This window comes from Syngnathus typhle, unplaced genomic scaffold (genome assembly GCF_033458585.1).
Source record: "Syngnathus typhle isolate RoL2023-S1 ecotype Sweden unplaced genomic scaffold, RoL_Styp_1.0 HiC_scaffold_31, whole genome shotgun sequence".
Lineage (NCBI taxonomy): Eukaryota > Metazoa > Chordata > Actinopteri > Syngnathiformes > Syngnathidae > Syngnathus > Syngnathus typhle.
The window spans coordinates 455,519-527,242 of NW_026871937.1; positions in this window are offsets into that span (position 1 = coordinate 455,519).

Here is a 71,724-nt window from a genome sequence, read left to right on the forward strand (position 1 = left end):
TTTCTGAATTGTGCCGCTCCCGTCACTCTGGTTAGGTTGGCATCGAAAAAAACGCTCTTGGGTGCTTTAGAGTGCCGAGTTTATCACTGCGCATGAAGAAATGACCACCTCCAACGTTTGGTTTATGTTTTATAAGCATTTTTAATTTTATTGCTTAAATCGCATTTTCTCGGCGAGCTGAGCGCTTTTTCTGTATTGTGCCGCTCCCGTCACTCTGGTTAGGTTGGCATCGAAAAAAACGCTCTCGGGTGCTTTAGAGTGCCGAGTTTATCACTGCGCATGAAGAAATGACCACCTCCAACGTTTGGTTTATGTTTTATAAGCATTTTTAATTTTATTGCTTAAATCGCATTTTCTCGGCGAGCTGAGCACTTTTTCTGAATTGTGCCGCTCCCGTCACTCTGGTTAGGTTGGCATGGAAAAAAACGCTCTCGGGTGCTTTAGAGTGCCGAGTTTATCACTGCACATGAAGAAATGACCACCTCCAACGTTTGGTTTATGTTTTATAAGCATTTTTAATTGTATTGCTTAAATCGCATTTTCTCGGCGAGCTGAGCACTTTTTCTGAATTGTGCCGCTCCCGTCACTCTGGTTAGGTTGGCATGGAAAAAAACGCTCTCGGGTGCTTTAGAGTGCCGAGTTTATTACTGCGTAATAAGAAATGACCATCTACAACGTTTGGTTTATGTTTTATAAGCATTTTTAATTTTATTGCTTAAATCGCATTTTCTCGGCGAGCTGAGCACTTTTTCTGAATTGTGCCGCTCCCGTCACTCTGGTTAGGTTGGCATCGAAAAAAACGCTCTCGGGTGCTTTAGAGTGCCGAGTTTATCACTGCGCATGAAGAAATGACCACCTCCAACGTTTGGTTTATGTTTTATAAGCATTTTTAATTTTATTGCTTAAATCGCATTTTCTCGGCGAGCTGAGCACTTTTTCTGAATTGTGCCGCTCCCGTCACTCTGGTTAGGTTGGCATGGAAAAAAACGCTCTCGGGTGCTTTAGAGTGCCGAGTTTATCACCGCGCATGAAGAAATGACCACCTCCAACGTTTGGTTTATGTTTTATAAGCATTTTTAATTTTATTGCTTAAATCGCATTTTCTCGGCGAGCTGAGCGCTTTTTCTGAATTGTGCCGCTCCCGTCACTCTGGTTAGGTTGGCATCGAATAAAACGCTCTCGGGTGCTTTAGAGTGCCGAGTTTATCACTGCGCATGAAGAAATGACCACCTCCAACGTTTGGTTTATGTTTTATAAGCATTTTTAATTTTATTGCTTAAATCGCATTTTCTCGGCGAGCTGAGCACTTTTTCTGAATTGTGCCGCTCCCGTCACTCTGGTTAGGTTGGCATGGAAAAAAACGCTCTCGGGTGCTTTAGAGTGCCGAGTTTATCACTGTGCATGAAGAAATGACCACCTCCAACGTTTGGTTTATGTTTTATAAGCATTTTTAATTTTATTGCTTAAATCGCATTTTCTCGGCGAGCTGAGCACTTTTTCTGAATTGTGCCGCTCCCGTCACTCTGGTTAGGTTGGCATCGAAAAAAACGCTCTCGGGTGCTTTAGAGTGCCGAGTTTATCACTGCGCATGAAGAAATGACCACCTCCAACGTTTGGTTTATGTTTTATAAGCATTTTTAATTTTATTGCTTAAATCGCATTTTCTCGGCGAGCTGAGCACTTTTTCTGAATTGTGCCGCTCCCGTCACTCTGGTTAGGTTGGCATCGAAAAAAACGCTCTCGGGTGCTTTAGAGCGCCGAGTTTATTACTGCGTAATAAGAAATGACCATCTACAACGTTTGGTTTATGTTTTATAAGCATTTTTAATTTTATTGCTTAAATCGCATTTTCTCGGCGAGCTGAGCACTTTTTCTGAATTGTGCCGCTCCCGTCACTCTGTTTAGGTTGGCATGGAAAAAAACGCTCTCGGGTGCTTTAGAGTGCCGAGTTTATCACTGCGCATGAAGAAAAGACCACCTCCAACGTTTGGTTTATGTTTTATAAGCATTTTTAATTTTATTGCTTAAATCGCATTTTCTCGGCGAGCTGAGCGCTTTTTCTGTATTGTGCCGCTCCCGTCACTCTGGTTAGGTTGGCATCGAAAAAAACGCTCTCGGGTGCTTTAGAGTGCCGAGTTTATTACTGCGTAATAAGAAATGACCATTTACAACGTTTGGTTTATGTTTTGTAAGCATTTTTAATTTTATTGCTTAAATCGCAGTTTCTCGGCGAGCTGAGCACTTTTTCTGAATTGTGCCGCTCCCGTCACTCTGGTTAGGTTGGCATCGAAAAAAACGCTCTCGGGTGCTTTAGAGTGCCGAGTTTATCACTGTGCATGAAGAAATGACCACCTCCAACGTTTGGTTTATGTTTTATAAGCATTTTTAATTTTATTGCTTAAATCGCATTTTCTCGGCGAGCTGAGCGCTTTTTCTGAATTGTGCCGCTCCCGTCACTCTGGTTAGGTTGGCATCGAAAAAAACGCTCCCGGGTGCTTTAGAGTGCCGAGTTTATTACTGCGTAATAAGAAATGACCATCTACAACGTTTGGTTTATGTTTTATAAGCATTTATAATTTTATTGCTTAAATCGCATTTTCTCGGCGAGCTGAGCACTTTTTCTGAATTGTGCCGCTCCCGTCACTCTGGTTAGGTTGGCATCGAAAAAAACGCTCTCGGGTGCTTTAGAGTGCCGAGTTTATCACTGCGCATGAAGAAATGACCACCTCCAACGTTTGGTTTATGTTTTATAAGCATTTTTAATTTTATTGCTTAAATCGCATTTTCTCGGCGAGCTGAGCGCTTTTTCTGAATTGTGCCGCTCCCGTCACTCTGGTTAGCTTGGCATCGACAAAAAACGCTCTCGGGTGCTTTAGAGTGCCGAGTTTATCACTGCGCATGAAGAAATGACCACCTCCAACGTTTGGTTTATGTTTTATAAGCATTTTTAATTTTATTGCTTAAATCGCATTTTCTCGGCGAGCTGAGCGCTTTTTCTGAATTGTGCCGCTCCCGTCACTCTGGTTAGGTTGGCATCGAAAAAAACGCTCTCGGGTGCTTTAGAGTGCCGAGTTTATCACTGCGCATGAAGAAATGACCACCTCCAACGTTTGGTTTATGTTTTATAAGCATTTTTAATTTTATTGCTTAAATCGCATTTTCTCGGCGAGGTGAGCACTTTTTCTGAATTGTGCCGCTCCCGTCACTCTGGTTAGGTTGGCATCGAAAAAAACGCTCTCGGGTGCTTTAGAGTGCCGAGTTTATTTCTGCGTAATAAGAAATGACAATTTACAACGTTTGGTTTATGTTTTATAAGCATTTTTAATTTTATTGCTTAAATCGCATTTTCTCGGCGAGCTGAGCACTTTTTCTGAATTGTGCCGCTCCCGTCACTCTGGTTAGGTTGGCATCGAAAAAAACGCTCTCGGGTGCTTTAGAGTGCCGAGTTTATCACTGTGCATGAAGAAATGACCACCTCCAACGTTTGGTTTATGTTTTATAAGCATTTTTAATTTTATTGCTTAAATCGCATTTTCTCGGCGAGCTGAGCGCTTTTTCTGAATTGTGCCGCTCCCGTCACTCTGGTTAGGTTGGCATCGAAAAAAACGCTCTCGGGTGCTTTAGAGTGCCGAGTTTATTACTGCGTAATAAGAAATGACCATCTACAACGTTTGGTTTATGTTTTATAAGCATTTTTAATTTTATTGCTTAAATCGCATTTTCTCGGCGAGCTGAGCACTTTTTCTGAATTGTGCCGCTCCCGTCACTCTGGTTAGGTTGGCATCGAAAAAAACGCTCTCGGGTGCTTTAGAGTGCCGAGTTTATCACTGTGCATGAAGAAATGACCACCTCCAACGTTTGGTTTATGTTTTATAAGCATTTTTAATTTTATTGCTTAAATCGCATTTTCTCGGCGAACTGAGCGCTTTTTCTGAATTGTGCCGCTCCCGTCACTCTGGTTAGGTTGGCATCGAAAAAAACGCTCTTGGGTGCTTTAGAGTGCCGAGTTTATCACTGCGCATGAAGAAATGACCACCTCCAACGTTTGGTTTATGTTTTATAAGCATTTTTAATTTTATTGCTTAAATCGCATTTTCTCGGCGAGCTGAGCACTTTTTCTGAATTGTGCCGCTCCCTTCACTCTGGTTAGGTTGGCATCGAAAAAAACGCTCTCGGGTGCTTTAGAGTGCCGAGTTTATCACTGCGCATGAAGAAATGACCAACTCCAACGTTTGGTTTATGTTTTATAAGCATTTTTAATTTTATTGCTTAAATCGCATTTTCTCGGCGAGCTGAGCACTTTTTCTGAATTGTGCCGCTCCCGTCACTCTGGTTAGGTTGGCATCGAAAAAAACGCTCTCGGGTGCTTTAGAGTGCCGAGTTTATCACTGCGCATGAAGAAATTACCACCTCCAACGTTTGGTTTATGTTTTATAAGCATTTTTAATTTTATTGCTTAAATCGCATTTTCTCGGCGAGCTGAGCGCTTTTTCTGAATTGTGCCGCTCGCGTCACTCTGGTTAGGTTGGCATCGAAAAAAACGCTCTCGGGTGCTTTAGAGTGCCGAGTTTATCACTGCGCATGAAGAAATGACCACCTCCAACGTTTGGTTTATGTTTTATAAGCATTTTTAATTTTATTGCTTAAATCGCATTTTCTCGGCGAGCTGAGCACTTTTTCTGAATTGTGCCGCTCCCGTCACTCTGGTTAGGTTGGCATCGAAAAAAACGCTCTCGGGTGCTTTAGAGTGCCGAGTTTATCACTGTGCATGAAGAAATGACCACCTCCAACGTTTGGTTTATGTTTTATAAGCATTTTTAATTTTATTGCTTAAATCGCATTTTCTCGGCGAGCTGAGCGCTTTTTCTGAATTGTGCCGCTCCCGTCACTCTGGTTAGGTTGGCATCGAAAAAAACGCTCTCGGGTGCTTTAGAGTGCCGAGTTTATCACTGCGCATGAAGAAATGACCACCTCCAACGTTTGGTTTATGTTTTATAAGCATTTTTAATTTTATTGCTTAAATCGCATTTTCTCGGCGAGCTGAGCACTTTTTCTGAATTGTGCCGCTCCCGTCACTCTGGTTAGGTTGGCATGGAAAAAAACGCTCTCGGGTGCTTTAGAGTGCCGAGTTTATCACTGCGCATGAAGAAATGGCCACCTCCAACGTTTGGTTTATGTTTTATAAGCATTTTTAATTTTATTGCTTGAATCGCATTTTCTCGGCGAGCTGAGCACTTTTTCTGAATTGTGCCGCTCCCGTCACTCTGGTTAGGTTGGCATGGAAAAAAACGCTCTCGGGTGCTTTAGAGTGCCGAGTTTATCACTGCGCATGAAGAAATGGCCACCTCCAACGTTTGGTTTATGTTTTATAAGCATTTTTAATTTTATTGCTTAAATCGCATTTTCTCGGCGAGCTGAGCACTTTTTCTGAATTGTGCCGCTCCCGTCACTCTGGTTAGGTTGGCATGGAAAAAAACGCTCTCGGGTGCTTTAGAGTGCCGAGTTTATCACTGCGCATGAAGAAATGACCACCTCCAACGTTTGGTTTATGTTTTATAAGCATTTTTAATTTTATTGCTTAAATCGCATTTTCTCGGCGAGCTGAGCACTTTTTCTGAATTGTGCCGCTCCCGTCACTCTGGTTAGGTTGGCATCGAAAAAAACGCTCTCGGGTGCTTTAAAGTGCCGAGTTTATCACTGCGCATGAAGAAATGACCACCTCCAATATTTGGTTTATGTTTTATAAGCATTTTTAATTTTATTGCTTAAATCGCATTTTCTCGGCGAGCTGAGCACTTTTTCTGAATTGTGCCGCTCCCGTCACTCTGGTTAGGTTGGCATGAAAAAAAAACGCTCTCGGGTGCTTTAGAGTGCCGAGTTTATCACTGTGCATGAAGAAATGACCACCTCCAACGTTTGGTTTATGTTTTATAAGCATTTTTAATTTTATTGCTTAAATCGCATTTTCTCGGCGAGCTGAGCGCTTTTTCTGAATTGTGCCGCTCCCGTCACTCTGGTTAGGTTGGCATCGAAAAAAACGCTCTCGGGTGCTTTAGAGTGCCGAGTTTATTACTGCGTAATAAGAAATGACAATTTACAACGTTTGGTTTATGTTTTATAAGCATTTTTAATTTTATTGCTTAAATCGCATTTTCTCGGCGAGCTGAGCACTTTTTCTGAATTGTGCCGCTCCCGTCACTCTGGTTAGGTTGGCATCGAAAAAAACGCTCTCGGGTGCTTTAGAGTGCCGAGTTTATCACTGTGCATGAAGAAATGACCACCTCCAACGTTTGGTTTATGTTTTATAAGCATTTTTAATTTTATTGCTTAAATCGCATTTTCTCGGCGAGCTGAGCGCTTTTTCTGAATTGTGCCGCTCCCGTCACTCTGGTTAGGTTGGCATCGAAAAAAACGCTCTCGGGTGCTTTAGAGTGCCGAGTTTATTACTGCGTAATAAGAAATGACCATCTACAACGTTTGGTTTATGTTTTATAAGCATTTTTAATTTTATTGCTTAAATCGCATTTTCTCGGCGAGCTGAGCACTTTTTCTGAATTGTGCCGCTCCCGTCACTCTGGTTAGGTTGGCATCGAAAAAAACGCTCTCGGGTGCTTTAGAGTGCCGAGTTTATCACTGTGCATGAAGAAATGACCACCTCCAACGTTTGGTTTATGTTTTATAAGCATTTTTAATTTTATTGCTTAAATCGCATTTTCTCGGCGAGCTGAGCGCTTTTTCTGAATTGTGCCGCTCCCGTCACTCTGGTTAGGTTGGCATCGAAAAAAACGCTCTTGGGTGCTTTAGAGTGCCGAGTTTATCACTGCGCATGAAGAAATGACCACCTCCAACGTTTGGTTTATGTTTTATAAGCATTTTTAATTTTATTGCTTAAATCGCATTTTCTCGGCGAGCTGAGCACTTTTTCTGAATTGTGCCGCTCCCTTCACTCTGGTTAGGTTGGCATCGAAAAAAACGCTCTCGGGTGCTTTAGAGTGCCGAGTTTATCACTGCGCATGAAGAAATGACCAACTCCAACGTTTGGTTTATGTTTTATAAGCATTTTTAATTTTATTGCTTAAATCGCATTTTCTCGGCGAGCTGAGCACTTTTTCTGAATTGTGCCGCTCCCGTCACTCTGGTTAGGTTGGCATCGAAAAAAACGCTCTCGGGTGCTTTAGAGTGCCGAGTTTATCACTGCGCATGAAGAAATTACCACCTCCAACGTTTGGTTTATGTTTTATAAGCATTTTTAATTTTATTGCTTAAATCGCATTTTCTCGGCGAGCTGAGCGCTTTTTCTGAATTGTGCCGCTCGCGTCACTCTGGTTAGGTTGGCATCGAAAAAAACGCTCTCGGGTGCTTTAGAGTGCCGAGTTTATCACTGCGCATGAAGAAATGACCACCTCCAACGTTTGGTTTATGTTTTATAAGCATTTTTAATTTTATTGCTTAAATCGCATTTTCTCGGCGAGCTGAGCACTTTTTCTGAATTGTGCCGCTCCCGTCACTCTGGTTAGGTTGGCATCGAAAAAAACGCTCTCGGGTGCTTTAGAGTGCCGAGTTCATCACTGTGCATGAAGAAATGACCACCTCCAACGTTTGGTTTATGTTTTATAAGCATTTTTAATTTTATTGCTTAAATCGCATTTTCTCGGCGAGCTGAGCGCTTTTTCTGAATTGTGCCGCTCCCGTCACTCTGGTTAGGTTGGCATCGAAAAAAACGCTCTCGGGTGCTTTAGAGTGCCGAGTTTATCACTGCGCATGAAGAAATGACCACCTCCAACGTTTGGTTTATGTTTTATAAGCATTTTTAATTTTATTGCTTAAATCGCATTTTCTCGGCGAGCTGAGCACTTTTTCTGAATTGTGCCGCTCCCGTCACTCTGGTTAGGTTGGCATCGAAAAAAACGCTCTCGGGTGCTTTAGAGTGCCGAGTTTATCACTGCGCATGAAGAAATGACCACCTCCAACGTTTGGTTTATGTTTTATAAGCATTTTTAATTTTATTGCTTAAATTGCATTTTCTCGGCGAGTTGAGCGCTTTTTCTGAATTGTGCCGCTCCCGTCACTCTGGTTAGGTTGGCATCGAAAAAAACGCTCTCGGGTGCTTTAGAGTGCCGAGTTTATCACTGCGCATGAAGAAATGACCACCTCCAACGTTTGGTTTATGTTTTATAAGCATTTTTATATTTTATTGCTTAAATCGCATTTTCTCGGCGAGCTGAGCGCTTTTTCTGAATTGTGCCGCTCCCGTCACTCTGGTTAGGTTGGCATCGAAAAAAACGCTCTCGGGTGCTTTAGAGTGCCGAGTTTATCACTGCGCATGAAGAAATGACCACCTCCAACGTTTGGTTTATGTTTTATAAGCATTTTTAATTTTATTGCTTAAATCGCATTTTCTCGGCGAGCTGAGCACTTTTTCTGAATTGTGCCGCTCCCGTCACTCTGGTTAGGTTGGCATCGAATAAAACGCTCTCGGGTGCTTTAGAGTGCCGAGTTTATCACTGCGCATGAAGAAATTACCACCTCCAACGTTTGGTTTATGTTTTATAAGCATTTTTAATTTTATTGCTTAAATCGCATTTTCTCGGCGAGCTGAGCACTTTTTCTGAATTGTGCCGCTCCCGTCACTCTGGTTAGGTTGGCATCGAAAAAAACGCTCTCGGGTGCTTTAGAGTGCCGAGTTTATCACTGCGCATGAAGAAATGACCACCTCCAACGTTTGGTTTATGTTTTATAAGCATTTTTAATTTTATTGCTTAAATCGCATTTTCTCGGCGAGCTGAGCACTTTTTCTGAATTGTGCCGCTCCCGTCACTCTGGTTAGGTTGGCATCGAAAAAAACGCTCTCGGGTGCTTTAGAGTGCCGAGTTTATCACTGTGCATGAAGAAATGACCACCTCCAACGTTTGGTTTATGTTTTATAAGCATTTTTAATTTTATTGCTTAAATCGCATTTTCTCGGCGAGCTGAGCACTTTTTCTGAATTGTGCCGCTCCCGTCACTCTGGTTAGGTTGGCATGGAAAAAAACGCTCTCGGGTGCTTTAGAGTGCCGAGTTTATCACTGTGCATGAAGAAATGACCACCTCCAACGTTTGGTTTATGTTTTATAAGCATTTTTAATTGTATTGCTTAAATCGCATTTTCTCGGCGAGCTGAGCACTTTTTCTGAATTGTGCCGCTCCCGTCACTCTGGTTAGGTTGGCATGGAAAAAAACGCTCTCGGGTGCTTTAGAGTGCCGAGTTTATTACTGCGTAATAAGAAATGACCATCTACAACGTTTGGTTTATGTTTTATAAGCATTTTTAATTTTATTGCTTAAATCGCATTTTCTCGGCGAGCTGAGCACTTTTTCTGAATTGTGCCGCTCCCGTCACTCTGGTTAGGTTGGCATCGAAAAAAACACTCTCGGGTGCTTTAGAGTGCCGAGTTTATCACTGCGCATGAAGAAATGACCACCTCCAACGTTTGGTTTATGTTTTATAAGCATTTTTAATTTTATTGCTTAAATCGCATTTTCTCGGCGAGCTGAGCACTTTTTCTGAATTGTGCCGCTCGTCACTCTGGTTAGGTTGGCATGGAAAAAAACGCTCTCGGGTGCTTTAGAGTGCCGAGTTTATCACTGCGCATGAAGAAATGACCACCTCCAACGTTTGGTTTATGTTTTATAAGCATTTTTAATTTTATTGCTTAAATCGCATTTTCTCGGCGAGCTGAGCACTTTTTCTGAATTGTGCCGCTCCCGTCACTCTGGTTAGGTTGGCATCGAAAAAAACGCTCTCGGGTGCTTTAGAGTGCCGAGTTTATCACTGCGCATGAAGAAATGACCACCTCCAACGTTTGGTTTATGTTTTATAAGCATTTTTAATTTTATTGCTTAAATCGCATTTTCTCGGCGAGCTGAGCACTTTTTCTGAATTGTGCCGCTCCCGTCACTCTGGTTAGGTTGGCATGGAAAAAAACGCTCTCGGGTGCTTTAGAGTGCCGAGTTTATCACTGTGCATGAAGAAATGACCACCTCCAACGTTTGGTTTATGTTTTATAAGCATTTTTAATTTTATTGCTTAAATCGCATTTTCTCGGCGAGCTGAGCACTTTTTCTGAATTGTGCCGCTCCCGTCACTCTGGTTAGGTTGGCATGGAAAAAAACGCTCTCGGGTGCTTTAGAGTGCCGAGTTTATTACTGCGTAATAAGAAATGACCATCTACAACGTTTGGTTTATGTTTTATAAGCATTTTTAATTTTATTGCTTAAATCGCATTTTCTCGGCGAGCTGAGCACTTTTTCTGAATTGTGCCGCTCCCGTCACTCTGTTTAGGTTGGCATGGAAAAAAACGCTCTCGGGTGCTTTAGAGTGCCGAGTTTATCACTGCGCATGAAGAAAAGACCACCTCCAACGTTTGGTTTATGTTTTATAAGCATTTTTAATTTTATTGCTTAAATCGCATTTTCTCGGCGAGCTGAGCACTTTTTCTGAATTGTGCCGCTCCTGTCACTCTGGTTAGGTTGGCATGGAAAAAAACGCTCTCGGGTGCTTTAGAGTGCCGAGTTTATCACTGCGCATGAAGAAATGACCACCTCCAACGTTTGGTTTATGTTTTATAAGCATTTTTAATTTTATTGCTTAAATCGCATTTTCTCGGCGAGCTGAGCACTTTTTCTGAATTGTGCCGCTCCCGTCACTCTGGTTAGGTTGGCATGGAAAAAAACGCTCTCGGGTGCTTTAGAGTGCCGAGTTTATCACTGTGCATGAAGAAATGACCACCTCCAACGTTTGGTTTATGTTTTATAAGCATTTTTAATTTTATTGCTTAAATCGCATTTTCTCGGCGAGCTGAGCACTTTTTCTGAATTGTGCCGCTCCCGTCACTCTGGTTAGGTTGGCATGGAAAAAAACGCTCTCGGGTGCTTTAGAGTGCCGAGTTTATTACTGCGTAATACGAAATGACCATCTACAACGTTTGGTTTATGTTTTATAAGCATTTTTAATTTTATTGCTTAAATCGCATTTTCTCGGCGAGCTGAGCACTTTTTCTGAATTGTGCCGCTCCCGTCACTCTGTTTAGGTTGGCATGGAAAAAAACGCTCTCGGGTGCTTTAGAGTGCCGAGTTTATCAATGCGCATGAAGAAATGACCACCTCCAACGTTTGGTTTATGTTTTATAAGCATTTTTAATTTTATTGCTTAAATCGCATTTTCTCGGCGAGCTGAGCACTTTTTCTGAATTGTGCCGCTCCCGTCACTCTGGTTAGGTTGGCATCGAAAAAAACGCTCTCGGGTGCTTTAGAGTGCCGAGTTTATCACTGCGCATGAAGAAATGACCACCTCCCAACGTTTGGTTTATGTTTTATAAGCATTTTTAATTTTATTGCTTAAATCGCATTTTCTCGGCGAGCTGAGCGCTTTTTCTGAATTGTGCCGCTCGTCACTCTGGTTAGGTTGGCATCGAAAAAAACGCTCTCGGGTGCTTTAGAGTGCCGAGTTTATCACTGCGCATGAAGAAATGACCACCTCCAACGTTTGGTTTATGTTTTATAAGCATTTTTAATTTTATTGCTTAAATCGCATTTTCTCGGCGAGCTGAGCGCTTTTTCTGAATTGTGCCGCTCCCGTCACTCTGGTTAGGTTGGCATCGAAAAAAACGCTCTCGGGTGCTTTAGAGTGCCGAGTTTATCACTGCGCATGAAGAAATGACTTCCTCCAACGTTTGGTTTATGTTTTATAAGCATTTTTAATTTTATTGCTTAAATCGCATTTTCTCGGCGAGCTGAGCACTTTTTCTGAATTGTGCCGCTCCCGTCACTCTGGTTAGGTTGGCATGGAAAAAAACGCTCTCGGGTGCTTTAGAGTGCCGAGTTTATCACTGCGCATGAAGAAATGACCACCTCCAACGTTTGGTTTATGTTTTATAAGCATTTTTAATTTTATTGCTTAAATCGCATTTTCTCGGCGAGCTGAGCACTTTTTCTGAATTGTGCCGCTCCCGTCACTCTGGTTAGGTTGGCATGGAAAAAAACGCTCTCGGGTGCTTTAGAGTGCCGAGTTTATCACTGCGCATGAAGAAATGACCACCTCCAACGTTTGGTTTATGTTTTATAAGCATTTTTAATTTTATTGCTTAAATCGCATTTTTTCGGCGAGCTGAGCACTTTTTCTGAATTGTGCCGCTCCCGTCACTCTGGTTAGGTTGGCATGGAAAAAAACGCTCTCGGGTGCTTTAGAGTGCCGAGTTTATCACTGCGTATGAAGAAATGGCCACCTCCAACGTTTGGTTTATGTTTTATAAGCATTTTTAATTTTATTGCTTAAATCGCATTTTCTCGGCGAGCTGAGCACTTTTTCTGAATTGTGCCGCTCCCGTCACTCTGGTTAGGTTGGCATGGAAAAAAACGCTCTCGGGTGCTTTAGAGTGCCGAGTTTATCACTGCGCATGAAGAAATGGCCACCTCCAACGTTTGGTTTATGTTTTATAAGCATTTTTAATTTTATTGCTTAAATCGCATTTTCTCGGCGAGCTGAGCACTTTTTCTGAATTGTGCCGCTCCCGTCACTCTGGTTAGGTTGGCATGGAAAAAAACGCTCTCGGGTGCTTTAGAGTGCCGAGTTTATCACTGCGCATGAAGAAATGGCCACCTCCAACGTTTGGTTTATGTTTTATAAGCATTTTTAATTTTATTGCTTAAATCGCATTTTCTCGGCGAGCTGAGCACTTTTTCTGAATTGTGCCGCTCCCGTCACTCTGGTTAGGTTGGCATGGAAAAAAACGCTCTCGGGTGCTTTAGAGTGCCGAGTTTATTACTGCGTAATAAGAAATGACCATCTACAACGTTTGGTTTATGTTTTATAAGCATTTTTAATTTTATTGCTTAAATCGCATTTTCTCGGCGAGCTGAGCACTTTTTCTGAATTGTGCCGCTCCCGTCACTCTGGTTAGGTTGGCATCGAAAAAAACGCTCTCGGGTGCTTTAGAGTGCCGAGTTTATCACTGCGCATGAAGAAATGACCACCTCCAACGTTTGGTTTATGTTTTATAAGCATTTTTAATTTTATTGCTTAAATCGCATTTTCTCGGCGAGTTGAGCACTTTTTCTGAATTGTGCCGCTCCCGTCACTCTGGTTAGGTTGGCATGGAAAAAAACGCTCTCGGGTGCTTTAGAGTGCCGAGTTTATCACCGCGCATGAAGAAATGACCACCTCCAACGTTTGGTTTATGTTTTATAAGCATTTTTAATTTTATTGCTTAAATCGCATTTTCTCGGCGAGCTGAGCGCTTTTTCTGAATTGTGCCGCTCCCGTCACTCTGGTTAGGTTGGCATCGAATAAAACGCTCTCGGGTGCTTTAGAGTGCCGAGTTTATCACTGCGCATGAAGAAATGACCACCTCCAACGTTTGGTTTATGTTTTATAAGCATTTTTAATTTTATTGCTTAAATCGCATTTTCTCGGCGAGCTGAGCACTTTTTCTGAATTGTGCCGCTCCCGTCACTCTGCTTAGGTTGGCATGGAAAAAAACGCTCTCGGGTGCTTTAGAGTGCCGAGTTTATTACTGCGTAATAAGAAATGACCATCTACAACGTTTGGTTTATGTTTTATAAGCATTTTTAATTTTATTGCTTAAATCGCATTTTCTCGGCGAGCTGAGCACTTTTTCTGAATTGTGCCGCTCCCGTCACTCTGGTTAGGTTGGCATGGAAAAAAACGCTCTCGGGTGCTTTAGAGTGCCGAGTTTATCACTGCGCATGAAGAAATGACCACCTCCAACGTTTGGTTTATGTTTTATAAGCATTTTTAATTTTATTGCTTAAATCGCATTTTCTCGGCGAGCTGAGCACTTTTTCTGAATTGTGCCGCTCCCGTCACTCTGGTTAGGTTGGCATGGAAAAAAACGCTCTCGGGTGCTTTAGAGTGCCGAGTTTATCACTGCGCATGAAGAAATGACCACCTCCAACGTTTGGTTTATGTTTTATAAGCATTTTTAATTTTATTGCTTAAATCGCATTTTCTCGGCGAGCTGAGCACTTTTTCTGAATTGTGCCGCTCCCGTCACTCTGGTTAGGCATGGAAAAAAACGCTCTCGGGTGCTTTAGAGTGCCGAGTTTATCACTGCGCATGAAGAAATGGCCACCTCCAACGTTTGGTTTATGTTTTATAAGCATTTTTAATTTTATTGCTTAAATCGCATTTTCTTGGCGAGCTGAGCACTTTTTCTGAATTGTGCCGCTCCCGTCACTCTGGTTAGGTTGGCATCGAAAAAAACGCTCTCGGGTGCTTTAGAGTGCCGAGTTTATCACTGCGCATGAAGAAATGGCCACCTCCAACGTTTGGTTTATGTTTTATAAGCATTTTTAATTTTATTGCTTAAATCGCATTTTCTCGGCGAGCTGAGCACTTTTTCTGAATTGTGCCGCTCCCGTCACTCTGGTTAGGTTGGCATGGAAAAAAACGCTCTCGGGTGCTTTAGAGTGCCGAGTTTATCACTGCGCATGAAGAAATGACCACCTCCAACGTTTGGTTTATGTTTTATAAGCATTTTTAATTTTATTGCTTAAATCGCATTTTCTCGGCGAGCTGAGCACTTTTTCTGAATTGTGCCGCTCCCGTCACTCTGGTTAGGTTGGCATGGAAAAAAACGCTCTCGGGTGCTTTAGAGTGCCGAGTTTATCACTGCGCATGAAGAAATGGCCACCTCCAACGTTTGGTTTATGTTTTATAAGCATTTTTAATTTTATTGCTTAAATCGCATTTTCTCGGCGAGCTGAGCACTTTTTCTGAATTGTGCCGCTCCCGTCACTCTGGTTAGGTTGGCATCGAAAAAAACGCTCTCGGGTGCTTTAGAGTGCCGAGTTTATCACTGCGCATGAAGAAATGACCACCTCCAACGTTTGGTTTATGTTTTATAAGCATTTTTAATTTTATTGCTTAAATCGCATTTTCTCGGCGAGCTGAGCACTTTTTCTGAATTGTGCCGCTCCCGTCACTCTGGTTAGGTTGGCATGGAAAAAATCGCTCTCGGGTGCTTTAGAGTGCCGAGTTTATTACTGCGTAATAAGAAATGACCATCTACAACGTTTGGTTTATGTTTTATAAGCATTTTTAATTTTATTGCTTAAATCGCATTTTCTCGGCGAGCTGAGCACTTTTTCTGAATTGTGCCGCTCCCGTCACTCTGTTTAGGTTGGCATGGAAAAAAACGCTCTCGGGTGCTTTAGAGTGCCGAGTTTATCACTGCGCATGAAGAAATGACCACCTCCAACGTTTGGTTTATGTTTTATAAGCATTTTTAATTTTATTGCTTAAATCGCATTTTCTCGGCGAGCTGAGCGCTTTTTCTGAATTGTGCCGCTCCCGTCACTCTGGTTAGGTTGGCATCGAAAAAAACGCTCTCGGGTGCTTTAGAGTGCCGAGTTTATCACTGCGTAATAAGAAATGACCATCTACAACGTTTGGTTTATGTTTTATAAGAATTTTTAATTTTATTGCTTAAATCGCATTTTCTCGGCGAGCTGAGCACTTTTTCTGAATTGTGCCGCTCCCGTCACTCTGGTTAGGTTGGCATCGAAAAAAACGCTCTCGGGTGCTTTAGAGTGCCGAGTTTATCACTGCGCATGAAGAAATGACCACCTCCAACGTTTGGTTTATGTTTTATAAGCATTTTTAATTTTATTGCTTAAATCGCATTTTCTCGGCGAGCTGAGCGCTTTTTCTGTATTGTGCCGCTTCCGTCACTCTGGTTAGGTTGGCATCGAAAAAAACGCTCTCGGGTGCTTTAGAGTGCCGAGTTTATTACTGCGTAATAAGAAATGACCATTTACAACGTTTGGTTTATGTTTTGTAAGCATTTTTAATTTTATTGCTTAAATCGCATTTTCTCGGCGAGCTGAGCACTTTTTCTGAATTGTGCCGCTCCCGTCACTCTGGTTAGGTTGGCATCGAAAAAAACGCTCTCGGGTGCTTTAGAGTGCCGAGTTTATCACTGTGCATGAAGAAATGACCACCTCCAACGTTTGGTTTATGTTTTATAAGCATTTTTAATTTTATTGCTTAAATCGCATTTTCTCGGCGAGCTGAGCGCTTTTTCTGAATTGTGCCGCTCCCGTCACTCTGGTTAGGTTGGCATCGAAAAAAACGCTCTCGGGTGCTTTAGAGTGCCGAGTTTATTACTGCGTAATAAGAAATGACCATCTACAACGTTTGGTTTATGTTTTATAAGCATTTATAATTTTATTGCTTAAATCGCATTTTCTCGGCGAGCTGAGCACTTTTTCTGAATTGTGCCGCTCCCGTCACTCTGGTTAGGTTGGCATCGAAAAAAACGCTCTCGGGTGCTTTAGAGTGCCGAGTTTATCACTGCGCATGAAGAAATGACCACCTCCAACGTTTGGTTTATGTTTTATAAGCATTTTTAATTTTATTGCTTAAATCGCATTTTCTCGGCGAGCTGAGCACTTTTTCTGAATTGTGCCGCTCCCGTCACTCTGGTTAGGTTGGCATCGAAAAAAACGCTCTCGGGTGCTTTAGAGTGCCGAGTTTATCACTGCGCATGAAGAAATGACCACCTCCAACGTTTGGTTTATGTTTTATAAGCATTTTTAATTTTATTGCTTAAATCGCATTTTCTCGGCGAGCTGAGCGCTTTTTCTGAATTGTGCCGCTCCCGTCACTCTGGTTAGCTTGGCATCGACAAAAAACGCTCTCGGGTGCTTTAGAGTGCCGAGTTTATCACTGCGCATGAAGAAATGACCACCTCCAACGTTTGGTTTATGTTTTATAAGCATTTTTAATTTTATTGCTTAAATCGCATTTTCTCGGCGAGCTGAGCGCTTTTTCTGAATTGTGCCGCTCCCGTCACTCTGGTTAGGTTGGCATCGAAAAAAACGCTCTCGGGTGCTTTAGAGTGCCGAGTTTATCACTGCGCATGAAGAAATGACCACCTCCAACGTTTGGTTTATGTTTTATAAGCATTTTTAATTTTATTGCTTAAATCGCATTTTCTCGGCGAGCTGAGCACTTTTTCTGAATTGTGCCGCTCCCGTCACTCTGGTTAGGTTGGCATCGAAAAAAACGCTCTCGGGTGCTTTAGAGTGCCGAGTTTATCACTGCGCATGAAGAAATGACCAACTCCAACGTTTGGTTTATGTTTTATAAGCATTTTTAATTTTATTGCTTAAATCGCATTTTCTCGGCGAGCTGAGCACTTTTTCTGAATTGTGCCGCTCCCGTCACTCTGGTTAGGTTGGCATCGAAAAAAACGCTCTCGGGTGCTTTAGAGCGCCGAGTTTATCACTGTGCATGAAGAAATGACCACCTCCAACGTTTGGTTTATGTTTTATAAGCATTTTTAATTTTATTGCTTAAATCGCATTTTCTCGGCGAGCTGAACGCTTTTTCTGAATTGTGCCGCTCCCGTCACTCTGGTTAGGTTGGCATCGAAAAAAACGCTCTCGGGTGCTTTAGAGTGCCGAGTTTATTACTGCGTAATAAGAAATGACCATCTACAACGTTTGGTTTATGTTTTATAAGCATTTTTAATTTTATTGCTTAAATCGCATTTTCTCGGCGAGCTGAGCACTTTTTCTGAATTGTGCCGCTCCCGTCACTCTGGTTAGGTTGGCATGGAAAAAAACGCTCTCGGGTGCTTTAGAGTGCCGAGTTTATCACTGCGCATGAAGAAATGACCACCTCCAACGTTTGGTTTATGTTTTATAAGCATTTTTAATTTTATTGCTTAAATCGCATTTTCTCGGCTAGCTGAGCACTTTTTCTGAATTGTGCCGCTCCCGTCACTCTGGTTAGGTTGGCATGGAAAAAAACGCTCTCGGGTGCTTTAGAGTGCCGAGTTTATCACTGCGCATGAAGAAATGGCCACCTCCAACGTTTGGTTTGTGTTTTATAAGCATTTTTAATTTTATTGCTTAAATCGCATTTTCTCGGCGAGCTGAGCACTTTTTCTGAATTGTGCCGCTCCCGTCACTCTGGTTAGGTTGGCATGGAAAAAAACGCTCTCGGGTGCTTTAGAGTGCCGAGTTTATCACTGCGCATGAAGAAATGACCACCTCCAACGTTTGGTTTATGTTTTATAAGCATTTTTAATTTTATTTCCTAAATCGCATTTTCTCGGCGAGCTGAGCACTTTTTCTGAATTGTGCCGCTCCCGTCACTCTGGTTAGGTTGGCATGGAAAAAAACGCTCTCGGGTGCTTTAGAGTGCCGAGTTTATTACTGCGTAATAAGAAATGACCATCTACAACGTTTGGTTTATGTTTTATAAGCATTTTTAATTTTATTGCTTAAATCGCATTTTCTCGGCGAGCTGAGCGCTTTTTCTGAATTGTGCCGCTCCCGTCACTCTGGTTAGGTTGGCATCGAATAAAACGCTCTCGGGTGCTTTAGAGTGCCGAGTTTATCACTGCGCATGAAGAAATGACCACCTCCAACGTTTGGTTTATGTTTTATAAGCATTTTTAATTTTATTGCTTAAATCGCATTTTCTCGGCGAGCTGAGCACTTTTTTCTGAATTGTGCCGCTCCCGTCACTCTGGTTAGGTTGGCATGGAAAAAACGCTCTCGGGTGCTTTAGAGTGCCGAGTTTATTACTGCGTAATAAGAAATGACCATCTACAACGTTTGGTTTATGTTTTATAAGCATTTTTAATTTTATTGCTTAAATCGCATTTTCTCGGCGAGCTGAGCACTTTTTCTGAATTGTGCCGCTCCCGTCACTCTGTTTAGGTTGGCATGGAAAAAAACGCTCTCGGGTGCTTTAGAGTGCCGAGTTTATCACTGCGCATGAAGAAAAGACCACCTCCAACGTTTGGTTTATGTTTTATAAGCATTTTTAATTTTATTGCTTAAATCGCATTTTCTCGGCGAGCTGAGCACTTTTTCTGAATTGTGCCGCTCCTGTCACTCTGGTTAGGTTGGCATGGAAAAAAACGCTCTCGGGTGCTTTAGAGTGCCGAGTTTATCACTGCGCATGAAGAAATGACCACCTCCAACGTTTGGTTTATGTTTTATAAGCATTTTTAATTTTATTGCTTAAATCGCATTTTCTCGGCGAGCTGAGCACTTTTTCTGAATTGTGCCGCTCCCGTCACTCTGGTTAGGTTGGCATGGAAAAAAACGCTCTCGGGTGCTTTAGAGTGCCGAGTTTATCACTGCGCATGAAGAAATGACCACCTCCAACGTTTGGTTTATGTTTTATAAGCATTTTTAATTTTATTGCTTAAATCGCATTTTCTCGGCGAGCTGAGCACTTTTTCTGAATTGTGCCGCTCCCGTCACTCTGGTTAGGTTGGCATGGAAAAAAACGCTCTCGGGTGCTTTAGAGTGCCGAGTTTATTACTGCGTAATAAGAAATGACCATCTACAACGTTTGGTTTATGTTTTATAAGCATTTTTAATTTTATTGCTTAAATCGCATTTTCTCGGCGAGCTGAGCACTTTTTCTGAATTGTGCCGCTCCCGTCGCTCTGTTTAGGTTGGCATGGAAAAAAACGCTCTCGGGTGCTTTAGAGTGCCGAGTTTATCACTGCGCATGAAGAAAAGACCACCTCCAACGTTTGGTTTATGTTTTATAAGCATTTTTAATTTTATTGCTTAAATCGCATTTTCTCGGCGAGCTGAGCACTTTTTCTGAATTGTGCCGCTCCTGTCACTCTGGTTAGGTTGGCATGGAAAAAAACGCTCTCGGGTGCTTTAGAGTGCCGAGTTTATCACTGCGCATGAAGAAATGACCACCTCCAACGTTTGGTTTATGTTTTATAAGCATTTTTAATTTTATTGCTTAAATCGCATTTTCTCGGCGAGCTGAGCACTTTTTCTGAATTTTGCCGCTCCCGTCACTCTGGTTAGGTTGGCATGGAAAAAAACGCTCTCGGGTGCTTTAGAGTGCCGAGTTTATCACTGCGCATGAAGAAATGGCCACCTCCAACGTTTGGTTTATGTTTTATAAGCATTTTTAATTTTATTGCTTGAATCGCATTTTCTCGGCGAGCTGAGCACTTTTTCTGAATTGTGGCGCTCCCGTCACTCTGGTTAGGTTGGCATGGAAAAAAACGCTCTCGGGTGCTTTAGAGTGCCGAGTTTATCACTGCGCATGAAGAAATGGCCACCTCCAACGTTTGGTTTATGTTTTATAAGCATTTTTAATTTTATTGCTTAAATCGCATTTTCTCGGCGAGCTGAGCACTTTTTCTGAATTGTGCCGCTCCCGTCACTCTGGTTAGGTTGGCATGGAAAAAAACGCTCTCGGGTGCTTTAGAGTGCCGAGTTTATCACTGCGCATGAAGAAATGACCACCTCCAACGTTTGGTTTATGTTTTATAAGCATTTTTAATTTTATTGCTTAAATCGCATTTTCTCGGCGACCTGAGCACTTTTTCTGAATTGTGCCGCTCCCGTCACTCTGGTTAGGTTGGCATCGAAAAAAACGCTCTCGGGTGCTTTAGAGTGCCGAGTTTATCACTGCGCATGAAGAAATGACCACCTCCAACGTTTGGTTTATGTTTTATAAGCATTTTTAATTTTATTGCTTAAATCGCATTTTCTCGGCGAGCTGAGCACTTTTTCTGAATTGTGCCGCTCCCGTCACTCTGGTTAGGTTGGCATCGAAAAAAACGCTCTCGGGTGCTTTAGAGTGCCGAGTTTATCACTGTGCATGAAGAAATGACCACCTCCAACGTTTGGTTTATGTTTTATAAGCATTTTTAATTTTAATGCTTAAATCGCATTTTCTCGGCGAGCTGAGCGCTTTTTCTGAATTGTGCCGCTCCCGTCACTCTGGTTAGGTTGGCATCGAAAAAAACGCTCTCGGGTGCTTTAGAGTGCCGAGTTTATCACTGCGCATGAAGAAATGACCACCTCCAACGTTTGGTTTATGTTTTATAAGCATTTTTAATTTTATTGCTTAAATCGCATTTTCTCGGCGAGCTGAGCACTTTTTCTGAATTGTGCCGCTCCCGTCACTCTGGTTAGGTTGGCATCGAAAAAAACGCTCTCGGGTGCTTTAGAGTGCCGAGTTTATCACTGCGCATGAAGAAATGACCACCTCCAACGTTTGGTTTATGTTTTATAAGCATTTTTAATTTTATTGCTTAAATCGCATTTTCTCGGCGAGCTCAGCGCTTTTTCTGAATTGTGCCGCTCCCGTCACTCTGGTTAGGTTGGCATCGAAAAAAACGCTCTCGGGTGCTTTAGAGTGCCGAGTTTATCACTGCGCATGAAGAAATGACCACCTCCAACGTTTGGTTTATGTTTTATAAGCATTTTTAATTTTATTGCTTAAATCGCATTTTCTCGGCGAGCTGAGCGCTTTTTCTGAATTGTGCCGCTCCCGTCACTCTGGTTAGGTTGGCATCGAAAAAAACGCTCTCGGGTGCTTTAGAGTGCCGAGTTTATCACTGCGCATGAAGAAATGACCACCTCCAACGTTTGGTTTATGTTTTATAACCATTTTTAATTTTATTGCTTAAATCGCATTTTCTCGGCGAGCTGAGCACTTTTTCTGAATTGTGCCGCTCCCGTCACTCTGGTTAGGTTGGCATGGAAAAAAACGCTCTCGGGTGCTTTAGAGTGCCGAGTTTATTACTGCGTAATAAGAAATGACCACCTCCAACGTTTGGTTTATGTTTTATAAGCATTTTTAATTTTATTGCTTAAATCGCATTTTCTCGGCGAGCTGAGCACTTTTTCTGAATTGTGCCGCTCCCGTCACTCTGGTTAGGTTGGCATGGAAAAAAACGCTCTCGGGTGCTTTAGAGTGCCGAGTTTATTACTGCGTAATAAGAAATGACCACCTCCAACGTTTGGTTTATGTTTTATAAGCATTTTTAATTTTATTGCTTAAATCGCATTTTCTCGGCGAGCTGAGCACTTTTTCTGAATTGTGCCGCTCCCGTCACTCTGGTTAGGTTGGCATCGAAAAAAACGCTCTCGGGTGCTTTAGAGTGCCGAGTTTATCACTGTGCATGAAGAAATTACCACCTCCAACGTTTGGTTTATGTTTTATAAGCATTTTTAATTTTATTGCTTAAATCGCATTTTCTCGGCGAGCTGAGCGCTTTTTCTGAATTGTGCCGCTCGCGTCACTCTGGTTAGGTTGGCATGGAAAAAAACGCTCTCGGGTGCTTTAGAGTGCCGATTTTATCACTGCGCATGAGGAAATGACCACCTCCAACGTTTGGTTTATGTTTTATAAGCATTTTTAATTTTATTGCTTAAATCGCATTTTCTCGGCGAGCTGAGCACTTTTTCTGAATTGTGCCGCTCCCGTCACTCTGGTTAGGTTGGCATGGAAAAAAACGCTCTCGGGTGCTTTAGAGTGCCGAGTTTATCACTGCGCATGAAGAAATGACCACCTCCAACGTTTGGTTTATGTTTTATAAGCATTTTTAATTTTATTGCTTAAATCGCATTTTCTCGGCGAGCTGAGCACTTTTTCTGAATTGTGCCGCTCCCGTCACTCTGGTTAGGTTGGCATGGAAAAAAACGCTCTCGGGTGCTTTAGAGTGCCGAGTTTATTACTGCGTAATAAGAAATGACCATCTACAACGTTTGGTTTATGTTTTATAAGCATTTTTAATTTTATTGCTTAAATCGCATTTTCTCGGCGAGCTGAGCACTTTTTCTGAATTGTGCCGCTCCGGTCACTCTGGTTAGGTTGGCATGGAAAAAAACGCTCTCGGGTGCTTTAGAGTGCCGAGTTTATCACTGCGCATGAAGAAATGGCCACCTCCAACGTTTGGTTTATGTTTTATAAGCATTTTTAATTGTATTGCTTAAATCGCATTTTCTCGGCGAGCTGAGCACTTTTTCTTAATTGTGCCGCTCCCGTCACTCTGGTTAGGTTGGCATGGGAAAAAACGCTCTCGGGTGCTTTAGAGTGCCGAGTTTATCACTGCGCATGAAGAGATGGCCACCTCCAACGTTTGGTTTATGTTTTATAAGCATTTTTAATTTTATTGCTTAAATCGCATTTTCTCGGCGAGCTGAGCACTTTTTCTGAATTGTGCCGCTCCCGTCACTCTGGTTAGGTTGGCATCGAAAAAAACGCTCTCGGGTGCTTTAGAGTGCCGAGTTTATCACTGCGCATGAAGAAATGACCACCTCCAACGTTTGGTTTATGTTTTATAAGCATTTTTAATTTTATTGCTTAAATCGCATTTTCTCGGCGAGCTGAGCACTTTTTCTGAATTGTGCCGCTCCCGTCACTCTGGTTAGGTTGGCATCGAAAAAAACGCTCTCGGGTGCTTTAGAGTGCCGAGTTTATCACTGTGCATGAAGAAATGACCACCTCCAACGTTTGGTTTATGTTTTATAAGCATTTTTAATTTTATTGCTTAAATCGCATTTTCTCGGCGAGCTGAGCGCTTTTTCTGAATTGTGCCGCTCGCGTCACTCTGGTTAGGTTGGCATCGAAAAAAACGCTCTCGGGTGCTTTAGAGTGCCGAGTTTATCACTGCGCATGAAGAAATGACCACCTCCAACGTTTGGTTTATGTTTTATAAGCATTTTTAATTTTATTGCTTAAATCGCATTTTCTCGGCGAGCTGAGCACTTTTTCTGAATTGTGCCGCTCCCGTCACTCTGGTTAGGTTGGCATCGAAAAAAACGCTCTCGGGTGCTTTAGAGTGCCGAGTTTATCACTGCGCATGAAGAAATGACCACCTCCAACGTTTGGTTTATGTTTTATAAGCATTTTTAATTTTATTGCTTAAATCGCATTTTCTCGGCGAGCTGAGCACTTTTTCTGAATTGTGCCGCTCCCGTCACTCTGGTTAGGTTGGCATCGAAAAAAACGCTCTCGGGTGCTTTAGAGTGCCGAGTTTATCACTGCGCATGAATAAATGACCACCTCCAACGTTTGGTTTATGTTTTATAAGCATTTTTAATTTTATTGCTTAAATCGCATTTTCTCGGCGAGCTGAGCACTTTTTCTGAATTGTGCCGCTCCCGTCACTCTGTTTAGGTTGGCATGGAAAAAAACGCTCTCGGGTGCTTTAGAGTGCCGAGTTTATCACTGCGCATGAAGAAATGACCACCTCCAACGTTTGGTTTATGTTTTATAAGCATTTTTAATTTTATTGCTTAAATCGCATTTTCTCGGCGACCTGAGCACTTTTTCTGAATTGTGCCGCTCCCGTCACTCTGGTTAGGTTGGCATCGAAAAAAACGCTCTCGGGTGCTTTAGAGTGCCGAGTTTATCACTGCGCATGAAGAAATTACCACCTCCAACGTTTGGTTTATGTTTTATAAGCATTTTTAATTTTATTGCTTAAATCGCATTTTCTCGGCGAGCTGAGCACTTTTTCTGAATTGTGCCGCTCCCGTCACTCTGGTTAGGTTGGCATCGAAAAAAACGCTCTCGGGTGCTTTAGAGTGCCGAGTTTATCACTGTGCATGAAGAAATGACCACCTCCAACGTTTGGTTTATGTTTTATAAGCATTTTTAATTTTAATGCTTAAATCGCATTTTCTCGGCGAGCTGAGCGCTTTTTCTGAATTGTGCCGCTCCCGTCACTCTGGTTAGGTTGGCATCGAAAAAAACGCTCTCGGGTGCTTTAGAGTGCCGAGTTTATCTGCGCATGAAGAAATGACCACCTCCAACGTTTGGTTTATGTTTTATAAGCATTTTTAATTTTATTGCTTAAATCGCATTTTCTCGGCGAGCTGAGCACTTTTTCTGAATTGTGCCGCTCCCGTCACTCTGGTTAGGTTGGCATCGAAAAAAACGCTCTCGGGTGCTTTAGAGTGCCGAGTTTATCACTGCGCATGAAGAAATGACCACCTCCAACGTTTGGTTTATGTTTTATAAGCATTTTTAATTTTATTGCTTAAATCGCATTTTCTCGGCGAGCTCAGCGCTTTTTCTGAATTGTGCCGCTCCCGTCACTCTGGTTAGGTTGGCATCGAAAAAAACGCTCTCGGGTGCTTTAGAGTGCCGTGTTTATCACTGCGCATGAAGAAATGACCACCTCCAACGTTTGGTTTATGTTTTATAAGCATTTTTACTTTTATTGCTTAAATCGCATTTTCTCGGCGAGCTGAGCGCTTTTTCTGAATTGTGCCGCTCCCGTCACTCTGGTTAGGTTGGCATCGAAAAAAACGCTCTCGGGTGCTTTAGAGTGCCGAGTTTATCACTGCGCATGAAGAAATGACCACCTCCAACGTTTGGTTTATGTTTTATAACCATTTTTAATTTTATTGCTTAAATCGCATTTTCTCGGCGAGCTGAGCACTTTTTCTGAATTGTGCCGCTCCCGTCACTCTGGTTAGGTTGGCATGGAAAAAAACGCTCTCGGGTGCTTTAGAGTGCCGAGTTTATTACTGCGTAATAAGAAATGACCACCTCCAACGTTTGGTTTATGTTTTATAAGCATTTTTAATTTTATTGCTTAAATCGCATTTTCTCGGCGAGCTGAGCACTTTTTCTGAATTGTGCCGCTCCCGTCACTCTGGTTAGGTTGGCATCGAAAAAAACGCTCTCGGGTGCTTTAGAGTGCCGAGTTTATCACTGCGCATGAAGAAATTACCACCTCCAACGTTTGGTTTATGTTTTATAAGCATTTTTAATTTTATTGCTTAAATCGCATTTTCTCGGCGAGCTGAGCACTTTTTCTGAATTGTGCCGCTCCCGTCACTCTGGTTAGGTTGGCATGGAAAAAAACGCTCTCGGGTGCTTTAGAGTGCCGAGTTTATTACTGCGTAATAAGAAATGACCACCTCCAACGTTTGGTTTATGTTTTATAAGCATTTTTAATTTTATTGCTTAAATCGCATTTTCTCGGCGAGCTGAGCACTTTTTCTGAATTGTGCCGCTCCCGTCACTCTGGTTAGGTTGGCATCGAAAAAAACGCTCTCGGGTGCTTTAGAGTGCCGAGTTTATCACTGTGCATGAAGAAATTACCACCTCCAACGTTTGGTTTATGTTTTATAAGCATTTTTAATTTTATTGCTTAAATCGCATTTTCTCGGCGAGCTGAGCGCTTTTTCTGAATTGTGCCGCTCGCGTCACTCTGGTTAGGTTGGCATGGAAAAAAACGCTCTCGGGTGCTTTAGAGTGCCGAGTTTATCACTGCGCATGAAGAAATGACCACCTCCAACGTTTGGTTTATGTTTTATAAGCATTTTTAATTTTATTGCTTAAATCGCATTTTCTCGGCGAGCTGAGCACTTTTTCTGAATTGTGCCGCTCCCGTCACTCTGGTTAGGTTGGCATGGAAAAAAACGCTCTCGGGTGCTTTAGAGTGCCGAGTTTATCACTGCGCATGAAGAAATGACCACCTCCAACGTTTGGTTTATGTTTTATAAGCATTTTTAATTTTATTGCTTAAATCGCATTTTCTCGGCGAGCTGAGCACTTTTTCTGAATTGTGCCGCTCCCGTCACTCTGGTTAGGTTGGCATGGAAAAAAACGCTCTCGGGTGCTTTAGAGTGCCGAGTTTATTACTGCGTAATAAGAAATGACCATCTACAACGTTTGGTTTATGTTTTATAAGCATTTTTAATTTTATTGCTTAAATCGCATTTTCTCGGCGAGCTGAGCACTTTTTCTGAATTGTGCCGCTCCCGTCACTCTGGTTAGGTTGGCATCGAAAAAAACGCTCTCGGGTGCTTTAGAGTGCCGAGTTTATCACTGCGCATGAAGAAATGACCACCTCCAACGTTTGGTTTATGTTTTATAAGCATTTTTAATTTTATTGCTTAAATCGCATTTTCTCGGCGAGCTGAGCACTTTTTCTGAATTGTGCCGCTCCCGTCACTCTGGTTAGGTTGGCATCGAAAAAAACGCTCTCGGGTGCTTTAGAGTGCCGAGTTTATCACTGTGCATGAAGAAATGACCACCTCCAACGTTTGGTTTATGTTTTATAAGCATTTTTAATTTTATTGCTTAAATCGCATTTTCTCGGCGAGCTGAGCGCTTTTTCTGAATTGTGCCGCTCGCGTCACTCTGGTTAGGTTGGCATCGAAAAAAACGCTCTCGGGTGCTTTAGAGTGCCGAGTTTATCACTGCGCATGAAGAAATGACCACCTCCAACGTTTGGTTTATGTTTTATAAGCATTTTTAATTTTATTGCTTAAATCGCATTTTCTCGGCGAGCTGAGCACTTTTTCTGAATTGTGCCGCTCCCGTCACTCTGGTTAGGTTGGCATCGAAAAAAACGCTCTCGGGTGCTTTAGAGTGCCGAGTTTATCACTGCGCATGAAGAAATGACCACCTCCAACGTTTGGTTTATGTTTTATAAGCATTTTTAATTTTATTGCTTAATCGCATTTTCTCGGCGAGCTGAGCACTTTTTCTGAATTGTGCCGCTCCCGTCACTCTGGTTAGGTTGGCATCGAAAAAAACGCTCTCGGGTGCTTTAGAGTGCCGAGTTTATCACTGCGCATGAATAAATGACCACCTCCAACGTTTGGTTTATGTTTTATAAGCATTTTTAATTTTATTGCTTAAATCGCATTTTCTCGGCGAGCTGAGCACTTTTTCTGAATTGTGCCGCTCCCGTCACTCTGGTTAGGTTGGCATGGGAAAAAAACGCTCTCGGGTGCTTTAGAGTGCCGAGTTTATTACTGCGTAATAAGAAATGACCACCTCCAACGTTTGGTTTATGTTTTATAAGCATTTTTAATTTTATTGCTTAAATCGCATTTTCTCGGCGAGCTGAGCACTTTTTCTGAATTGTGCCGCTCCCGTCACTCTGGTTAGGTTGGCATCGAAAAAAACGCTCTCGGGTGCTTTAGAGTGCCGAGTTTATCACTGTGCATGAAGAAATTACCACCTCCAACGTTTGGTTTATGTTTTATAAGCATTTTTAATTTTATTGCTTAAATCGCATTTTCTCGGCGAGCTGAGCGCTTTTTCTGAATTGTGCCGCTCGCGTCACTCTGGTTAGGTTGGCATCGAAAAAAAACGCTCTCGGGTGCTTTAGAGTGCCGAGTTTATCACTGCGCATGAAGAAATGACCACCTCCAACGTTTGGTTTATGTTTTATAAGCATTTTTAATTTTATTGCTTAAATCGCATTTTCTCGGCGAGCTGAGCACTTTTTCTGAATTGTGCCGCTCCCGTCACTCTGGTTAGGTTGGCATCGAAAAAAACGCTCTCGGGTGCTTTAGAGTGCCGAGTTTATCACTGCGCATGAAGAAATGACCACCTCCAACGTTTGGTTTATGTTTTATAAGCATTTTTAATTTTATTGCTTAAATCGCATTTTCTCGGCGAGCTGAGCACTTTTTCTGAATTGTGCCGCTCCCGTCACTCTGGTTAGGTTGGCATGGAAAAAACGCTCTCGGGTGCTTTAGAGTGCCGAGTTTATTACTGCGTAATAAGAAATGACCATCTACAACGTTTGGTTTATGTTTTATAAGCATTTTTAATTTTATTGCTTAAATCGCATTTTCTCGGCGAGCTGAGCACTTTTTCTGAATTGTGCCGCTCCCGTCACTCTGGTTAGGTTGGCATCGAAAAAAACGCTCTCGGGTGCTTTAGAGTGCCGAGTTTATCACTGCGCATGAAGAAATGACCACCTCCAACGTTTGGTTTATGTTTTATAAGCATTTTTAATTTTATTGCTTAAATCGCATTTTCTCGGTGAGCTGAGCACTTTTTCTGAATTGTGCCGCTCCCGTCACTCTGGTTAGGTTGGCATCGAAAAAAACGCTCTCGGGTGCTTTAGAGTGCCGAGTTTATCACTGTGCATGAAGAAATGACCACCTCCAACGTTTGGTTTATGTTTTATAAGCATTTTTAATTTTATTGCTTAAATCGCATTTTCTCGGCGAGCTGAGCGCTTTTTCTGAATTGTGCCGCTCCCGTCACTCTGGTTAGGTTGGCATCGAAAAAAACGCTCTCGGGTGCTTTAGAGTGCCGAGTTTATCACTGCGCATGAAGAAATGACCACCTCCAACGTTTGGTTTATGTTTTATAAGCATTTTTAATTTTATTGCTTAAATCGCATTTTCTCGGCGAGCTGAGCACTTTTTCTGAATTGTGCCGCTCCCGTCACTCTGGTTAGGTTGGCATGGAAAAAAAACGCTCTCGGGTGCTTTAGAGTGCCGAGTTTATCACTGCGCATGAAGAAATGACCACCTCCAACGTTTGGTTTATGTTTTATAAGCATTTTTAATTTTATTGCTTAAATCGCATTTTCTCGGCGAGCTGAGCACTTTTTCTGAATTGTGCCGCTCCCGTCACTCTGGTTAGGTTGGCATCGCAAAAAACGCTCTCGGGTGCTTTAGAGTGCCGAGTTTATCACTGCGCATGAAGAAATGACCACCTCCAACGTTTGGTTTATGTTTTATAAGCATTTTTAATTTTATTGCTTAAATCGCATTTTCTCGGCGAGCTGAGCACTTTTTCTGAATTGTGCCGCTCCCGTCACTCTTGTTAGGTTGGCATGGAAAAAAACGCTCTCGGGTGCTTTAGAGTGCCGAGTTTATTACTGCGTAATAAGAAATGACCATCTACAACGTTTGGTTTATGTTTTATAAGCATTTTTAATTTTATTGCTTAAATCGCATTTTCTCGGCGAGCTGAGCACTTTTTCTGAATTGTGCCGCTCCCGTCACTCTGGTTAGGTTGGCATGGAAAAAAACGCTCTCGGTCGCTTTAGAGTGCCGAGTTTATCACTGCGCATGAAGTAATGGCCACCTCCAACGTTTGGTTTATGTTTTATAAGCATTTTTAATTTTATTGCTTAAATCGCATTTTCTCGGCGAGCTGAGCACTTTTTCTGAATTGTGCCGCTCCCGTCACTCTGGTTAGGTTGGCATGGAAAAAAACGCTCTCGGGTGCTTTAGAGTGCCGAGTTTATCACTGCGCATGAAGAAATGACCACCTCCAACGTTTGGTTTATGTTTTATAAGCATTTTTAATTTTATTGCTTAAATCGCATTTTCTCGGCGAGCTGAGCACTTTTTCTGAATTGTGCCGCTCCCGTCACTCTGGTTAGGTTGGCATGGAAAAAAACGCTCTCGGGTGCTTTAGAGTGCCGAGTTTATCACTGCGTATGAAGAAATGGCCACCTCCAACGTTTGGTTTATGTTTTATAAGCATTTTTAATTTTATTGCTTAAATCGCATTTTCTCGGCGAGCTGAGCACTTTTTCTGAATTGTGCCGCTCCCGTCACTCTGGTTAGGTTGGCATGGAAAAAAACGCTCTCGGGTGCTTTAGAGTGCCGAGTTTATCACTGCGCATGAAGAAATGGCCACCTCCAACGTTTGGTTTATGTTTTATAAGCATTTTTAATTTTATTGCTTAAATCGCATTTTCTCGGCGAGCTGAGCACTTTTTCTGAATTGTGCCGCTCCCGTCACTCTGGTTAGGTTGGCATGGAAAAAAACGCTCTCGGGTGCTTTAGAGTGCCGAGTTTATTACTGCGTAATAAGAAATGACCATCTACAACGTTTGGTTTATGTTTTATAAGCATTTTTAATTTTATTGCTTAAATCGCATTTTCTCGGCGAGCTGAGCACTTTTTCTGAATTGTGCCGCTCCCGTCACTCTGGTTAGGTTGGCATCGAAAAAAACGCTCTCGGGTGCTTTAGAGTGCCGAGTTTATCACTGCGCATGAAGAAATGACCACCTCCAACGTTTGGTTTATGTTTTATAAGCATTTTTAATTTTATTGCTTAAATCGCATTTTCTCGGCGAGTTGAGCACTTTTTCTGAATTGTGCCGCTCCCGTCACTCTGGTTAGGTTGGCATGGAAAAAAACGCTCTCGGGTGCTTTAGAGTGCCGAGTTTATCACCGCGCATGAAGAAATGACCACCTCCAACGTTTGGTTTATGTTTTATAAGCATTTTTAATTTTATTGCTTAAATCGCATTTTCTCGGCGAGCTGAGCGCTTTTTCTGAATTGTGCCGCTCCCGTCACTCTGGTTAGGTTGGCATCGAATAAAACGCTCTCGGGTGCTTTAGAGTGCCGAGTTTATCACTGCGCATGAAGAAATGACCACCTCCAACGTTTGGTTTATGTTTTATAAGCATTTTTAATTTTATTGCTTAAATCGCATTTTCTCGGCGAGCTGAGCACTTTTTCTGAATTGTGCCGCTCCCGTCACTCTGCTTAGGTTGGCATGGAAAAAAACGCTCTCGGGTGCTTTAGAGTGCCGAGTTTATTACTGCGTAATAAGAAATGACCATCTACAACGTTTGGTTTATGTTTTATAAGCATTTTTAATTTTATTGCTTAAATCGCATTTTCTCGGCGAGCTGAGCACTTTTTCTGAATTGTGCCGCTCCCGTCACTCTGGTTAGGTTGGCATGGAAAAAAACGCTCTCGGGTGCTTTAGAGTGCCGAGTTTATCACTGCGCATGAAGAAATGACCACCTCCAACGTTTGGTTTATGTTTTATAAGCATTTTTAATTTTATTGCTTAAATCGCATTTTCTCGGCGAGCTGAGCACTTTTTCTGAATTGTGCCGCTCCCGTCACTCTGGTTAGGTTGGCATGGAAAAAAACGCTCTCGGGTGCTTTAGAGTGCCGAGTTTATCACTGCGCATGAAGAAATGACCACCTCCAACGTTTGGTTTATGTTTTATAAGCATTTTTAATTTTATTGCTTAAATCGCATTTTCTCGGCGAGCTGAGCACTTTTTCTGAATTGTGCCGCTCCCGTCACTCTGGTTAGGTTGGCATCGAAAAAAACGCTCTCGGGTGCTTTAGAGTGCCGAGTTTATCACTGCGCATGAAGAAATGACCACCTCCAACGTTTGGTTTATGTTTTATAAGCATTTTTAATTTTATTGCTTAAATCGCATTTTCTCGGCGAGCTGAGCACTTTTTCTGAATTGTGCAACTCCCGTCACTCTGGTTAGGTTGGCATGGAAAAAAACGCTCTCGGGTGCTTTAGAGTGCCGAGTTTATCACTGTGCATGAAGAAATGACCACCTCCAACGTTTGGTTTATGTTTTATAAGCATTTTTAATTTTATTGCTTAAATCGCATTTTCTCGGCGAGCTGAGCACTTTTTCTGAATTGTGCCGCTCCCGTCACTCTGGTTAGGTTGGCATGGAAAAAAACGCTCTCGGGTGCTTTAGAGTGCCGAGTTTATTACTGCGTAATAAGAAATAACCATCTACAACGTTTGGTTTATGTTTTATAAGCATTTTTAATTTTATTGCTTAAATCGCATTTTCTCGGCGAGCTGAGCACTTTTTCTGAATTGTGCCGCTCCCGTCACTCTGTTTAGGTTGGCATGGAAAAAAACGCTCTCGGGTGCTTTAGAGTGCCGAGTTTATCACTGCGCATGAAGAAATGACCACCTCCAACGTTTGGTTTATGTTTTATAAGCATTTTTAATTTTATTGCTTAAATCGCATTTTCTCGGCGAGCTGAGCACTTTTTCTGAATTGTGCCGCTCCCGTCACTCTGGTTAGGTTGGCATCAAATAAAACGCTCTCGGGTGCTTTAGAGTGCCGAGTTTATCACTGCGCATGAAGAAATGACCACCTCCAACGTTTGGTTTATGTTTTATAAGCATTTTTAATTTTATTGCTTAAATCGCATTTTCTCGGCGAGCTGAGCACTTTTTCTGAATTGTGCCGCTCCCGTCACTCTGGTTAGGTTGGCATCGAAAAAAACGCTCTCGGGTGCTTTAGAGTGCCGAGTTTATCACTGCGCATGAAGAAATGACCACCTCCAACGTTTGGTTTATGTTTTATAAGCATTTTTAATTGTATTTCTTAAATCGCATTTTCTCGGCGAGCTGAGCACTTTTTCTGAATTGTGCCGCTCCCGTCACTCTGGTTAGGTTGGCATGGAAAAAAACGCTCTCGGGTGCTTTAGAGTGCCGAGTTTATCACTGCGCATGAAGAAATGACCACCTCCAACGTTTGGTTTATGTTTTATAAGCATTTTTAATTTTATTGCTTAAATCGCATTTTCTCGGCGAGCTGAGCACTTTTTCTGAATTGTGCCGCTCCCGTCACTCTGGTTAGGTTGGCATGGAAAAAAACGCTCTCGGGTGCTTTAGAGTGCTGAGTTTATTACTGGGTAATAAGAAATGACCATCTACAACGTTTGGTTTATGTTTTATAAGCATTTTAAATTTTATTGCTTAAATCGCATTTTCTCGGCGAGCTGAGCACTTTTTCTGAATTGTGCCGCTCCCGTCACTCTGGTTAGGTTGGCATCGAAAAAAACGCTCTCGGGTGCTTTAGAGTGCCGAGTTTATCACTGCGCATGAAGAAATGACCACCTCCAACATTTGGTTTATGTTTTATAAGCATTTTTAATTTTATTGCTTAAATCGCATTTTCTCGGCGAGCTGAGCACTTTTTCTGAATTGTGCCGCTCCCGTCACTCTGGTTAGGTTGGCATCGAAAAAAACGCTCTCGGGTGCTTTAGAGTGCCGAGTTTATCACTGTGCATGAAGAAATGACCACCTCCAACGTTTGGTTTATGTTTTATAAGCATTTTTAATTTTATTGCTTAAATCGCATTTTCTCGGCGAGCTGAGCGCTTTTTCTGAATTGTGCCGCTCCCGTCACTCTGGTTAGGTTGGCATCGAAAAAAACGCTCTCGGGTGCTTTAGAGTGCCGAGTTTATCACTGCGCATGAAGAAATGACCACCTCCAACGTTTGGTTTATGTTTTATAAGCATTTTTAATTTTATTGCTTAAATCGCATTTTCTCGGCGAGCTGAGCACTTTTTCTGAATTGTGCCGCTCCCGTCACTCTGGTTAGGTTGGCATCGAAAAAAACGCTCTCGGGTGCTTTAGAGTGCCGAGTTTATCACTGCGCATGAAGAAATGACCACCTCCAACGTTTGGTTTATGTTTTATAAGCATTTTTAATTTTATTGCTTAAATTGCATTTTCTCGGCGAGCTGAGCGCTTTTTCTGAATTGTGCCGCTCCCGTCACTCTGGTTAGGTTGGCATCGAAAAAAACGCTCGGGTGCTTTAGAGTGCCGAGTTTATCACTGCGCATGAAGAAATGACCACCTCCAACGTTTGGTTTATGTTTTATAAGCATTTTTAATTTTATTGCTTAAATCGCATTTTCTCGGCGAGCTGAGCGCTTTTTCTGAATTGTGCCGCTCCCGTCACTCTGGTTAGGTTGGCATCGAAAAAAACGCTCTCGGGTGCTTTAGAGTGCCGAGTTTATCACTGCGCATGAAGAAATGACCACCTCCAACGTTTGGTTTATGTTTTATAAGCATTTTTAATTTTATTGCTTAAATCGCATTTTCTCGGCGAGCTGAGCACTTTTTCTGAATTGTGCCGCTCCCGTCACTCTGGTTAGGTTGGCATCGAATAAAACGCTCTCGGGTGCTTTAGAGTGCCGAGTTTATCACTGCGCATGAAGAAATGACCACCTCCAACGTTTGGTTTATGTTTTATAAGCATTTTTAATTTTATTGCTTAAATCGCATTTTCTCGGCGAGCTGAGCACTTTTTCTGAATTGTGCCGCTCCCGTCACTCTGGTTAGGTTGGCATCGAAAAAAACGCTCTCGGGTGCTTTAGAGTGCCGAGTTTATCACTGCGCATGAAGAAATGACCACCTCCAACGTTTGGTTTATGTTTTATAAGCATTTTTAATTTTATTGCTTAAATTGCATTTTCTCGGCGAGCTGAGCGCTTTTTCTGAATTGTGCCGCTCCCGTCACTCTGGTTAGGTTGGCATCGAAAAAAACGCTCTCGGGTGCTTTAGAGTGCCGAGTTTATCACTGCGCATGAAGAAATGACCACCTCCAACGTTTGGTTTATGTTTTATAAGCATTTTTAATTTTATTGCTTAAATCGCATTTTCTCGGCGAGCTGAGCGCTTTTTCTGAATTGTGCCGCTCCCGTCACTCTGGTTAGGTTGGCATCGAAAAAAACGCTCTCGGGTGCTTTAGAGTGCCGAGTTTATCACTGCGCATGAAGAAATGACCACCTCCAACGTTTGGTTTATGTTTTATAAGCATTTTTAATTTTATTGCTTAAATCGCATTTTCTCGGCGAGCTGAGCACTTTTTCTGAATTGTGCCGCTCCCGTCACTCTGGTTAGGTTGGCATCGAATAAAACGCTCTCGGGTGCTTTAGAGTGCCGAGTTTATCACTGCGCATGAAGAAATGACCACCTCCAACGTTTGGTTTATGTTTTATAAGCATTTTTAATTTTATTGCTTAAATTGCATTTTCTCGGCGAGCTGAGCACTTTTTCTGAATTGTGCCGCTCCCGTCACTCTGGTTAGGTTGGCATCGAAAAAAACGCTCTCGGGTGCTTTAGAGTGCCGAGTTTATCACTGCGCATGAAGAAATGACCACCTCCAACGTTTGGTTTATGTTTTATAAGCATTTTTAATTTTATTGCTTAAATCGCATTTTCTCGGCGAGCTGAGCACTTTTTCTGAATTGTGCCGCTCCCGTCACTCTGGTTAGGTTGGCATCGAAAAAAACGCTCTCGGGTGCTTTAGAGTGCCGAGTTTATCACTGTGCATGAAGAAATGACCACCTCCAACGTTTGGTTTATGTTTTATAAGCATTTTTAATTTTATTGCTTAAATCGCATTTTCTCGGCGAGCTGAGCACTTTTTCTGAATTGTGCCGCTCCCGTCACTCTGGTTAGGTTGGCATGGAAAAAAACGCTCTCGGGTGCTTTAGAGTGCCGAGTTTATCACTGCACATGAAGAAATGACCACCTCCAACGTTTGGTTTATGTTTTATAAGCATTTTTAATTTTATTGCTTAAATCGCATTTTCTCGGCGAGCTGAGCACTTTTTCTGAATTGTGCCGCTCCCGTCACTCTGGTTAGGTTGGCATCGAAAAAAACGCTCTCGGGTGCTTTAGAGTGCCGAGTTTATCACTGCGCATGAAGAAATGACCACCTCCAACGTTTGGTTTATGTTTTATAAGCATTTTTAATTTTATTGCTTAAATTGCATTTTCTCGGCGAGCTGAGCGCTTTTTCTGAATTGTGCCGCTCCCGTCACTCTGGTTAGGTTGGCATCGAAAAAAACGCTCTCGGGTGCTTTAGAGTGCCGAGTTTATCACTGCGCATGAAGAAATGACCACCTCCAACGTTTGGTTTATGTTTTATAAGCATTTTTAATTTTATTGCTTAAATCGCATTTTCTCGGCGAGCTGAGCGCTTTTTCTGAATTGTGCCGCTCCCGTCACTCTGGTTAGGTTGGCATCGAAAAAAACGCTCTCGGGTGCTTTAGAGTGCCGAGTTTATCACTGCGCATGAAGAAATGACCACCTCCAACGTTTGGTTTATGTTTTATAAGCATTTTTAATTTTATTGCTTAAATCGCATTTTCTCGGCGAGCTGAGCACTTTTTCTGAATTGTGCCGCTCCCGTCACTCTGGTTAGGTTGGCATCGATTAAAACAATCTCGGGTGCTTTAGAGTGCCGAGTTTATCACTGCGCATGAAGAAATGACCACCTCCAACGTTTGGTTTATGTTTTATAAGCATTTTTAATTTTATTGCTTAAATCGCATTTTCTCGGCGAGCTGAGCACTTTTTCTGAATTGTGCCGCTCCCGTCACTCTGGTTAGGTTGGCATCGAAAAAAACGCTCTCGGGTGCTTTAGAGTGCCGAGTTTATCACTGCGCATGAAGAAATGACCACCTCCAACGTTTGGTTTATGTTTTATAAGCATTTTTAATTTTATTGCTTAAATCGCATTTTCTCGGCGAGCTGAGCACTTTTTCTGAATTGTGCCGCTCCCGTCACTCTGGTTAGGTTGGCATCGAAAAAAAACGCTCTCGGGTGCTTTAGAGTGCCGAGTTTATCACTGTGCATGAAGAAATGACCACCTCCAACGTTTGGTTTATGTTTTATAAGCATTTTTAATTTTATTGCTTAAATCGCATTTTCTCGGCGAGCTGAGCACTTTTTCTGAATTGTGCCGCTCCCGTCACTCTGGTTAGGTTGGCATGGAAAAAAACGCTCTCGGGTGCTTTAGAGTGCCGAGTTTATCACTGCACATGAAGAAATGACCACCTCCAACGTTTGGTTTATGTTTTATAAGCATTTTTAATTGTATTGCTTAAATCGCATTTTCTCGGCGAGCTGAGCACTTTTTCTGAATTGTGCCGCTCCCGTCACTCTGGTTAGGTTGGCATGGAAAAAAACGCTCTCGGGTGCTTTAGAGTGCCGAGTTTATTACTGCGTAATAAGAAATGACCATCTACAACGTTTGGTTTATGTTTTATAAGCATTTTTAATTTTATTGCTTAAATCGCATTTTCTCGGCGAGCTGAGCACTTTTTCTGAATTGTGCCGCTCCCGTCACTCTGGTTAGGTTGGCATCGAAAAAAACGCTCTCGGGTGCTTTAGAGTGCCGAGTTTATCACTGCGCATGAAGAAATGACCACCTCCAACGTTTGGTTTATGTTTTATAAGCATTTTTAATTTTATTGCTTAAATCGCATTTTCTCGGCGAGCTGAGCACTTTTTCTGAATTGTGCCGCTCCCGTCACTCTGGTTAGGTTGGCATGGAAAAAAACGCTCTCGGGTGCTTTAGAGTGCCGAGTTTATCACCGCGCATGAAGAAATGACCACCTCCAACGTTTGGTTTATGTTTTATAAGCATTTTTAATTTTATTGCTTAAATCGCATTTTCTCGGCGAGCTGAGCGCTTTTTCTGAATTGTGCCGCTCCCGTCACTCTGGTTAGGTTGGCATCGAAAAAAACGCTCTCGGGTGCTTTAGAGTGCCGAGTTTATCACTGCGCATGAAGAAATGACCACCTCCAACGTTTGGTTTATGTTTTATAAGCATTTTTAATTTTATTGCTTAAATCGCATTTTCTCGGCGAGCTGAGCACTTTTTCTGAATTGTGCCGCTCCCGTCACTCTGGTTAGGTTGGCATGGAAAAAAACGCTCTCGGGTGCTTTAGAGTGCCGAGTTTATTACTGCGTAATAAGAAATGACCATCTACAACGTTTGGTTTATGTTTTATAAGCATTTTTAATTGTATTGCTTAAATCGCATTTTCTCGGCGAGCTGAGCACTTTTTCTGAATTGTGCCGCTCCCGTCACTCTGGTTAGGTTGGCATGGAAAAAAACGCTCTCGGGTGCTTTAGAGTGCCGAGTTTATCACTGCGCATGAAGAAATGACCACCTCCAACGTTTGGTTTATGTTTTATAAGCATTTTTAATTTTATTGCTTAAATCGCATTTTCTCGGCGAGCTGAGCACTTTTTCTGAATTGTGCCGCTCCCGTCACTCTGGTTAGGTTGGCATGGAAAAAAACGCTCTCGGGTGCTTTAGAGTGCCGAGTTTATCACTGTGCATGAAGAAATGACCACCTCCAACGTTTGGTTTATGTTTTATAAGCATTTTTAATTTTATTGCTTAAATCGCATTTTCTCGGCGAGCTGAGCACTTTTTCTGAATTGTGCCGCTCCCGTCACTCTGGTTAGGTTGGCATGGAAAAAAACGCTCTCGGGTGCTTTAGAGTGCCGAGTTTATTTCTGCGTAATAAGAAATGACCATCTACAACGTTTGGTTTATGTTTTATAAGCATTTTTAATTTTATTGCTTAAATCGCATTTTCTCGGCGAGCTGAGCACTTTTTCTGAATTGTGCCGCTCCCGTCACTCTGTTTAGGTTGGCATGGAAAAAAACGCTCTCGGGTGCTTTAGAGTGCCGGGTTTATCACTGCGCATGAAGAAAAGACCACCTCCAACGTTTGGTTTATGTTTTATAAGCATTTTTAATTTTATTGCTTAAATCGCATTTTCTCGGCGAGCTGAGCACTTTTTCTGAATTGTGCCGCTCCTGTCACTCTGGTTAGGTTGGCATGGAAAAAAACGCTCTCGGGTGCTTTAGAGTGCCGAGTTTATCACTGCGCATGAAGAAATGACCACCTCCAACGTTTGGTTTATGTTTTATAAGCATTTTTAATTTTATTGCTTAAATCGCATTTTCTCGGCGAGCTGAGCACTTTTTCTGAATTGTGCCGCTCCCGTCACTCTGGTTAGGCATGGAAAAAAACGCTCTCGGGTGCTTTAGAGTGCCGAGTTTATCACTGCGCATGAAGAAATGGCCACCTCCAACGTTTGGTTTATGTATTATAAGCATTTTTAATTTTATTGCTTAAATCGCATTTTCTCGGCGAGCTGAGCACTTTTTCTGAATTGTGCCGCTCCCGTCACTCTGGTTAGGTTGGCATGGAAAAAAACGCTCTCGGGTGCTTTAGAGTGCCGAGTTTATCACTGCGCATGAAGAAATGGCCACCTCCAACGTTTGGTTTATGTTTTATAAGCATTTTTAATTTTATTGCTTAAATCGCATTTTCTCGGCGAGCTGAGCACTTTTTCTGAATTGTGCCGCTCCCGTCACTCTGGTTAGGTTGGCATGGAAAAAAACGCTCTCGGGTGCTTTAGAGTGCCGAGTTTATCACTGCGCATGAAGAAATGACCACCTCCAACGTTTGGTTTATGTTTTATAAGCATTTTTAATTTTATTGCTTAAATCGCATTTTCTCGGCGAGCTGAGCACTTTTTCTGAATTGTGCCGCTCCCGTCACTCTGGTTAGGTTGGCATGGAAAAAAACGCTCTCGGGTGCTTTAGAGTGCCGAGTTTATCACTGCGCATGAAGAAATGGCCACCTCCAACGTTTGGTTTATGTTTTATAAGCATTTTTAATTTTATTGCTTAAATCGCATTTTCTCGGCGAGCTGAGCACTTTTTCTGAATTGTGCCGCTCCCGTCACTCTGGTTAGGTTGGCATCGAAAAAAACGCTCTCGGGTGCTTTAGAGTGCCGAGTTTATCACTGCGCATGAAGAAATGACCACCTCCAACGTTTGGTTTATGTTTTATAAGCATTTTTAATTTTATTGCTTAAATCGCATTTTCTCGGCGAGCTGAGCACTTTTTCTGAATTGTGCCGCTCCCGTCACTCTGGTTAGGTTGGCATCGAAAAAAACGCTCTCGGGTGCTTTAGAGTGCCGAGTTTATCACTGCGCATGAAGAAATGACCACCTCCAACGTTTGGTTTATGTTTTATAAGCATTTTTAATTTTATTGCTTAAATCGCATTTTCTCGGCGAGCTGAGCACTTTTTCTGAATTGTGCCGCTCCCGTCACTCTGGTTAGGTTGGCATCGAAAAAAACGCTCTCGGGTGCTTTAGAGTGCCGAGTTTATCACTGCGCATGAAGAAATGACCACCTCCAACGTTTGGTTTATGTTTTATAAGCATTTTTAATTTTATTGCTTAAATCGCATTTTCTCGGCGAGCTGAGCGCTTTTTCTGAATTGTGCCGCTCCCGTCACTCTGGTTAGGTTGGCATCGAAAAAAACGCTCTCGGGTGCTTTAGAGTGCCGAGTTTATCACTGCGCATGAAGAAATGACCACCTCCAACGTTTGGTTTATGTTTTATAAGCATTTTTAATTTTATTGCTTAAATCGCATTTTCTCGGCGAGCTGAGCACTTTTTCTGAATTGTGCCGCTCCCGTCACTCTGGTTAGGTTGGCATCGAAAAAAACGCTCTCGGGTGCTTTAGAGTGCCGAGTTTATCACTGCGCATGAAGAAATGACCACCTCCAACGTTTGGTTTATGTTTTATAAGCATTTTTAATTTTATTGCTTAAATCGCATTTTCTCGGCGAGCTGAGCACTTTTTCTGAATTGTGCCGCTCCCGTCACTCTGGTTAGGTTGGCATCGAAAAAAACGCTCTCGGGTGCTTTAGAGTGCCGAGTTTATCACCGCGCATGAAGAAATGACCACCTCCAACGTTTGGTTTATGTTTTATAAGCATTTTTAATTTTATTGCTTAAATCGCATTTTCTCGGCGAGCTGAGCGCTTTTTCTGAATTGTGCCGCTCCCGTCACTCTGGTTAGGTTGGCATCGAAAAAAAACGCTCTTGGGTGCTTTAGAGTGCCGAGTTTATCACTGCGCATGAAGAAATGACCACCTCCAACGTTTGGTTTATGTTTTATAAGCATTTTTAATTTTATTGCTTAAATCGCATTTTCTCGGCGAGCTGAGCACTTTTTCTGAATTGTGCCGCTCCCGTCACTCTGGTTAGGTTGGCATCAAATAAAACGCTCTCGGGTGCTTTAGAGTGCCGAGTTTATCATTGCGCATGAAGAAATGACCACCTCCAACGTTTGGTTTATGTTTTATAAGCATTTTTAATTTTATTGCTTAAATCGCATTTTCTCGGCGAGCTGAGCACTTTTTCTGAATTGTGCCGCTCCCGTCACTCTGGTTAGGTTGGCATCGAAAAAAACGCTCTCGGGTGCTTTAGAGTGCCGAGTTTATCACTGCGCATGAAGAAATGACCACCTCCAACGTTTGGTTTATGTTTTATAAGCATTTTTAATTTTATTTCTTAAATCGCATTTTCTCGGCGAGCTGAGCACTTTTTCTGAATTGTGCCGCTCCCGTCACTTTGGTTAGGTTGGCATGGAAAAAAACGCTCTCGGGTGCTTTAGAGTGCCGAGTTTATCACTGCGCATGAAGAAATTACCACCTCCAACGTTTGGTTTATGTTTTATAAGCATTTTTAATTTTATTGCTTAAATCGTATTTTCTCGGCGAGCTGAGCACTTTTTCTGAATTGTGCCGCTCCCGTCACTCTGGTTAGGTTGGCATGGAAAAAAACGCTCTCGGGTGCTTTAGAGTGCCGAGTTTATTACTGGGTAATAAGAAATTACCATCTACAACGTTTGGTTTATGTTTTATAAGCATTTTAAATTTTATTGCTTAAATCGCATTTTCTCGGCGAGCTGAGCACTTTTTCTGAATTGTGCCGCTCCCGTCACTCTGGTTAGGTTGGCATCGAAAAAAACGCTCTCGGGTGCTTTAGAGTGCCGAGTTTATCACTGCGCATGAAGAAATGACCACCTCCAACGTTTGGTTTATGTTTTATAAGCATTTTTAATTTTATTGCTTAAATCGCATTTTCTCGGCGAGCTGAGCACTTTTTCTGAATTGTGCCGCTCCCGTCACTCTGGTTAGGTTGGCATGGAAAAAAACGCTCTCGGGTGCTTTAGAGTGCCGAGTTTATTACTGCGTAATAAGAAATGACCATCTACAACGTTTGGTTTATGTTTTATAAGCATTTTTAATTTTATTGCTTAAATCGCATTTTCTCGGCGAGCTGAGCACTTTTTCTGAATTTTGCCGCTCCCGTCACTCTGGTTAGGTTGGCATGGAAAAAAACGCTCTCGGGTGCTTTAGAGTGCCGAGTTTATCACTGCGCATGAAGAAATGACCACCTCCAACGTTTGGTTTATGTTTTATAAGCGTTTTTAATTTTATTGCTTAAATCGCATTTTCTCGGCGAGCTGAGCACTTTTTCTGAATTGTGCCGCTCCCGTCACTCTGGTTAGGTTGGCATGGAAAAAAACGCTCTCGGGTGCTTTAGAGTGCCGAGTTTATCACTGCGCATGAAGAAATGACCACCTCCAACGTTTGGTTTATGTTTTATAAGCATTTTTAATTTTATTGCTTAAATCGCATTTTCTCGGCGAGCTGAGCACTTTTTCTGAATTGTGCCGCTCCCGTCACTCTGGTTAGGTTGGCATCGAAAAAAACGCTCTCGGGTGCTTTAGAGTGCCGAGTTTATCACTGCGCATGAAGAAATGACCACCTCCAACGTTTGGTTTATGTTTTATAAGCATTTTTAATTTTATTGCTTAAATCGCATTTTCTCGGCGAGCTGAGCACTTTTTCTGAATTGTGCCGCTCCCGTCACTCTGGTTAGGTTGGCATCGAAAAAAACGCTCTCGGGTGCTTTAGAGTGCCGAGTTTATCACTGCGCATGAAGAAATGACCACCTCCAACGTTTGGTTTATGTTTTATAAGCATTTTTAATTTTATTGCTTAAATCGCATTTTCTCGGCGAGCTGAGCACTTTTTCTGAATTGTGCCGCTCCCGTCACTCTGGTTAGGTTGGCATCGAAAAAAACGCTCTCGGGTGCTTTAGAGTGCCGAGTTTATCACTGTGCATGAAGAAATGACCACCTCCAACGTTTGGTTTATGTTTTATAAGCATTTTTAATTTTATTGCTTAAATCGCATTTTCTCGGCGAGCTGAGCGCTTTTTCTGAATTGTGCCGCTCCCGTCACTCTGGTTAGGTTGGCATCGAAAAAAACGCTCTCGGGTGCTTTAGAGTGCCGAGTTTATCACTGCGCATGAAGAAATGACCACCTCCAACGTTTGGTTTATGTTTTATAAGCATTTTTAATTTTATTGCTTAAATCGCATTTTCTTGGCGAGCTGAGCGCTTTTTCTGAATTGTGCCGCTCCCGTCACTCTGGTTAGGTTGGCATGGAAAAAAACGCTCTCGGGTGCTTTAGAGTGCCGAGTTTATTACTGCGTAATAAGAAATGACCATCTACAACGTTTGGTTTATGTTTTATAAGCATTTTTAATTTTATTGCTTAAATCGCATTTTCTCGGCGAGCTGAGCACTTTTTCTGAATTGTGTCGCTCCCGTCACTCTGGTTAGGTTGGCATCGAAAAAAACGCTCTCGGGTGCTTTAGAGTGCCGAGTTTATCACTGCGCATGAAGAAATGACCACCTCCAACGTTTGGTTTATGTTTTATAAGCATTTTTAATTTTATTGCTTAAATCGCATTTTCTCGGCGAGCTGAGCACTTTTTCTGAATTGTGCCGCTCCCGTCACTCTTGTTAGGTTGGCATGGAAAAAAACGCTCTCGGGTGCTTTAGAGTGCCGAGTTTATTACTGCGTAATAAGAAATGACCATCTACAACGTTTGGTTTATGTTTTATAAGCATTTTTAATTTTATTGCTTAAATCGCATTTTCTCGGCGAGCTGAGCACCTTTTCTGAATTGTGCCGCTCCCGTCACTCTGGTTAGGTTGGCATGGAAAAAAACGCTCTCGGTCGCTTTAGAGTGCCGAGTTTATCACTGCGCATGAAGTAATGGCCACCTCCAACGTTTGGTTTATGTTTTATAAGCATTTTTAATTTTATTGCTTAAATCGCATTTTCTCGGCGAGCTGAGCACTTTTTCTGAATTGTGCCGCTCCCGTCACTCTGGTTAGGTTGGCATGGAAAAAACGCTCTCGGGTGCTTTAGAGTGCCGAGTTTATTACTGCGTAATAAGAAATGACCATCTACAATGTTTGGTTTATGTTTTATAAGCATTTTTAATTTTATTGCTTAAATCGCATTTTCTCGGCGAGCTGAGCACTTTTTCTGAATTGTGCCGCTCCCGTCACTCTGTTTAGGTTGGCATGGAAAAAAACGCTCTCGGGTGCTTTAGAGTGCCGAGTTTATCACTGCACATGAAGAAAAGACCACCTCCAACGTTTGGTTTATGTTTTATAAGCATTATTAATTTTATTGCTTAAATCGCATTTTCTCGGCGAGCTGAGCGCTTTTTCTGAATTGTGCCGCTCCCGTCACTCTGGTTAGGTTGGCATCGAAAAAAACGCTCTCGGGTGCTTTAGAGTGCCGAGTTTATTACTGCGTAATAAGAAATGACCATTTACAACGTTTGGTTTATGTTTTATAAGCATTTTTAATTTTATTGCTTAAATCGCATTTTCTCGGCGAGCTGAGCACTTTTTCTGAATTGTGCCGCTCCCGTCACTCTGGTTAGGTTGGCATCGAAAAAAACGCTCTCGGGTGCTTTAGAGTGCCGAGTTTATCACTGCGCATGAAGAAATGACCACCTCCAACGTTTGGTTTATGTTTTATAAGCATTTTTAATTTTATTGCTTAAATCGCATTTTCTCGGCGAGCTGAGCACTTTTTCTGAATTGTGCCGCTCCCGTCACTCTGGTTAGGTTGGCATCGAAAAAAACGCTCTCGGGTGCTTTAGAGTGCCGAGTTTATCACTGCGCATGAAGAAATGACCACCTCCAACGTTTGGTTTATGTTTTATAAGCATTTTTAATTTTATTGCTTAAATCGCATTTTCTCGGCGAGCTGAGCACTTTTTCTGAATTGTGCCGCTCCCGTCACTCTGGTTAGGTTGGCATCGAAAAAAACGCTCTCGGGTGCTTTAGAGTGCCGAGTTTATCACTGCGCATGAAGAAATGACCACCTCCAACGTTTGGTTTATGTTTTATAAGCATTTTTAATTTTATTGCTTTAATCGCATTCTCTCGGCGAGCTGAGCGCTTTTTCTGAATTGTGCCGCTCCCGTCACTCTGGTTAGGTTGGCATCGAAAAAAACGCTCTCGGGTGCTTTAGAGTGCCGAGTTTATTACTGCGTAATAAGAAATGACCATTTACAACGTTTGGTTTATGTTTTATAAGCATTTTTAATTTTATTGCTTAAATCGCATTTTCTCGGCGAGCTGAGCACTTTTTCTGAATTGTGCCGCTCCCGTCACTCTGGTTAGGTTGGCATCGAAAAAAACGCTCTCGGGTGCTTTAGAGTGCCGAGTTTATCACTGTGCATGAAGAAATGACCACCTCCAACGTTTGGTTTATGTTTTATAAGCATTTTTAATTTTATTGCTTAAATCGCATTTTCTCGGCGAGCTGAGCGCTTTTTCTGAATTGTGCCGCTCCCGTCACTCTGGTTAGGTTGGCATCGAAAAAAACGCTCTCGGGTGCTTTAGAGTGCCGAGTTTATTACTGCGTAATAAGAAATGACCATCTACAACGTTTGGTTTATGTTTTATAAGCATTTTTAATTTTATTGCTTAAATCGCATTTTCTCGGCGAGCTGAGCACTTTTTCTGAATTGTGCCGCTCCCGTCACTCTGGTTAGGTTGGCATGGAAAAAAACGCTCTCGGGTGCTTTAGAGTGCCGAGTTTATCACCGCGCATGAAGAAATGACCACCTCCAACGTTTGGTTTATGTTTTATAAGCATTTTTAATTTTATTGCTTAAATCGCATTTTCTCGGCGAGCTGAGCGCTTTTTCTGAATTGTGCCGCTCCCGTCACTCTGGTTAGGTTGGCATCGAATAAAACGCTCTCGGGTGCTTTACAGTGCCGAGTTTATCACTGCGCATGAAGAAATGACCACCTCCAACGTTTGGTTTATGTTTTATAAGCATTTTTAATTTTATTGCTTAAATCGCATTTTCTCGGCGAGCTGAGCACTTTTTCTGAATTGTGCCGCTCCCGTCACTCTGGTTAGGTTGGCATCGAAAAAAACGCTCTCGGGTGCTTTAGAGTGCCGAGTTTATTACTGCGTAATAAGAAATGACCATTTACAACGTTTGGTTTATGTTTTATAAGCATTTTTAATTTTATTGCTTAAATCGCATTTTCTCGGCGAGCTGAGCACTTTTTCTGAATTGTGCCGCTCCCGTCACTCTGGTTAGGTTGGCATGGAAAAAAACGCTCTCGGGTGCTTTAGAGTGTCGAGTTTATTACTGCGTAATAAGAAATGACCACCTCCAACGTTTGGTTTATGTTTTATAAGCATTTTTAATTTTATTGCTTAAATCGCATTTTCTCGGCGAGCTGAGCACTTTTTCTGAATTGTGCCGCTGCCGTCACTCTGGTTAGGTTGGCATGGAAAAAAACGCTCTCGGAGTCTTTACAGTGCCGAGTTTATCACTGTGCATGAAGAAATGACCACCTCCAACGTTTGGTTTATGTTTTATAAGCATTTTTAATTTTATTGCTTAAATCGCATTTTCTCGGCGAGCTGAACGCTTTTTCTGAATTGTGCCGCTCCCGTCACTCTGGTTAGGTTGGCATCGAAAAAAACGCTCTCGGGTGCTTTAGAGTGCCGAGTTTATCACTGCGCATGAAGAAATGACCACCTCCAACGTTTGGTTTATGTTTTATAAGCATTTTTAATTTTATTGCTTAAATCGCATTTTCTCGGCGAGCTGAGCGCTTTTTCTGAATTGTGCCGCTCCCGTCACTCTGGTTAGGTTGGCATGGAAAAAAACGCTCTCGGGTGCTTTAGAGTGCCGAGTTTATTACTGCGTAATAAGAAATGACCATCTACAACGTTTGGTTTATGTTTTATAAGCATTTTTAATTTTATTGCTTAAATCGCATTTTCTCGGCGAGCTGAGCACTTTTTCTGAATTGTGCCGCTCCCGTCACTCTGGTTAGGTTGGCATCGAAATAAACGCTCTCGGGTGCTTTAGAGTGCCGAGTTTATCACTGCGCATGAAGAAATGACCACCTCCAACGTTTGGTTTATGTTTTATAAGCATTTTTAATTTTATTGCTTAAATCGCATTTTCTCGGCGAGCTGAGCACTTTTTCTGAATTGTGCCGCTCCCGTCACTCTGGTTAGGTTGGCATGGAAAAAAACGCTCTCGGGTGCTTTAGAGTGCCGAGTTTATCACTGCGCATGAAGAAATGGCCACCTCCAACGTTTGGTTTATGTTTTATAAGCATTTTTAATTTTATTGCTTAAATCGCATTTTCTCGGCGAGCTGAGCTATTTTTCTGAATTGTGCCGCTCCCGTCACTCTGGTTAGGTTGGCATGGAAAAAAACGCTCTCGGGTGCTTTAGAGTGCCGAGTTTATCACTGCGCATGAAGAAATGGCCACCTCCAACGTTTGGTTTATGTTTTATAAGCATTTTTAATTTTATTGCTTAAATCGCATTTTCTCGGCGAGCTGAGCACTTTTTCTGAATTGTGCCGCTCCCGTCACTCTGGTTAGGTTGGCATGGAAAAAAACGCTCTCGGGTGCTTTAGAGTGCCGAGTTTATTACTGCGTAATAAGAAATGACCATCTACAACGTTTGGTTTATGTTTTATAAGCATTTTTTATTTTATTGCTTAAATCGCATTTTCTCGGCGAGCTGAGCACTTTTTCTGAATTGTGCCGCTCCCGTCACTCTGGTTAGGTTGGCATCGAAAAAAACGCTCTCGGGTGCTTTAGAGTGCCGAGTTTATCACCGCGCATGAAGAAATGACCACCTCCAACGTTTGGTTTATGTTTTATAAGCATTTTTAATTTTATTGCTTAAATCGCATTTTCTCGGCGAGCTGAGCGCTTTTTCTGAATTGTGCCGCTCCCGTCACTCTGGTTAGGTTGGCATCGAATAAAACGCTCTCGGGTGCTTTAGAGTGCCGAGTTTATCACTGCGCATGAAGAAATGACCACCTCCAACGTTTGGTTTATGTTTTATAAGCATTTTTAATTTTATTGCTTAAATCGCATTTTCTCGGCGAGCTGAGCACTTTTTCTGAATTGTGCCGCTCCCGTCACTCTGGTTAGGTTGGCATGGAAAAAAACGCTCTCGGGTGCTTTAGAGTGCCGAGTTTATTACTGCGTAATAAGAAATGACCATCTACAACGTTTGGTTTATGTTTTATAAGCATTTTTAATTTTATTGCTTAAATCGCATTTTCTCGGCGAGCTGAGCACTTTTTCTGAATTGTGCCGCTCCCGTCACTCTGGTTAGGTTGGCATGGAAAAAAACGCTCTCGGGTGCTTTAGAGTGCCGAGTTTATCACTGCGCATGAAGAAATGACCACCTCCAACGTTTGGTTTATGTTTTATAAGCATTTTTAATTTTATTGCTTAAATCGCATTTTCTCGGCGAGCTGAGCACTTTTTCTGAATTGTGCCGCTCCCGTCACTCTGGTTAGGTTGGCATCGAAAAAAACGCTCTCGGGTGCTTTAGAGTGCCGAGTTTATCACTGCGCATGAAGAAATGACCACCTCCAACGTTTGGTTTATGTTTTATAAGCATTTTTAATTTTATTGCTTAAATCGCATTTTCTCGGCGAGCTGAGCACTTTTTCTGAATTGTGCCGCTCCCGTCACTCTGGTTAGGTTGGCATGGAAAAAAACGCTCTCGGGTGCTTTAGAGTGCCGAGTTTATCACTGTGCATGAAGAAATGACCACCTCCAACGTTTGGTTTATGTTTTATAAGCATTTTTAATTTTATTGCTTAAATCGCATTTTCTCGGCGAGCTGAGCACTTTTTCTGAATTGTGCCGCTCCCGTCACTCTGGTTAGGTTGGCATGGAAAAAAACGCTCTCGGGTGCTTTAGAGTGCCGAGTTTATTACTGCGTAATAAGAAATGACCATCTACAACGTTTGGTTTATGTTTTATAAGCATTTTTAATTTTATTGCTTAAATCGCATTTTCTCGGCGAGCTGAGCACTTTTTCTGAATTGTGCCGCTCCCGTCACTCTGTTTAGGTTGGCATGGAAAAAAACGCTCTCGGGTGCTTTAGAGTGCCGAGTTTATCACTGCGCATGAAGAAAAGACCACCTCCAACGTTTGGTTTATGTTTTATAAGCATTTTTAATTTTATTGCTTAAATCGCATTTTCTCGGCGAGCTGAGCACTTTTTCTGAATTGTGCCGCTCCTGTCACTCTGGTTAGGTTGGCATGGAAAAAAACGCTCTCGGGTGCTTTAGAGTGCCGAGTTTATCACTGCGCATGAAGAAATTACCACCTCCAACGTTTGGTTTATGTTTTATAAGCATTTTTAATTTTATTGCTTAAATCGCATTTTCTCGGCGAGCTGAGCACTTTTTCTGAATTGTGCCGCTCCCGTCACTCTGGTTAGGTTGGCATGGAAAAAAACGCTCTCGGGTGCTTTAGAGTGCCGAGTTTATCACTGCGCATGAAGAAATGGCCACCTCCAACGTTTGGTTTATGTTTTATAAGCATTTTTAATTTTATTGCTTAAATCGCATTTTCTCGGCGAGCTGAGCACTTTTTCTGAATTGTGCCGCTCCCGTCACTCTGGTTAGGTTGGCATGGAAAAAAACGCTCTCGGGTGCTTTAGAGTGCCGAGTTTATCACTGCGCATGAAGAAATGGCCACCTCCAACGTTTGGTTTATGTTTTATAAGCATTTTTAATTTTATTGCTTAAATCGCATTTTCTCGGCGAGCTGAGCACTTTTTCTGAATTGTGCCGCTCCCGTCACTCTGGTTAGGTTGGCATGGAAAAAAACGCTCTCGGGTGCTTTAGAGTGCCGAGTTTATCACTGCGCATGAAGAAATGACCACCTCCAACGTTTGGTTTATGTTTTATAAGCATTTTTAATTTTATTGCTTAAATCGCATTTTCTCGGCGAGCTGAGCACTTTTTCTGAATTGTGCCGCTCCCGTCACTCTGGTTAGGTTGGCATCGAAAAAAACGCTCTCGGGTGCTTTAGAGTGCCGAGTTTATCACTGCGCATGAAGAAATGACCACCTCCAACGTTTGGTTTATGTTTTATAAGCATTTTTAATTTTATTGCTTAAATCGCATTTTCTCGGCGAGCTAAGCACTTTTTCTGAATTGTGCCGCTCCCGTCACTCTGGTTAGGTTGGCATCGAAAAAAACGCTCTCGGGTGCTTTAGAGTGCCGAGTTTATCACTGCGCATGAAGAAATGACCAACTCCAACGTTTGGTTTATGTTTTATAAGCATTTTTAATTTTATTGCTTAAATCGCATTTTCTCGGCGAGCTGAGCACTTTTTCTGAATTGTGCCGCTCCCGTCACTCTGGTTAGGTTGGCATCGAAAAAAACGCTCTCGGGTGCTTTAGAGTGCCGAGTTTATCACTGCGCATGAAGAAATGACCACCTCCAACGTTTGGTTTATGTTTTATAAGCATTTTTAATTTTATTGCTTAAATCGCATTTTCTCGGCGAGCTGAGCACTTTTTCTGAATTGTGCCGCTCCCGTCACTCTGGTTAGGTTGGCATCGAAAAAAACGCTCTCGGGTGCTTTAGAGTGCCGAATTTATCACTGCGCATGAAGAAATGACCACCTCCAACGTTTGGTTTATGTTTTATAAGCATTTTTAATTTTATTGCTTAAATCGCATTTTCTCGGCGAGCTGAGCGCTTTTTCTGAATTGTGCCGCTCCCGTCACTCTGGTTAGGTTGGCATCGAAAAAAACGCTCTCGGGTGCTTTAGAGTGCCGAGTTTATCACTGCGCATGAAGAAATGACCACCTCCAACGTTTGGTTTATGTTTTATAAGCATTTTTAATTTTATTGCTTAAATCGCATTTTCTCGGCGAGCTGAGCGCTTTTTCTGAATTGTGCCGCTCCCGTCACTCTGGTTAGGTTGGCATCGAAAAAACCGCTCTCGGGTGCTTTAGAGTGCCGAGTTTATCACTGCGCATGAAGAAATGACCACCTCCAACGTTTGGTTTATGTTTTATAAGCATTTTTAATTTTATTGCTTAAATCGCATTTTCTCGGCAAGCTGAGCACTTTTTCTGAATTGTGCCGCTCACGTCACTCTGGTTAGGTTGGCATCGAAAAAAACGCTCTCGGGTGCTTTAGAGTGCCGAGTTTATCACTGCGCATGAAGAAATGACCACCTCCAACGTTTGGTTTATGTTTTATAAGCATTTTTAATTTTATTGCTTAAATCGCATTTTCTCGGCGAGCTGAGCACTTTTTCTGAATTGTGCCGCTCCCGTCACTCTGGTTAGGTTGGCATGGAAAAAAACGCTCTCGGGTGCTTTAGAGTGCCGAGTTTATCACTGCGCATGAAGAAATGACCACCTCCAACGTTTGGTTTATGTTTTATAAGCATTTTTAATTTTATTGCTTAAATCGCATTTTCTCGGCGAGCTGAGCACTTTTTCTGTATTGTGCCGCTCCCGTCACTCTGGTTAGGTTGGCATCGAAAAAAACGCTCTCGGGTGCTTTAGAGTGCCGATTTTATCACTGCGCATGAAGAAATGACCACCTCCAACGTTTGGTTTATGTTTTATAAGCATTTTTAATTTTATTGCTTAAATCGCATTTTCTCGGCGAGCTGAGCACTTTTTCTGAATTGTGCCGCTCCCGTCACTCTGGTTAGGTTGGCATCGAAAAAAACGCTCTCGGGTGCTTTAGAGTGCCGAGTTTATCACCGCGCATGAAGAAATGACCACCTCCAACGTTTGGTTTATGTTTTATAAGCATTTTTAATTTTATTGCTTAAATCGCATTTTCTCGGCGAGCTGAGCGCTTTTTCTGAATTGTGCCGCTCCCGTCACTCTGGTTAGGTTGGCATCGAAAAAAACGCTCTTGGGTGCTTTAGAGTGCCGAGTTTATCACTGCGCATGAAGAAATGACCACCTCCAACGTTTGGTTTATGTTTTATAAGCATGTTTAATTTTATTGCTTAAATCGCATTTTCTCGGCGAGCTGAGCACTTTTTCTGAATTGTGCCGCTCCCGTCACTCTGGTTAGGTTGGCATCGAAAAAAACGCTCTCGGGTGCTTTAGAGTGCCGAGTTTATCACTGCGCATGAAGAAATGACCACCTCCAACGTTTGGTTTATGTTTTATAAGCATTTTTAATTTTATTGCTTAAATCGCATTTTCTCGGCGAGCTGAGCACTTTTTCTGAATTGTGCCGCTCCCGTCACTCGTTAGGTTGGCATCGAAAAAAACGCTCTCGGGTGCTTTAGAGTGCCGAGTTTATCACTGCGCATGAAGAAATGACCAACTCCAACGTTTGGTTTATGTTTTATAAGCATTTTTAATTTTATTGCTTAAATCGCATTTTCTCGGCGAGCTGAGCACTTTTTCTGAATTGTGCCGCTCCCGTCACTCTGGTTAGGTTGGCATCGAAAAAAACGCTCTCGGGTGCTTTAGAGTGCCGAGTTTATCACTGCGCATGAAGAAATGACCACCTCCAACGTTTGGTTTATGTTTTATAAGCATTTTTAATTTTATTGCTTAAATCGCATTTTCTCGGCGAGCTGAGCGCTTTTTCTGAATTGTGCCGCTCCCTTCACTCTGGTTAGGTTGGCATCGAAAAAAACGCTCTTGGGTGCTTTAGAGTGCCGAGTTTATCACTGCGCATGAAGAAATGACCACCTCCAACGTTTGGTTTATGTTTTATAAGCATTTTTAATTTTATTGCTTAAATCGCATTTTCTCGGCGAGCTGAGCACTTTTTCTGAATTGTGCCGCTCCCGTCACTCTGGTTAGGTTGGCATCGAAAAAAACACTCTTGGGTGCTTTAGAGTGCCGAGTTTATCACTGCGCATGAAGAAATGACCACCTCCAACGTTTGGTTTATGTTTTATAAGCATTTTTAATTTTATTGCTTAAATCGCATTTTCTCGGCGAGCTGAGCACTTTTTCTGAATTGTGCCGCTCCCGTCACTCTGGTTAGGTTGGCATGGAAAAAAACGCTCTCGGGTGCTTTAGAGTGCCGAGTTTATCACTGTGCATGAAGAAATGACCACCTCCAACGTTTGGTTTATGTTTTATAAGCATTTTTAATTTTATTGCTTAAATCGCATTTTCTCGGCGAGCTGAGCGCTTTTTCTGAATTGTGCCGCTCCCGTCACTCTGGTTAGGTTGGCATCGAAAAAAACGCTCTCGGGTGCTTTAGAGTGCCGAGTTTATTACTGCGTAATAAGAAATGACCATTTACAACGTTTGGTTTATGTTTTATAAGCATTTTTAATTTTATTGCTTAAATCGCATTTTCTCGGCGAGCTGAGCACTTTTTCTGAATTGTGCCGCTCCCGTCACTCTGGTTAGGTTGGCATCGAAAAAAACGCTCTCGGGTGCTTTAGAGTGCCGAGTTTATCACTGTGCATGAAGAAATGACCACCTCCAACGTTTGGTTTATGTTTTATAAGCATTTTTAATTTTATTGCTTAAATCGCATTTTCTCGGCAAGCTGAGCGCTTTTTCTGAATTGTGCCGCTCCCGTCACTCTGGTTAGGTTGGCATCGAAAAAAACGCTCTCGGGTGCTTTAGAGTGCCGACTTTATTACTGCGTAATAAGAAATGACCATCTACAACGTTTGGTTTATGTTTTATAAGCATTTTTAATTTTAATGCTTAAATCGCATTTTCTCGGCGAGCTGAGCACTTTTTCTGAATTGTGCCGCTCCCGTCACTCTGGTTAGGTTGGCATCGAAAAAAACGCTCTTGGGTGCTTTAGAGTGCCGAGTTTATCACTGCGCATGAAGAAATGACCACCTCCAACGTTTGGTTTATGTTTTATAAGCATTTTTAATTTTATTGCTTAAATCGCATTTTCTCGGCGAGCTGAGCACTTTTTCTGAATTGTGCCGCTCCCGTCACTCGTTAGGTTGGCATCGAAAAAAACGCTCTCGGGTGCTTTAGAGTGCCGAGTTTATCACTGCGCATGAAGAAATGACCAACTCCAACGTTTGGTTTATGTTTTATAAGCATTTTTAATTTTATTGCTTAAATCGCATTTTCTCGGCGAGCTGAGCACTTTTTCTGAATTGTGCCGCTCCCGTCACTCTGGTTAGGTTGGCATCGAAAAAAACGCTCTCGGGTGCTTTAGAGTGCCGAGTTTATCACTGCGCATGAAGAAATGACCACCTCCAACGTTTGGTTTATGTTTTATAAGCATTTTTAATTTTATTGCTTAAATCGCATTTTCTCGGCGAGCTGAGCGCTTTTTCTGAATTGTGCCGCTCCCTTCACTCTGGTTAGGTTGGCATCGAAAAAAACGCTCTTGGGTGCTTTAGAGTGCCGAGTTTATCACTGCGCATGAAGAAATGACCACCTCCAACGTTTGGTTTATGTTTTATAAGCATTTTTAATTTTATTGCTTAAATCGCATTTTCTCGGCGAGCTGAGCACTTTTTCTGAATTGTGCCGCTCCCGTCACTCTGGTTAGGTTGGCATCGAAAAAAACGCTCTTGGGTGCTTTAGAGTGCCGAGTTTATCACTGCGCATGAAGAAATGACCACCTCCAACGTTTGGTTTATGTTTTATAAGCATTTTTAATTTTATTGCTTAAATCGCATTTTCTCGGCGAGCTGAGCACTTTTTCTGAATTGTGCCGCTCCCGTCACTCTGGTTAGGTTGGCATCGAAAAAAACGCTCTCGGGTGCTTTAGAGTGCCGAGTTTATCACTGCGCATGAAGAAATGACCACCTCCAACGTTTGGTTTATGTTTTATAAGCATTTTTAATTTTATTGCTTAAATCGCATTTTCTCGGCGAGCTGAGCACTTTTTCTGAATTGTGCCGCTCCCGTCACTCTGGTTAGGTTGGCATGGAAAAAAACGCTCTCGGGTGCTTTAGAGTGCCGAGTTTATCACTGCGCATGAAGAAATGGCCACCTCCAACGTTTGGTTTATGTTTTATAAGCATTTTTAATTTTATTGCTTAAATCGCATTTTCTCGGCGAGCTGAGCACTTTTTCTGAATTGTGCCGCTCCCGTCACTCTGGTTAGGTTGGCATGGAAAAAAATGCTCTCGGGTGCTTTAGAGTGCCGAGTTTATTACTGCGTAATAAGAAATGACCATCTACAACGTTTGGTTTATGTTTTATAAGCATTTTAAATTTTATTGCTTAAATCGCATTTTCTCGGCGAGCTGAGCACTTTTTCTGAATTGTGCCGCTCCCGTCACTCTGGTTAGGTTGGCATCGAAAAAAACGCTCTCGGGTGCTTTAGAGTGCCGAGTTTATCACTGTGCATGAAGAAATGACCACCTCCAACGTTTGGTTTATGTTTTATAAGCATTTTTAATTTTATTGCTTAAATCGCATTTTCTCGGCGAGCTGAGCGCTTTTTCTGAATTGTGCCGCTCCCGTCACTCTGGTTAGGTTGGCATCGAAAAAAACGCTCTCGGGTGCTTTAGAGTGCCGAGTTTATTACTGCGTAATAAGAAATGACCATTTACAACGTTTGGTTTATGTTTTATAAGCATTTTTAATTTTATTGCTTAAATCGCATTTTCTCGGCGAGCTGAGCACTTTTTCTGAATTGTGCCGCTCCCGTCACTCTGGTTAGGTTGGCATCGAAAAAAACGCTCTCGGGTGCTTTAGAGTGCCGAGTTTATCACTGTGCATGAAGAAATGACCACCTCCAACGTTTGGTTTATGTTTTATAAGCATTTTTAATTTTATTGCTTAAATCGCATTTTCTCGGCGAGCTGAGCGCTTTTTCTGAATTGTGCCGCTCCCGTCACTCTGGTTAGGTTGGCATCGAAAAAAACGCTCTCGGGTGCTTTAGAGTGCCGACTTTATTACTGCGTAATAAGAAATGACCATCTACAACGTTTGGTTTATGTTTTATAAGCATTTTTAATTTTATTGCTTAAATCGCATTTTCTCGGCGAGCTGAGCACTTTTTCTGAATTGTGCCGCTCCCGTCACTCTGGTTAGGTTGGCATGGAAAAAAACGCTCTCGGGTGCTTTAGAGTGCCGAGTTTATCACTGCGCATGAAGAAATGACCACCTCCAACGTTTGGTTTATGTTTTATAAGCATTTTTAATTTTATTGCTTAAATCGCATTTTCTCGGCGAGCTGAGCACTTTTTCTGAATTGTGCCGCTCCCGTCACTCTGGTTAGGTTGGCATGGAAAAAAACGCTCTCGGGTGCTTTAGAGTGCCGAGTTTATTACTGCGTAATAAGAAATGACCATCTACAACGTTTGGTTTATGTTTTATAAGCATTTTAAATTTTATTGCTTAAATCGCATTTTCTCGGCGAGCTGAGCACTTTTTCTGAATTGTGCCGCTCCCGTCACTCTGGTTAGGTTGGCATCGAAAAAAACGCTCTCGGGTGCTTTAGAGTGCCGAGTTTATCACTGCGCATGAAGAAATGACCACCTCCAACGTTTGGTTTATGTTTTATAAGCATTTTTTATTTTATTGCTTAAATCGCATTTTCTCGGCGAGCTGAGCACTTTTTCTGAATTGTGCCGCTCCCGTCACTCTGGTTAGGTTGGCATGGAAAAAAACGCTCTCGGGTGCTTTAGAGTGCCGAGTTTATCACTGTGCATGAAGAAATGACCACCTCCAACGTTTGGTTTATGTTTTATAAGCATTTTTAATTTTATTGCTTAAATCGCATTTTCTCGGCGAGCTGAGCGCTTTTTCTGAATTGTGCCGCTCCCGTCACTCTGGTTAGGTTGGCATCGAAAAAAACGCTCTCGGGTGCTTTAGAGTGCCGAGTTTATTACTGCGTAATAAGAAATGACCATTTACAACGTTTGGTTTATGTTTTATAAGCATTTTTAATTTTATTGCTTAAATCGCATTTTCTCGGCGAGCTGAGCACTTTTTCTGAATTGTGCCGCTCCCGTCACTCTGGTTAGGTTGGCATCGAAAAAAACGCTCTCGGGTGCTTTAGAGTGCCGAGTTTATCACTGTGCATGAAGAAATGACCACCTCCAACGTTTGGTTTATGTTTTATAAGCATTTTTAATTTTATTGCTTAAATCGCATTTTCTCGGCGAGCTGAGCGCTTTTTCTGAATTGTGCCGCTCCCGTCACTCTGGTTAGGTTGGCATCGAAAAAAACGCTCTCGGGTGCTTTAGAGTGCCGACTTTATTACTGCGTAATAAGAAATGACCATCTACAACGTTTGGTTTATGTTTTATAAGCATTTTTAATTTTATTGCTTAAATCGCATTTTCTCGGCGAGCTGAGCACTTTTTCTGAATTGTGCCGCTCCCGTCACTCTGGTTAGGTTGGCATCGAAAAAAACGCTCTTGGGTGCTTTAGAGTGCCGAGTTTATCACTGCGCATGAAGAAATGACCACCTCCAACGTTTGGTTTATGTTTTATAAGCATTTTTAATTTTATTGCTTAAATCGCATTTTCTCGGCGAGCTGAGCACTTTTTCTGAATTGTGCCGCTCCCGTCACTCTGGTTAGGTTGGCATCGAAAAAAACGCTCTCGGGTGCTTTAGAGTGCCGAGTTTATCACTGCGCATGAAGAAATGACCAACTCCAACGTTTGGTTTATGTTTTATAAGCATTTTTAATTTTATTGCTTAAATCGCATTTTCTCGGCGAGCTGAGCACTTTTTCTGAATTGTGCCGCTCCCGTCACTCTGGTTAGGTTGGCATCGAAAAAAACGCTCTCGGGTGCTTTAGAGTGCCGAGTTTATCACTGCGCATGAAGAAATGACCACCTCCAACGTTTGGTTTATGTTTTATAAGCATTTTTAATTTTATTGCTTAAATCGCATTTTCTCGGCGAGCTGAGCGCTTTTTCTGAATTGTGCCGCTCCCTTCACTCTGGTTAGGTTGGCATCGAAAAAAACGCTCTTGGGTGCTTTAGAGTGCCGAGTTTATCACTGCGCATGAAGAAATGACCACCTCCAACGTTTGGTTTATGTTTTATAAGCATTTTTAATTTTATTGCTTAAATCGCATTTTCTCGGCGAGCTGAGCACTTTTTCTGAATTGTGCCGCTCCCGTCACTCTGGTTAGGTTGGCATCGAAAAAAACGCTCTTGGGTGCTTTAGAGTGCCGAGTTTATCACTGCGCATGAAGAAATGACCACCTCCAACTTTTGGTTTATGTTTTATAAGCATTTTTAATTTTATTGCTTAAATCGCATTTTCTCGGCGAGCTGAGCACTTTTTCTGAATTGTGCCGCTCCCGTCACTCTGGTTAGGTTGGCATCGAAAAAAACGCTCTCGGGTGCTTTAGAGTGCCGAGTTTATCACTGCGCATGAAGAAATGACCACCTCCAACGTTTGGTTTATGTTTTATAAGCATTTTTAATTTTATTGCTTAAATCGCATTTTCTCGGCGAGCTGAGCACTTTTTCTGAATTGTGCCGCTCCCGTCACTCTGGTTAGGTTGGCATGGAAAAAAACGCTCTCGAGTGCTTTAGAGTGCCGAGTTTATCACTGCGCATGAAGAAATGACCACCTCCAACGTTTGGTTTATGTTTTATAAGCATTTTTAATTTTATTGCTTAAATCGCATTTTCTCGGCGAGCTGAGCACTTTTTCTGAATTGTGCCGCTCCCGTCACTCTGGTTAGGTTGGCATGGAAAAAAACGCTCTCGGGTGCTTTAGAGTGCCGAGTTTATTACTGCGTAATAAGAAATGACCATCTACAACGTTTGGTTTATGTTTTATAAGCATTTTAAATTTTATTGCTTAAATCGCATTTTCTCGGCGAGCTGAGCACTTTTTCTGAATTGTGCCGCTCCCGTCACTCTGATTAGGTTGGCATCGAAAAAAACGCTCTCGGGTGCTTTAGAGTGCCGAGTTTATCACTGTGCATGAAGAAATGACCACCTCCAACGTTTGGTTTATGTTTTATAAGCATTTTTAATTTTATTGCTTAAATCGCATTTTCTCGGCGAGCTGAGCGCTTTTTCTGTATTGTGCCGCTCCCGTCACTCTGGTTAGGTTGGCATCGAAAAAAACGCTCTCGGGTGCTTTAGAGTGCCGAGTTTATTACTGCGTAATAAGAAATGACCATTTACAACGTTTGGTTTATGTTTTATAAGCATTTTTAATTTTATTGCTTAAATCGCATTTTCTCGGCGAGCTGAGCACTTTTTCTGAATTGTGCCGCTCCCGTCACTCTGGTTAGGTTGGCATCGAAAAAAACGCTCTCGGGTGCTTTAGAGTGCCGAGTTTATCACTGTGCATGAAGAAATGACCACCTCCAACGTTTGGTTTATGTTTTATAAGCATTTTTAATTTTATTGCTTAAATCGCATTTTCTCGGCGAGCTGAGCGCTTTTTCTGAATTGTGCCGCTCCCGTCACTCTGGTTAGGTTGGCATCGAAAAAAACGCTCTCGGGTGCTTTAGAGTGCCGAGTTTATCACTGCGCATGAAGAAATGACCAACTCCAACGTTTGGTTTATGTTTTATAAGCATTTTTAATTTTATTGCTTAAATCGCATTTTCTCGGAGAGCTGAGCACTTTTTCTGAATTGTGCCGCTCCCGTCACTCTGGTTAGGTTGGCATCGAAAAAAACGCTCTCGGGTTCTTTAGAGTGCCGAGTTTATCACTGCGCATGAAGAAATGACCACCTCCAACGTTTGGTTTATGTTTTATAAGCATTTTTAATTTTATTGCTTAAATCGCATTTTCTCGGCGAGCTGAGCACTTTTTCTGAATTGTGCCGCTCCCGTCACTCTGGTTAGGTTGGCATCGAAAAAAACGCTCTCGGGTGCTTTAGAGTGCCGAATTTATCACTGCGCATGAAGAAATGACCACCTCCAACGTTTGGTTTATGTTTTATAAGCATTTTTAATTTTATTGCTTAAATCGCATTTTCTCGGCGAGCTGAGCGCTTTTTCTGAATTGTGCCGCTCCCGTCACTCTGGTTAGGTTGGCATCGAAAAAAACGCTCTCGGGTGCTTTAGAGTGCCGAGTTTATCACTGCGCATGAAGAAATGACCACCTCCAACGTTTGGTTTATGTTTTATAAGCATTTTTAATTTTATTGCTTAAATCGCATTTTCTCGGCGAGCTGAGCGCTTTTTCTGAATTGTGCCGCTCCCGTCACTCTGGTTAGGTTGGCATCGAAAAAAACGCTCTCGGGTGCTTTAGAGTGCCGAGTTTATCACTGCGCATGAAGAAATGACCACCTCCAACGTTTGGTTTATGTTTTATAAGCATTTTTAATTTTATTGCTTAAATCGCATTTTCTCGGCAAGCTGAGCACTTTTTCTGAATTGTGCCGCTCCCGTCACTCTGGTTAGGTTGGCATCGAAAAAAACGCTCTCGGGTGCTTTAGAGTGCCGATTTTATCACTGCGCATGAAGAAATGACCACCTCCAACGTTTGGTTTATGTTTTATAAGCATTTTTAATTTTATTGCTTAAATCGCATTTTCTCGGCGAGCTGAGCACTTTTTCTGAATTGTGCCGCTCCCGTCACTCTGGTTAGGTTGGCATCGAAAAAAACGCTCTCGGGTGCTTTAGAGTGCCGAGTTTATCACCGCGCATGAAGAAATGACCACCTCCAACGTTTGGTTTATGTTTTATAAGCATTTTTAATTTTATTGCTTAAATCGCATTTTCTCGGCGAGCTGAGCGCTTTTTCTGAATTGTGCCGCTCCCGTCACTCTGGTTAGGTTGGCATCGAAAAAAACGCTCTTGGGTGCTTTAGAGTGCCGAGTTTATCACTGCGCATGAAGAAATGACCACCTCCAACGTTTGGTTTATGTTTTATAAGCATGTTTAATTTTATTGCTTAAATCGCATTTTCTCGGCGAGCTGAGCACTTTTTCTGAATTGTGCCGCTCCCGTCACTCCGGTTAGGTTGGCATCAAATAAAACGCTCTCGGGTGCTTTAGAGTGCCGAGTTTATCACTGCGCATGAAGAAATGACCACCTCCAACGTTTGGTTTATGTTTTATAAGCATTTTTAATTTTATTGCTTAAATCGCATTTTCTCGGCGAGCTGAGCACTTTTTCTGAATTGTGCCGCTCCCGTCACTCTGGTTAGGTTGGCATCGAAAAAAACGCTCTCGGGTGCTTTAGAGTGCCGAGTTTATCACTGCGCATGAAGAAATGACCACCTCCAACGTTTGGTTTATGTTTTATAAGCATTTTTAATTTTATTTCTTAAATCGCATTTTCTCGGCGAGCTGAGCACTTTTTCTGAATTGTGCCGCTCCCGTCACTCTGGTTAGGTTGGCATGGAAAAAAACGCTCTCGGGTGCTTTAGAGTGCCGAGTTTATCACTGCGCATGAAGAAATGACCACCTCCAACGTTTGGTTTATGTTTTATAAGCATTTTTAATTTTATTGCTTAAATCGCATTTTCTCGGCGAGCTGAGCACTTTTTCTGAATTGTGCCGCTCCCGTCACTCTGGTTAGGTTGGCATGGAAAAAAACGCTCTCGGGTGCTTTAGAGTGCCGAGTTTATTACTGCGTAATAAGAAATGACCATCTACAACGTTTGGTTTATGTTTTATAAGCATTTTAAATTTTATTGCTTAAATCGCATTTTCTCGGCGAGCTGAGCACTTTTTCTGAATTGTGCCGCTCCCGTCACTCTGGTTAGGTTGGCATCGAAAAAAACGCTCTCGGGTGCTTTAGAGTGCCGAGTTTATCACTGCGCATGAAGAAATGACCACCTCCAACGTTTGGTTTATGTTTTATAAGCCTTTTTTATTTTATTGCTTAAATCGCATTTTCTCGGCGAGCTGAGCACTTTTTCTGAATTGTGCCGCTCCCGTCACTCTGGTTAGGTTGGCATGGAAAAAAACGCTCTCGGGTGCTTTAGAGTGCCGAGTTTATCACTGTGCATGAAGAAATGACCACCTCCAACGTTTGGTTTATGTTTTATAAGCATTTTTAATTTTATTGCTTAAATCGCATTTTCTCGGCGAGCTGAGCGCTTTTTCTGAATTGTGCCGCTCCCGTCACTCTGGTTAGGTTGGCATCGAAAAAAACGCTCTCGGGTGCTTTAGAGTGCCGAGTTTATTACTGCGTAATAAGAAATGACCATTTACAACGTTTGGTTTATGTTTTATAAGCATTTTTAATTTTATTGCTTAAATCGCATTTTCTCGGCGAGCTGAGCACTTTTTCTGAATTGTGCCGCTCCCGTCACTCTGGTTAGGTTGGCATCGAAAAAAACGCTCTCGGGTGCTTTAGAGTGCCGAGTTTAGCACTGTGCATGAAGAAATGACAACCTCCAACGTTTGGTTTATGTTTTATAAGCATTTTTAATTTTATTGCTTAAATCGCATTTTCTCGGCGAGCTGAGCGCTTTTTCTGAATTGTGCCGCTCCCGTCACTCTGGTTAGGTTGGCATCGAAAAAAACGCTCTCGGGTGCTTTAGAGTGCCGACTTTATTACTGCGTAATAAGAAATGACCATCTACAACGTTTGGTTTATGTTTTATAAGCATTTTTAATTTTATTGCTTAAATCGCATTTTCTCGGCGAGCTGAGCACTTTTTCTGAATTGTGCCGCTCCCGTCACTCTGGTTAGGTTGGCATCGAAAAAAACGCTCTTGGGTGCTTTAGAGTGCCGAGTTTATCACTGCGCATGAAGAAATGACCACCTCCAACGTTTGGTTTATGTTTTATAAGCATTTTTAATTTTATTGCTTAAATCGCATTTTCTCGGCGAGCTGAGCACTTTTTCTGAATTGTGCCGCTCCCGTCACTCTGGTTAGGTTGGCATCGAAAAAAACGCTCTCGGGTGCTTTAGAGTGCCGAGTTTATCACCGCGCATGAAGAAATGACCACCTCCAACGTTTGGTTTATGTTTTATAAGCATTTTTAATTTTATTGCTTAAATCGCATTTTCTCGGTGAGCTGAGCACTTTTTCTGAATTGTGCCGCTCCCGTCACTCTGGTTAGGTTGGTATGGAAAAAAACGCTCTCGGGTGCTTTAGAGTGCCGAGTTTATCACTGCGCATGAAGAAATGACCACCTCCAACGTTTGGTTTATGTTTTATAAGCATTTTTAATTTTATTGCTTAAATCGCATTTTCTCGGCGAGCTGAGCACTTTTTCTGAATTGTGCCGCTCCCGTCACTCTGGTTAGGTTGGCATCGAAAAAAACGCTCTCGGGTGCTTTAGAGTGCCGAGTTTATCACTGCGCATGAAGAAATGACCACCTCCAACGTTTGGTTTATGTTTTATAAGCATTTTTAATTTTATTGCTTAAATCGCATTTTCTCGGCGAGCTGAGCACTTTTTCTGAATTGTGCCGCTCCCGTCACTCTGGTTAGGTTGGCATCGAAAAAAACGCTCTCGGGTGCTTTAGAGTGCCGAGTTTATCACTGCGCATGAAGAAATGACCACCTCCAACGTTTGGTTTATGTTTTATAAGCATTTTTAATTTTATTGCTTAAATCGCATTTTCTCGGCGAGCTGAGCACTTTTTCTGAATTGTGCCGCTCCCGTCACTCTGGTTAGGTTGGCATCGAAAAAAACGCTCTCGGGTGCTTTAGAGTGCCGAGTTTATCACTGCGCATGAAGAAATGACCACCTCCAACGTTTGGTTTATGTTTTATAAGCATTTTTAATTTTATTGCTTAAATCGCATTTTCTCGGCGAGCTGAGCACTTTTTCTGAATTGTGCCGCTCCCGTCACTCTGGTTAGGTTGGCATGGAAAAAAACGCTCTCGGGTGCTTTAGAGTGCCGAGTTTATTACTGCGTAATAAGAAATGACCATCTACAACGTTTGGTTTATGTTTTATAAGCATTTTTAATTTTATTGCTTAAATCGCATTTTCTCGGCGAGCCGAGCACTTTTTCTGAATTGTGCCGCTCCCGTCACTCTGTTTAGGTTGGCATGGAAAAAAACGCTCTCGGGTGCTTTAGAGTGCCGAATTTATCACTGCGCATGAAGAAAAGACCACCTCCAACGTTTGGTTTATGTTTTATAAGCATTTTTAATTTTATTGCTTAAATCGCATTTTCTCGGCGAGCTGAGCGCTTTTTCTGAATTGTGCCGCTCCCGTCACTCTGGTTAGGTTGGCATGGAAAAAAACGCTCTCGGGTGCTTTAGAGTGCCGAGTTTATTACTGCGTAATAAGAAATGACCATTTACAACGTTTGGTTTATGTTTTATAAGGATTTTTAATTTTATTGCTTAAATCGCATTTTCTCGGCGAGCTGAGCACTTTTTCTGAATTGTGCCGCTCCCGTCACTCTGGTTAGGTTGGCATCGAAAAAAACGCTCTCGGGTGCTTTAGAGTGCCGAGTTTATCACTGTGCATGAAGAAATGACCACCTCCAACGTTTGGTTTATGTTTTATAAGCATTTTTAATTTTATTGCTTAAATCGCATTTTCTCGGCGAGCTGAGCGCTTTTTCTGAATTGTGCCGCTCCCGTCACTCTGGTTAGGTTGGCATCGAAAAAAACGCTCTCGGGTGCTTTAGAGTGCCGAGTTTATTACTGCGTAATAAGAAATGACCATCTACAACGTTTGGTTTATGTTTTATAAGCATTTTTAATTTTATTGCTTAAATCGCATTTTCTCGGCGAGCTGAGCACTTTTTCTGAATTGTGCCGCTCCCGTCACTCTGGTTAGGTTGGCATCGAAAAAAACGCTCTCGGGTGCTTTAGAGTGCCGAGTTTATCACTGCGCATGAAGAAATGACCACCTCCAACGTTTGGTTTATGTTTTATAAGCATTTTTAATTTTATTGCTTAAATCGCATTTTCTCGGCGAGCTGAGCGCTTTTTCTGAATTGTGCCGCTCCTGTCACTCTGGTTAGGTTGGCATCGAAAAAAACGCTCTCGGGTGCTTTAGAGTGCCGAGTTTATCACTGCGCATGAAGAAATGACCACCTCCAACGTTTGGTTTATGTTTTATAAGCATTTTTAATTTTATTGCTTAAATCGCATTTTCTCGGCGAGCTGAGCACTTTTTCTGAATTGTGCCGCTCCCGTCACTCTGGTTAGGTTGGCATCGAAAAAAACGCTCTCGGGTGCTTTAGAGTGCCGAGTTTATCACTGCGCATGAAGAAATGACCACCTCCAACGTTTGGTTTATGTTTTATAAGCATTTTTAATTTTATTGCTTAAATCGCATTTTCTCGGCGAGCTGAGCACTTTTTCTGAATTGTGCCGCTCCCGTCACTCTGGTTAGGTTGGCATCGAAAAAAACGCTCTCGGGTGCTTTAGAGTGCCGAGTTTATCACTGCGCATGAAGAAATGACCACCTCCAACGTTTGGTTTATGTTTTATAAGCATTTTTAATTTTATTGCTTAAATCGCATTTTCTCGGCGAGCTGAGCACTTTTTCTGAATTGTGCCGCTCCCGTCACTCTGGTTAGGTTGGCATGGAAAAAAACGCTCTCGGGTGCTTTAGAATGCCGAGTTTATTACTGCGTAATAAGAAATGACCATCTACAACGTTTGGTTTATGTTTTATAAGCATTTTTAATTTTATTGCTTAAATCGCATTTTCTCGGCGAGCCGAGCACTTTTTCTGAATTGTGCCGCTCCCGTCACTCTGTTTAGGTTGGCATGGAAAAAAACGCTCTCGGGTGCTTTAGAGTGCCGAATTTATCACTGCGCATGAAGAAAAGACCACCTCCAACGTTTGGTTTATGTTTTATAAGCATTTTTAATTTTATTGCTTAAATCGCATTTTCTCGGCGAGCTGAGCGCTTTTTCTGAATTGTGCCGCTCCCGTCACTCTGGTTAGGTTGGCATCGAAAAAAACGCTCTCGGGTGCTTTAGAGTGCCGAGTTTATTACTGCGTAATAAGAAATGACCATTTACAACGTTTGGTTTATGTTTTATAAGGATTTTTAATTTTATTGCTTAAATCGCATTTTCTCGGCGAGCTGAGCACTTTTTCTGAATTGTGCCGCTCCCGTCACTCTGGTTAGGTTGGCATCGAAAAAAACGCTCTCGGGTGCTTTAGAGTGCCGAGTTTATCACTGTGCATGAAGAAATGACCACCTCCAACGTTTGGTTTATGTTTTATAAGCATTTTTAATTTTATTGCTTAAATCGCATTTTCTCGGCGAGCTGAGCGCTTTTTCTGAATTGTGCCGCTCCCGTCACTCTGGTTAGGTTGGCATCGAAAAAAACGCTCTCGGGTGCTTTAGAGTGCCGAGTTTATTACTGCGCAATAAGAAATGACCATCTACAACGTTTGGTTTATGTTTTATAAGCATTTTTAATTTTATTGCTTAAATCGCATTTTCTCGGCGAGCTGAGCACTTTTTCTGAATTGTGCCGCTCCCGTCACTCTGGTTAGGTTGGCATGGAAAAAAACGCTCTCGGGTGCTTTAGAGTGCCGAGTTTATCACCGCGCATGAAGAAATGACCACCTCCAACGTTTGGTTTATGTTTTATAAGCATTTTATTAATTTTATTGCTTAAATCGCATTTTCTCGGCGAGCTGAGCGCTTTTTCTGAATTGTGCCGCTCCCGTCACTCTGGTTAGGTTGGCATCGAATAAAACGCTCTCGGGTGCTTTAGAGTGCCGAGTTTATCACTGCGCATGAAGAAATGACCACCTCCAACGTTTGGTTTATGTTTTATAAGCATTTTTAATTTTATTGCTTAAATCGCATTTTCTCGGCGAGCTGAGCACTTTTTCTGAATTGTGCCGCTCCCGTCACTCTGGTTAGGTTGGCATGGAAAAAAACGCTCTCGGGTGCTTTAGAGTGCCGAGTTTATTACTGCGTAATAAGAAATGACCATCTACAACGTTTGGTTTATGTTTTATAAGCATTTTTAATTTTATTGCTTAAATCGCATTTTCTCGGCGAGCTGAGCACTTTTTCTGAATTGTGCCGCTCCCGTCACTCTGGTTAGGTTGGCATGGAAAAAAACGCTCTCGGGTGCTTTAGAGTGCCGAGTTTATCACTGCGCATGAAGAAATGACCACCTCCAACGTTTGGTTTATGTTTTATAAGCATTTTTAATTTTATTGCTTAAATCGCATTTTCTCGGCGACCTGAGCACTTTTTCTGAATTGTGCCGCTCCCGTCACTCTGGTTAGGTTGGCATGGAAAAAAACGCTCTCGGGTGCTTTAGAGTGCCGAGTTTATCACTGCGCATGAAGAAATGACCACCTCCAACGTTTGGTTTATGTTTTATAAGCATTTTTAATTTTATTGCTTAAATCGCATTTTCTCGGCGAGCTGAGCACTTTTTCTGAATTGTGCCGCTCCCGTCACTCTGGTTAGGTTGGCATCGAAAAAAACGCTCTCGGGTGCTTTAGAGTGCCGAGTTTATCACTGCGCATGAAGAAATGACCACCTCCAACGTTTGGTTTATGTTTTATAAGCATTTTTAATTTTATTGCTTAAATCGCATTTTCTCGGCGAGCTGAGCACTTTTTCTGAATTGTGCCGCTCCCGTCACTCTGGTTAGGTTGGCATGGAAAAAAACGCTCTCGGGTGCTTTAGAGTGCCGAGTTTATCACTGTGCATGAAGAAATGACCACCTCCAACGTTTGGTTTATGTTTTATAAGCATTTTTAATTTTATTGCTTAAATCGCATTTTCTCGGCGAGCTGAGCACTTTTTCTGAATTGTGCCGCTCCCGTCACTCTGGTTAGGTTGGCATCGAAAAAAACGCTCTCGGGTGCTTTAGAGTGCCGAGTTTATCACTGCGCATGAAGAAATGACCACCTCCAACGTTTGGTTTATGTTTTATAAGCATTTTTAATTTTATTGCTTAAATCGCATTTTCTCGGTGAGCTGAGCACTTTTTCTGAATTGTGCCGCTCCCGTCACTCTGGTTAGGTTGGTATGGAAAAAAACGCTCTCGGGTGCTTTAGAGTGCCGAGTTTATCACTGCGCATGAAGAAATGACCACCTCCAACGTTTGGTTTATGTTTTATAAGCATTTTTAATTTTATTGCTTAAATCGCATTTTCTCGGCGAGCTGAGCACTTTTTCTGAATTGTGCCGCTCCCGTCACTCTGGTTAGGTTGGCATCGAAAAAAACGCTCTCGGGTGCTTTAGAGTGCCGAGTTTATCACTGCGCATGAAGAAATGACCACCTCCAACGTTTGGTTTATGTTTTATAAGCATTTTTAATTTTATTGCTTAAATCGCATTTTCTCGGCGAGCTGAGCACTTTTTCTGAATTGTGCCGCTCCCGTCACTCTGGTTAGGTTGGCATCGAAAAAAACGCTCTCGGGTGCTTTAGAGTGCCGAGTTTATCACTGCGCATGAAGAAATGACCACCTCCAACGTTTGGTTTATGTTTTATAAGCATTTTTAATTTTATTGCTTAAATCGCATTTTCTCGGCGAGCTGAGCACTTTTTCTGAATTGTGCCGCTCCCGTCACTCTGGTTAGGTTGGCATGGAAAAAAACGCTCTCGGGTGCTTTAGAGTGCCGAGTTTATTACTGCGTAATAAGAAATGACCATCTACAACGTTTGGTTTATGTTTTATAAGCATTTTTAATTTTATTGCTTAAATCGCATTTTCTCGGCGAGCCGAGCACTTTTTCTGAATTGTGCCGCTCCCGTCACTCTGTTTAGGTTGGCATGGAAAAAAACGCTCTCGGGTGCTTTAGAGTGCCGAGTTTATCACTGCGCATGAAGAAAAGACCACCTCCAACGTTTGGTTTATGTTTTATAAGCATTTTTAATTTTATTGCTTAAATCGCATTTTCTCGGCGAGCTGAGCGCTTTTTCTGAATTGTGCCGCTCCCGTCACTCTGGTTAGGTTGGCATCGAAAAAAACGCTCTCGGGTGCTTTAGAGTGCCGAGTTTATTACTGCGTAATAAGAAATGACCATTTACAACGTTTGGTTTATGTTTTATAAGGATTTTTAATTTTATTGCTTAAATCGCATTTTCTCGGCGAGCTGAGCACTTTTTCTGAATTGTGCCGCTCCCGTCACTCTGGTTAGGTTGGCATCGAAAAAAACGCTCTCGGGTGCTTTAGAGTGCCGAGTTTATCACTGTGCATGAAGAAATGACCACCTCCAACGTTTGGTTTATGTTTTATAAGCATTTTTAATTTTATTGCTTAAATCGCATTTTCTCGGCGAGCTGAGCACTTTTTCTGAATTGTGCCGCTCCCGTCACTCTGGTTAGGTTGGCATGGAAAAAAACGCTCTCGGGTGCTTTAGAGTGCCGAGTTTATTACTGCGTAATAAGAAATGACCATCTACAACGTTTGGTTTATGTTTTATAAGCATTTTAAATTTTATTGCTTAAATTGCATTTTCTCGGCGAGCTGAGCACTTTTTCTGAATTGTGCCGCTCCCGTCACTCTGGTTAGGTTGGCATCGAAAAAAACGCTCTCGGGTGCTTTAGAGTGCCGAGTTTATCACTGTGCATGAAGAAATGACCACCTCCAACGTTTGGTTTATGTTTTATAAGCATTTTTAATTTTATTGCTTAAATCGCATTTTCTCGGCGAGCTGAGCGCTTTTTCTGAATTGTGCCGCTCCCGTCACTCTGGTTAGGTTGGCATCGAAAAAAAACGCTCTCGGGTGCTTTAGAGTGCCGAGTTTATCACTGCGCATGAAGAAATGACCACCTCCAACGTTTGGTTTATGTTTTATAAGCATTTTTAATTTTATTGCTTAAATCGCATTTTCTCGGCGAGCTGAGCACTTTTTCTGAATTGTGCCGCTCCCGTCACTCTGGTTAGGTTGGCATGGAAAAAAACGCTCTCGGGTGCTTTAGAGTGCCGAGTTTATCACTGCACATGAAGAAATGACCACCTCCAGCGTTTGGTTTATGTTTTATAAGCATTTTTAATTGTATTGCTTAAATCGCATTTTCTCGGCGAACTGAGCACTTTTTCTGAATTGTGCCGCTCTCGTCACTCTGGTTAGGTTGGCATGGAAAAAAACGCTCTCGGGTGCTTTAGAGTGCCGAGTTTATTACTGCGTAATAAGAAATGACCATCTACAACGTTTGGTTTATGTTTTATAAGCATTTTTAATTTTATTGCTTAAATCGCATTTTCTCGGCGAGCTGAGCACTTTTTCTGAATTGTGCCGCTCCCGTCACTCTGGTTAGGTTGGCATCGAAAAAAACGCTCTCGGGTGCTTTAGAGTGCCGAGTTTATCACTGCGCATGAAGAAATGACCACCTCCAACGTTTGGTTTATGTTTTATAAGCATTTTTAATTTTATTGCTTAAATCGCATTTTCTCGGCGAGCTGAGCACTTTTTCTGAATTGTGCCGCTCCCGTCACTCTGGTTAGGTTGGCATGGAAAAAAACGCTCTCGGGTGCTTTAGAGTGCCGAGTTTATCACTGCGCATGAAGAAATGGCCACCTCCAACGTTTGGTTTATGTTTTATAAGCATTTTTAATTTTATTGCTTAAATCGCATTTTCTCGGCGAGCTGAGCACTTTTTCTGAATTGTGCCGCTCCCGTCACTCTGGTTAGGTTGGCATGGAAAAAAACGCTCTCGGGTGCTTTAGAGTGCCGAGTTTATCACTGCGCATGAAGAAATGACCACCTCCAACGTTTGGTTTATGTTTTATAAGCATTTTTAATTTTATTGCTTAAATCGCATTTTCTCGGCGAGCTGAGCACTTTTTCTGAATTGTGCCGCTCCCGTCACTCTGGTTAGGTTGGCATGGAAAAAAACGCTCTCGGGTGCTTTAGAGTGCCGAGTTTATCACTGCGCATGAAGAAATGGCCACCTCCAACGTTTGGTTTATGTTTTATAAGCATTTTTAATTTTATTGCTTAAATCGCATTTTCTCGGCGAGCTGAGCGCTTTTTCTGAATTGTGCCGCTCCCGTCACTCTGGTTAGGTTGGCATCGAATAAAACGCTCTCGGGTGCTTTAGAGTGCCGAGTTTATCACTGCGCATGAAGAAATGACCACCTCCAACGTTTGGTTTATGTTTTATAAGCATTTTTAATTTTATTGCTTAAATCGCATTTTCTCGGCGAGCTGAGCACTTTTTCTGAATTGTGCCGCTCCCGTCACTCTGGATAGGTTGGCATGGAAAAAAACGCTCTCGGGTGCTTTAGAGTGCCGAGTTTATTACTGCGTAATAAGAAATGACCATCTACAACGTTTGGTTTATGTTTTATAAGCATTTTTAATTTTATTGCTTAAATCGCATTTTCTCGGCGAGCTGAGCACTTTTTCTGAATTGTGCCGCTCCCGTCACTCTGGTTAGGTTGGCATGGAAAAAAACGCTCTCGGGTGCTTTAGAGTGCCGAGTTTATCACTGCGCATGAAGAAATGACCACCTCCAACGTTTGGTTTATGTTTTATAAGCATTTTTAATTTTATTGCTTAAATCGCATTTTCTCGGCGAGCTGAGCACTTTTTCTGAATTGTGCCGCTCCCGTCACTCTGGTTAGGTTGGCATGGAAAAAAACGCTCTCGGGTGCTTTAGAGTGCCGAGTTTATCACTGCGCATGAAGAAATGACCACCTCCAACGTTTGGTTTATGTTTTATAAGCATTTTTAATTTTATTGCTTAAATCGCATTTTCTCGGCGAGCTGAGCACTTTTTCTGAATTGTGCCGCTCCCGTCACTCTGGTTAGGTTGGCATCGAAAAAAACGCTCTCGGGTGCTTTAGAGTGCCGAGTTTATCACTGCGCATGAAGAAATGACCACCTCCAACGTTTGGTTTATGTTTTATAAGCATTTTTAATTTTATTGCTTAAATCGCATTTTCTCGGCGAGCTGAGCACTTTTTCTGAATTGTGCCGCTCCCGTCACTCTGGTTAGGTTGGCATGGAAAAAAACGCTCTCGGGTGCTTTAGAGTGCCGAGTTTATCACTGTGCATGAAGAAATGACCACCTCCA